The sequence below is a fragment of the Aulostomus chinensis genome, chromosome 1 (genome assembly GCF_037954235.1).
Source record: "Aulostomus chinensis isolate RoL2024-O1b breed Wild chromosome 1, RoL_Achi_v1.0, whole genome shotgun sequence".
Taxonomy (NCBI): Eukaryota; Metazoa; Chordata; class Actinopteri; order Syngnathiformes; family Aulostomidae; genus Aulostomus; species Aulostomus chinensis.
The window spans coordinates 26,964,738-27,036,826 of NC_141320.1; the positions used below are offsets into that span (position 1 = coordinate 26,964,738).

The 72,089-nt window shown below is 44.0% G+C and overlaps 4 non-coding genes across 4 annotated transcripts; all 4 read right to left on the reverse strand.

Annotated features, from left to right (window-relative positions):
* Positions 1-6,646: 6,646 nt before the first annotated feature.
* On the reverse strand, positions 6,647-6,719 carry trnar-acg (transfer RNA arginine (anticodon ACG)). Its single transcript has one exon. It is a non-coding gene; the product is annotated as a tRNA-Arg (tRNA).
* A 10,698-nt stretch (positions 6,720-17,417) lies between these two features.
* On the reverse strand, positions 17,418-17,490 carry trnak-cuu (transfer RNA lysine (anticodon CUU)). The gene has a single exon. It is a non-coding gene; the product is annotated as a tRNA-Lys (tRNA).
* A 3,195-nt stretch (positions 17,491-20,685) lies between these two features.
* On the reverse strand, positions 20,686-20,767 carry trnas-gcu (transfer RNA serine (anticodon GCU)). Its single transcript has one exon. It is a non-coding gene; the product is annotated as a tRNA-Ser (tRNA).
* Positions 20,768-56,432: 35,665 nt separating this feature from the next.
* On the reverse strand, positions 56,433-56,514 carry trnal-gag (transfer RNA leucine (anticodon GAG)). The gene is given in 2 exon segments: positions 56,433-56,467; positions 56,478-56,514. It is a non-coding gene; the product is annotated as a tRNA-Leu (tRNA).
* Between the last annotated feature and the right edge of the window lie 15,575 nt (positions 56,515-72,089).

Genomic DNA, 72,089 nt, shown 5'->3' on the forward strand with positions numbered 1-72,089 from the left:
GAGTTGATTAGCAACCATCACTACATTACTGTTAGCATCTTTTTGAGTTCATTGGCAATTCTTCCGACATTACTGTCGCAATATTTTGAGGTTTGTAGCAACTTTTACTACATTACTGTCACAATATTTTGAGTTTCGTAGCAACACTTACTACATGATTGTAAGCATCACTTTGAGGTTATTTGAAAGTTTCACTGCATTACTGTTAGCATCATTTAGAGTTCATTTGCAATTCTTACTTAATCACTGTCGCATCATATTGAGATCATTAGCAATTCTTCTGACATCACTGCAGCATTATTTTGAGGTTCGTAGCAACTCTTACGACAATACTGTCAGCATTACTGACTTGATTAGCAACTATCAGTACATTACTGTTAGCATCATTTTGAGTTCATGAGCAATTCTTACTAAATCACTGTCGCATCATTTTAAGATATTTAGCAATTCTTCTGACATCACTGTCGCATTATTTTGAGGTTCGTAGCAACTCTTACTACATGACTGTCAGCATCACTTTGAGGTTATTCGAAACACTTACTACATTACTGTAAGCATCACTGACTTGATTAGCAACTATCACTACATTACTGTTAGCATCATTTTGAGTTCATTAGCAATTCTTCCGACATCACTGTCGGAATATTTTGAGGTTCGTAGCAACTCTTACTACATTATTGTTGCATTATTTTAAGGTTCGTAGCAACTCTTACTACATGACTGTCAGCATCACTTTGAGGTTATTCGAAACACTTACTACATTAGTGTAAGCATGACTGAGTTGATTCGCAACTATCACTACATTACTGTTAGCATCTTTTTGAGTTCATTAGCAATTCTTCCGACATTACTGTCGCAATATTTTGAGGTTCGTAGCAACTTTTACTACATTACTGTCACATTATTTTGAGGTTCGTAGCAACACTTACTACATGATTGTAAGCATCACTTTGAGGTTATTTGAAAGTTTCACTGCATTACTGTTAGCATCATTTAGAGTTCATTTGCAATTCTTACTACATCACTTTCGCATCATTTTGAGATCATTAGCAATTCTTCTGACATCACTGTCGCATTATTTTGAGGTTCGTAGCAACTCTTACTACATGACTGTCAGCATCACTTTGAGGTTGTTCGAAACACTTACTACATTACTGTAAGCATCACTGACTTGATTAGCAACTACCACTACATTACTGTTAGCATCATCTTGAGTTCATTAGCAATTCTTCCGACATCACTGTCGCAATATTTTGAGGTTCGTAGCAACTTTTACTACATTACTTTCGCATTATTTTGAGGTTCGTAGCAACTCTTATTACATTACTGTCGCATTATTTTGAGGTTCGTAGCAACACTTACTCCATTACTGTAAGCATCACTTTGAGGTTGTTTGAAAGTTTCACTGCATTACTTTTAGCTACATTTTGAGTTCATTAGCAATTCTTCCGACATCACTGTCGCAATATTTTGAGGTTTGTAGCAACTTTTACTACATTACTGTCGCATTATTTTGAGGTTCGTAGCAACTCTTACTACATGACCTTCAGCATCACTTTGAATTTATTAGCAACTATCACAACATCACTGTTTGCATCATTTTGAGTTCATCAGCAATTCTCACGACATCACTGTCGCAATATTTTGAGGTTCGTAGCAACTTTTACTACATTACTGTCGCATTATTTTGAGGTTCGTAGCAACTTTTACTACATGACTGTCAGCATCACTTTGAGGTTATTCGAAACGTTCACTCCATTACTGTTAGCATCATTTTGAGTTCATTAGCAATTCTTACTAAATCACTGTCGCATCATTTTGAGATCATTAGCAATTCTTCTGACATCACTGTCACATTATTTTGAGGTTCGTCGCAACTCTTACTACATTACTGTCAGCATCACTTTGAGTTTATTCGCAACTATCACTACATTACTGTTTGCATCATTTTGAGTTTATCAGCAATTCTCACGACATCACTGTAGCATTGAATTGAGTTCATTAGCAACTCTTACTAAATGACTGTCAGCATCACTTTGAGGTTATTCGAAACTCTTACGACATTACTGTAAGCATCACTGAGTTTCTTAGCAACTATCACTACATTACTGTTAGCATCATCTTGAGTTCATTAGCAATTCTTCCGACATCACTGTCGCAATATTTCCAGGTTCGTAGCAACTCTTACTGCATTATTGTTGCATTATTTTAAGGTTTGTAGCAACTCTTACTACATTACTGTCAGCATCACTTTGATTTTTATAGCAACTATCACTACATTACTGTTAGCATCATTTTGAGTTTATCAGCAATTCTCACGACATCACTGTAGCATTGAATTGAGTTCATTAGCAACTCTTACTAAATGACTCTCAGCATCACTTTGAGGTTGTTCGAAACTCTTACTACATTACTGTAAGCATCACTGAGTTTCTTAGCAACTATCACTACATTACTGTTAGCATCATCTTGAGTTCATTAGCAATTCTTCCGACATCACTGTCGCAATATTTTGAGGTTCGTAGAAACTCTTACTACATTATTGTTGCATTATTTTAAGGTTCGTAGCAACTCTTACTACATTACTGTCAGCATCACTTTGATTTTTATAGCAACTATCACTACATTACTGTTAGCATCATTTTGAGTTTATCAGCAATTGTCACGACATCACTGTAGCATTGAATTGAGTTTATTAGCAATTCTTCCGACATCACTGTCGCAATATTTTGAGGTTCGTAGCAACTTTTACTACATGACTGTCGCATTATTTTGAGGTTCGTAGCAACTCTTACTACATGACTGTCAGCATCACTTTGAGGTTATTCGAAACGTTCACTCCATTACTGTTAGCATCATTTTTAGTTCATTAGCAATTCTTACTAAATCACTGTCGCATCATTTTGAGATCATTAGCAATTCTTCTGACATCACTGTCACATTATGTTGAGGTTCGTAGCAACTTTTACTACATTACTGTAGCATTATTTTGAGGTTCGTAGCAACTCTTTCTACATGACTGTCAGCATCACTTTGAGGTTATTAGCAACTATCACTACATTACTGTTTGCATCATTTTGAGTTAATTAGCAATTCTTACTAAATTACTGTCGCATCATTTTGAGATCATTAGCAATTCTTCTGACATCACTGTCACATTATTTTGAGGTTCGTAGCAACTCTTACTACATTATTGTTGCATTATTTTAAGGTTCCTAGTAACTCTTACTACATTACTGTCAGCATCACTTTGATTTTTATAGCAACTATCACTACATTACTGTTAGCATCATTTTGAGTTTATCAGCAATTCTTAAGACATCACTGTAGCACTGAATTGAGTTCATTAGTAACTCTTACTACACGACTGTCAGCATCACTTTGAGGTTGTTCGAAACTCTTACTACATTACTGTAAGCATCACTGAGTTTATTAGAAACTATCACTACATTACTGTTCGCATCATTTAAAGTTCATGAGCAATTCTTCCTACATCACTTTCGCATCATTTTGAGATCTTTAGCAATTCCTCTGACATCACTGTCGCATTATTTTGAGGTTCGTAGCAACTCTTCCTACATGACTGTCACCATCACTTTTGAGGTTATTCGAAACACTTACTACATTACTGTAAGCATCACTGAGTTGATTCGCAACTATCACTACATTACTGTTAGCATCATTTTAAGTTCATAAGCAATTCTTCCGACATCACTGTCGCAATATTTTGAGGTTCGTAGCATCTTTTACTCCATTACTGTCGCATTATTTTGAGGTTTGTAGCAACTCTTCGTACATGACTGTCAGCATCACTTTGAGGTTATTCGAAACGTTCACTCCATTACTGTTAGCATCATTTTGAGTTCATTAGCAATTCTTACTAAATCACTTTCGAATCATTTTGAGATCATTAGCAATTCTTCTGACATCACTGTCACATTATTTTGAGGTTCGTAGCAACTCTTACTACATTATTGTTGCATTATTTTAAGGTTCGTAGCAACTCTTACTGCATTACTGTCAGCATCACTTTGAGTTTATTAGCAACTATCACTACATTAGTGTTTGCATTATTTGAGTTTATGAGCGATTCTCACGACATCACTGTAGCATCATTTTGAGTTCATTAGCAATTCTTACTACATCACTGTCGCATCATTTTGAGATCCTGAGCAATTCTTCTGACATCACTGTCGCATTATTTTGAGGTTCGTAGAAACTCTTACTACATGACTGTCACCATCACTTTGAGGTTATTTGAAACACTTACTACATTACATTAAGCATCACCGAGTTGATTAGTAACTATCACTACATTACTGTTAGCCTCATTTTGAGTTCATTAGCAATTCTTCCGACATCACTGTCGCAATATTTTGAGGTTCGTAGCAACTTTTACTACATGACTGTCGCATTATTTTAAGGTTCGTAGCAACTCTTACTACATGACTGTCAGCATCACTTTGAGGTTATTCGGAACACTTACTACATTACTGTAAGCATCACTGACTTGATTAGCAACTATCACTACATTACTGTTAGCATCATTTTGAGTTCATTCGCAATTCTTCCGACATCACTGTCGCAATATTTTGAGGTTTGTAGCAACTTTTACTACATTACTGTCGCATTATTTTGAGGTTCGTAGCAACTCTTACTACATGACTGTCAGCATCACTTTGAGGTTATTCAAAACACTTACTACATTACTGTAAGCATCACTGACTTGATTAGCAACTATCACTACATTAGGTGCTACATTTGAGGTTTGTAGCAACACTTACTACATGACTGTCACCAGCACTTTGAGGTTATTCGAAAGTTTCACTCCATTACTGTTAGATTCGTAGTAAGAGTTTCGAACAACCTCAAAGTGATGCTGACACTCATGTAGTGACAGTTGCTTCTAACCTAAAAATGATGCTAACAGTAATGTAGAGATAGTTTCTAATAAACTCAGTGATGCTGACAGTCATGTAGTAGGAGTTGCTATGAACCTCAAAATAATGCAACAGTAAAGTAGTAAAAGTTGCTTCGAACCTCAAAATAATGCGACAGTGATGTCAGAAGAATTGGTAATGAAATCAAACTGATGGGACAGTGATGTCGTAAGAATTGCTAATGAACTCAAAAAAATGCTAACAATAATCTAGTGATAGTTGCTAATTAACTCAGTGATGCTTACAGTAATGTAGTAAGTGTTTCGAACAACCTCAAAGTGATGCTGACAGTCATGTAGTAAGAGTTGCTACGAACCTCAAAATAATGTGACAGTGATGTCAGAAGAATTGGTAATGATCTCAAAATGATGCTAACAGTAATGTAGTGAAAGTTTCGAATAACCTCAAAGTGATGCTGACAGTCATGTAGTGAGAGTTGCTACGAACCTTTAAATAATGCAACAGTAATGTAGTAAGAGTTGCTACGAACCTCAAAATAGTGCGACAGTGATATCGTAAGAATTGCTAATGAACTCAAAATGATGCTAACAGTAATGTAGTGATAGTTGCTAATAAACTCAGTGATGCTTACAGTAATGTAGTAAGAGTTTCGAACAACCTCAAAGTGATGCTGAGAGTCATTAAGTAAGAGTTGCTACGAACCTCAATTTAATGCTACAGTGATGTTGTAAGAATTGCTAATAAACTAAAAATGATGCTAACAGTAATGTAGTGATAGTTGCTAATAAACTCAAAGTGATGCTGACAGTAATGTATGTGTAGTTTCTCATTCATCCAGGTCATTGTAGATCGAAGCGAAGTAAAATCTGGTCAACTGGACGTCAGTTTATCTTGAAGACGTTTCACCTCTCATCCGAGAGGCTTCTTCAGTTCTAGTGAAGAGTGTGGAAACTCCAGCTTATAAACCTATGTGGGAGTGGTCAGTGCTATTGTGGTGGAAACGACCCTCCCGAGACTCACCTGGCCTCCCCAAATGACAGTCGTTGTGAGGTGTCAGGGAGTTTCAGGGGTGGTCGTTAGGGGGTTTCACCGACCACTCAGATGCTAATGGGCTGTGCTGGCATCAGCCGTTCCACATGGGTCTTTCAGCTGAACTCTTTGGGGAAGCTTTGAAAGGACTTGGTTGTAAATAGGTGAAAGGAAATGTCGCAGTCCACCTCCTCTGTTCAAAGATGGTTTCTCTATCCTGACGTGGATGGCTTCTTTAACTCCTCTTTCAAACCATCTGTCCTCTCTGTCGAGTATTTGGACATGGTCGTCCTGGAAGGAGTGGCTTTCCTCCTTGAGGTGGAGGAAAACCGCTGAGTCCTGTCCTCCAGAGTTGGCTCTTCTATGTTGGGCCATGCGCTTGTTGAGGGGCTGTTTGGTTTCCCCTATGTAGAGATCCGTGCAGGCCTCACTGCATCTGACAGCGTATACCAGATTGCTTTTCTGGCTGTGAGTGGTGGGTTTCTCCTTGTTCTGATCCAGAAATTCAACAGCTTCTATCATTGATTTGACAGGAAATGTTGATGACACACTGGGATTTTTGTTCTCCTGCCTTCACTGTCAAGTGCAGCTTAACATGAGAGGTAGCAGGATCATTCATGTGTTCATGTTTCCAGCAGACAAGGAGGAAACCTGGGAGGACTTCAGTGACTTTGATCACTGGTTCTCACTTCATCTTCTCAGTATAAAGTTCAAAGCGAGCTGGCCAGGAGTTGAACCTAGAATCTTCTGATCCGTAGTCAGACGTGTTATCCATTGCGCCACCAGCCCTGTGAAGAAGCTGCTATGTTCATGTGTGCTTGCTGTTACAGAAAAGCCCAACAAGGTGGTGGCATTTTCAGGGGACACAATGGTGCAGTGGTCAGCACTGTGGCCTCCCAGCAAGAAGGTTCAGCTCTCCTCCTATTTGGTTGCAAGGAACCTGAATCAGTCCTCAGTGGAGCCGTGCTGCTGAGGCTGAGTGAGGCTGAGTGAGGGACTGAGCAGGAGCCAGCAGGTCCAAGCAGGTTCAGGCAAACTCCCCTCAGTCCACCAACATCAAAGCAGAGGAACAGAGTTCATCTAACAACATGATTCATATCATCTCCTCTTGGAATGTTCTGGAACTACAAGTACACTTAAAATGGCCGACTTATGACAACAGAAGGAACTTTGAAGTAGATTTGATTTATTTAAGTCAGTGACAGTCATTTTTTTCAAGAACTTAGTTCAGGTAACTTGATTGTTTTACTAAGATGAGCTTTAATGTTATACCATTGAAAAAAGACCTTCATGTATTTATGATGACATCACCAATAGGAGCCTTCCCAGTCTGTCAGGGGGTAGAATTCAGTCACCACCAATGACATCAGAGTCAGAGTTTAGACATCAAAGACAGACATTAAAGCCTCTCTTATTAAAAAAAATTAAAGTGTTATATCTTTGAAAATATACTGCAATACATGAAATACTATATTTCCATGGATGGTAACCTCGTTCTTATATTCTTTAATATACTGCAATAGTAATGGACCCTCTATGACACTGTAGTGATGAATCTATCAAGGAGTAAAAATGATTATAATCAGAATTTTGAAGTCAAGTTTGAGATCAGTTTGATCCTCTCTGTCTCCTCCCTCTCTCTCTCTCTCTCCCTCTCTCTCTCCCTCTCTGTCTCCCTCCCTCTATCTCTCTCTCTCCCTCTCCCTCTCTCTCTCTCAGGAGCTTTTAAATGAATATTTTAATAAAACAGAACAGGAGACTGAAGAGTGATCACTCAAACCCACAAGCTGAATGGGACATCTCTTAAAAATATTGAACCACTGAGTAAAACCATAGAAGCGCTCCTGTCTAGTCGGTGCTAACAAGTTAGCTGCTGAGTGAGTCCAGCTGTGCTGTCTAGGAATCCTGCTCAAAAGCCTCCACACATCAAACAGCTGGTGTGTTGGTGGATCTGTGGATCCTGCTGGAAGAAGCAGGGTGGAGCTCTGAATGGTTCCTGTCTCAAAGAGCTTCTCTGTGCAGCTCCCATCAGCTCCTAAAAACAGGAAACCAGCAGATTCACTGTTGAACAGTGGCATTAAAATGTCTCAAAAGCTGTCCTGTCCACCATTTGTTGGTGCAAAGACATTTAAAAACACCAGTTGAACATTTTCCAAAGTTGCTCTCACCTTCTTTCAAACACCTGGAATGATTTCCTCCAAATCAAAAGAAACTGGTAAAAAAACAACAACAAAAACCTCCTGGAGAATCAAACTCCAGCCTCTGCTCCAACTGGACTTGGGACTTCAAATGACCCCCATTAAAAGCCTGCCTGCATCCCCATTCACTGACTGTTGTGCTGTGGGTCTCCTGGACAAACATGGCAGGATCCTCTTGATCTCCAGGAGTTTAAAAGAGCAGCTCTTTTAAAATGGGTTCTGGCTCCATTTAGGTTTAGAGAGCTGAGACTAAAATCACACATGAATAAAAGAGGGAACCCTAGAAAACAAGTCAGCGTGAAAGAGGACCAGATTTTAAAACTCCTCATCATTTCCACCTCCAGGAGTGAAGCCTCCCGGGACCCAAGAGGCTCCAGCTGGCAGAGCTCTCACTGGTTTCTCCACCACCTCGCTAACCTGAGGTGGAGCATCTGAGAACCAAACAGTGACCCCCCTTCATTCCAGAGCCGACTCCACAAACTCTGAGCCCCCACTTTACCCACAGCCAGCAGGCCTCCTCAACACTGCATGACACACGACGACTAAATTTAACACTGAAGCGTCTCATCCAGAGATCTGTGACATGAGTCTGCTGTGGAGGGTCAATCTGTCCGTCCACATTCAGATCATTTACACAGCGACTCCTAAGCACCAGTAGAGCCTGTTCATCATCCCTGGGTGGGCTCGAACCACCAGCCTCTCTGTTAACAGCCGAGCGCGCTGACCGATTGCACCACAGAGACTCTGAGTCACTGCTTTTCATGAAGAGTTTTCAGGCTAAATTCAGTGTGTGAGGTCCACTGCACATTTGAGGGACCATGAAGGACAGAGGAGAGTCTGACTGTCATGGTGAAAGCCTTCAGCACTAGAACTGAAACAGCCCCATCATCTTAACCCCCCCAGACCAAACAGGCTTCATCAGAAACAGACCCCCCTCCTAGAACATCCAGAGATCATCAGTCTGATTAATAGAACATGACAAACAATCAAGAACATGTTATTGTTTGATCAGAAGCTGAAACAATGTTTCTATGTTTGTCTGTTCTGGTCTGAATGAAAGAGGAGGTTTTCTTGGTCATGTGACGTGGATGAGAGTTCAACTAGAACTTCCTGCTTCAACAGGATTTTAGTTTGTTGGGATTTTGTCAAAGACACCAACCAAACCTCTGAGTGGTGCAGATGTCTGCTGCCTCCTCAGAGCAGACTGGAGCTCAGCCTCACTCACCTGTGGGAGCCCCACCAGAGCCACCGTGTGATGGAGTTTCAGTTTAGGATCCAAGGTCCTGGATTGAATTGGTGTTTTGTGTTTTTAGGCCTCCTGGCACCATCAATGGTAGAGCAGAGTGGCGCAGAGGAAGCGTGCTGGGCCCAGAACCCAGAGGTCGATGGATCAAAACCATCCTCTGCTAAAAGAACAAAATAAAATGAACCAGTGTCTTTAGAAATGTGTGTCTGTTAAAAAGAGGTTCATACGGATTTTGTCTTCCTCCACAATCACCAACCATTGTGAGAGTTAACAACAGTCCACTTTCTGACTGAAGCAAAAGTAGACTTCAAAAGGTTTTTCTGATTCACCATAGCAGCTAAATTTCCATTTCCATTTCCTGAACAGGACAGGTTAAAAAAAAGGGAATGTCATGACTTCCTCTGTATATTAGAATATGAACTACTAAAAATGTTCATGCCCAGTTTTAAATTAGAATTAAACTGAAAACACAAAAACCTTCCCTCTTCAATCCTGTCACTCAGTGTTGTAAACTGTTTCAAACAAATTCTACTGTTCAACAGTTCAAGTGTTTCTAATGAAGCTGAATGTTCTCCTCTGCTTTCCTCAGTTGTGTTTCTTTCATGTCCTCCTGAGATCAAAGACAGAATTCTAGGTACAAATAAAAACACTATCAAAGCCTCCTGATGACATCATCATCAATTCTGTCTTTGATCTGTGTCTGTCCAGCCTGTCCTGAGTGGATCCAACAGTTTCCCATGGGTGACACTGTCGTGGTCTCTCTCCTGCTGTCTCCAACTCTCAGAGTGCTTCTACTGGTTTCTCTCCATCGTCCCTGTTGCTAGGCAGAGCGCTGGTGAGGACTGAGGCCAGTGATGTCATCACCTCCAGCTGAGACCTGCCAGGTGGTCCTGCTTCATTCAACTCTGCTGCCTCTGCCACTGCCCTGACTGGTGAGGCTGACAGCAGGTTCTCTCTCATCTAAACTCTCTGTTTACAATGGAGGCTGAAATCCTTGTGATTGGTGGTTCAATCATCAGGTCTGTTGAACTCCCAGGTGCCATCACCTGCTGTCTTCCTGGTGCCAAAGTTGTGGACATTATTGAACGTCTCCAGGACTCATCGATCTCCACCCCTCCTGCAGGTTCTCCCTGTTCCTGTGTGGGTTCTCTCTGGTACTCCAGCTTCCTCCCAAAGTCCAAAGACATCAAGAGGGTAGTGGTTACCTGGACACTCTAAATGACTGTGAGTGTGAATGGTTGTCTGTCTGTGTGTGTTGGTCCTGGGATGGACTGGTGACCCATCAAGGGTGAACCCAGGGCTGGACTGGCCATCTGGCCGATGCACATCTTTGGGCCGGCCCATAACTGTCATAATTTTTTTTTCAAAAGTGTATAGTTTTTAATCGACCGTAACGGTATCGGAGACGCGAAACGCGGCCCATTGGTTGATTTTCTTGAAGGACATTGGGCTCGTCCAATGAAATCTCTCAGCTCTCTCTCTTTCTCTTAGTCAAGCCATGCTGTTGCAATGGAAGTGGAGGAGTCAGATCAGACAGTTGGAGACTATTTTAGTCGCCCTTCTTCCACACAGAGGACTGATTTTTTAAAGTTTCATCCTCAACAAGATTCCATAAACCCTGTTGTCCAGAGGCTCTTCGTTAGAACGGACGGCACGACGTGGAAATGGCTGACTTATTGTGGTCAACGTCATGCTTTGTTTTGTTTTGTTTGCCCTGCTTTTAGCAAGCCCAGTGATCCAAGTGTCTTCATTAGAGGCCTGACAGACTGGAGGCATGTGCACCAAAGAGTAGAGGAGCATGAGAGAGGCATGGCACAGAGGCAGTGTGCTGAGGCCTATTTTTGAAACTGCTCCAGAGCAAGACTGGCCACCTCCTTGAGGGAAGACAGCTGACAGGACACCGTGAGCAGGTTAAGAAGCAGGGCTGGACTGGGACCAAAAAATGGCCCTGGCATTTTTCATCCCTGGCAGCCCTCCATGGTTATTTACACGATATGTGTAAGCACACGCCATACCAGAGGATGTATGTGCACATTTTGAAGTTTAAAAAATTAAAATAAAGTGCAGTATTCTACATGGAAGACAGTAACCATGTTAAAAGAATGATACTCTTTCACTACTCACAGAGACCTTCTTCTTCCACTACACGTTCCAACACCTGACGTCTCTTCTTCCCAGTCCAGCCCTGGAAAGAACACGTCGAGATTTGGAAATTCGGCTGCTTTTCTTCTCGGGAGTGTCTCTTTTTCGGCTCCTCCTTTCTCCTTCCTCTTACTGGGCAACATTCTTCATGGCTTCTGACTGCAAGGTGGCCGATGAGTGGTGGCACTACAACTGGATGGGTCTGTTTCTCATTTTAACACAAAAACAAACTAACCGCTGTTTCTGCGTTTTTACCAGAAATATATATTTTGAAATGCCTGCTCACACCGGCCCATCCGGCTACATCCACCAAACTTTACACACATAACATAATATAATAATATAATATAATAACGCTGAACACAAGCCCCAAAGCAGTAGTTGTTTTGTTTTTCTTCATAAAGGAGGTGCACAGTCATGACTACGATATCTCTGGCAACAAACATGGAAGGGGCTTTGGGGTCTTGTGTTTCAGCTCTGTAACTTCTGGATGGCTGAAAATGTCAGAATCAGTCCTCTCACTGACATCAACCATTGGTGTGACTTTTGGTGGCTTCAGCTCAAATGAAACCAGGGAAGAGGGGCCAGACTTTGAGGAGCCCCTTAGGGTTAGTGGATGCCCCGGGACCGTGCTTGGGCCCCTTAGCACCTAGATGGCTGAAATTCCCAGCACATGCTACTCTGGGGCATCACATTATGTGTGTAAAGTTTGGTGGATGTAGCCCAAGTAGAAACACCAGAACCCAGATTTGATCCTCAATTCTGCTCCAAAAGGCTCTCGGAGTGCAGCAGTCCCAGACCCTGATTTTGCCAAGTTTCACAAGGGGATAGTTTTTTCTCTTTGAACCTAGGAAGTTGAAATTTGAGTGTGTTGTTCTGTCCTCCATAAGGATCACATCTGTGCTGGTTTGACCCCCCTAAGTCCTTTCTGCTGTCCGTAAAGGGCGTGGCAAAGTCCAGTAAAGTCTTTAAATGAAGCATCATAACTGGTCAAAGTTGCTCCAAATGAGATGAGCTTTCTGGGAGGAGTTCACACCTCTGCCAGAAACCAATATTTAAAACTTTGAAGCCCCACCTCCTTCCTGAAGCTACTTCCTGTTTGGGAGGGGGTTCTAGAATTATTCCACCAGATTAGGATTTCATAAAGTTTCAGGTCTGTATCCACTGGAGAGGCCAATGAGAGCAAAAGAGCAACAGGGTCAAAGGTCAACAGGCCTCGTGTCTCAGCCAGGCCTCAAAGGGTTAAGTGAGCCTTTTGGAGCTCCTTTGAAAAAAGGCCTGTCACCAATCTTGTTCAGGACCAACATGAAGAAGGATCTTTGGAACATTTTCACATCTTTAAGACGGCCTTGACTCCTTTTTATAGCAGGAGTCACTGAACAGCACAAAGCTGCTATTGCAGCCATCAGGCCTCATTTCTGATCAGTTATTATTGTTGAAACAAAGCTGAATATCAATTATTGATTTTTATTGTCATCATTTTGAACACCTGATGAGAGAAACACAATAAAAACATTTGAAAAGGAAGGATCAGAGTGTTGTTGTACTGCAATACTACAGTACAGCATCAGAGACACTCAGTTATTGATTGCCTGAATGATTGATTTCCCCAGAAGAGGAACAGCTTTGTTGGAGCAGTAAAAATACACACATCAGAACGACAAAGTTACATTTGAAAAGAAACTACATGACATTACCAGCACAACATCTGAAGAACAGTTAGGATCAATTTAACTGGCCAGATAGTTAGGATTTCTTTAATGATATCCTTGATGAACCCAGACATCAGAGTGGTTTGTTCCCCTCAATCATAAATCTGTAAATACAGCGTGAAGTGATGGAACTAAAAGGCCACCTCTGAGTGCAGGAGTGAGCCTCTGTGACGGATGTGACGTCAGCAGACCGCCATTAGTTTGAGTCATTGTTTATATTCTTAATGCTGATTGGTCGATCTATAATGGTGACAAATGGACTTCGTAGGTAGAATAAACATCCAGAAATTAAATGAATTTGTAGATTGTCTTATTAATCAAAAGATGAAGTATTAAAAATATTTGTCGGAGTGAGCGACAACTACTGGATTTTCTCACAGAAGAACGGGGGCCGACTTCCACGGAAGCAGATGTTTGTAATTCCTGGGGCACTAAAATCCATTTCATATTATTTTTATTGAACAGCGAACATTATGGAAATAAAATGTATATTTCTCGCCAGAAATGTCCTTAAAATGCTTTTTAAAAATCAAACCTATCTTGAAATGACACTCGTCCATAATGGCATCCTTAGCAACCAACATAGCAACAGTAGAAATGTGACACTGTAACGACTCTCTTCCGAGAGGTGAAAGATTCATCGTAATAACGAACAAACCAAAGATTAAACACAAGAACTGAGCAAAGATTATGAAAACAAAATGCATATTTCTCTCTAGAAATGTCATCAGAATGCTTTATTAAATCAAAACTATCTTGGAAGAAGGCACTTTCCTCCGAAAATGACAGGAGCGGCGGCCATGTTTTTGTTTTGAGAGGCCCGCATGAAAGAGTCACATGAGGGAAGGGGGTATGGGGTCATGGGGGGGGGGGGGCGATCCCAGGTGACGTTGTTCAAGAGGCAGGGTTCACCCTGGACAGGTCACCAGTCTATCAGGAGAAATGAGGTGGATGGTGTCATGCAACCTAAACTAAAACATTAGTCAGGTCAAATTCAGATTAAAGCAAGAGTCTCCAGATCAAAGTCAGAATTCCTGATGATGTCATCAGGGCTTTGACAGTAGCTAGAATTCTGTCTTTGATCTCAGGAGGACATGAAAGAAACACAATTGAGGAAAGTAGAAGAGAGCTTGGCAGCATGATGGTGCAGTGGTGAGCACTGTGGCCTCACAGCAAGAAGGTTCTGATTTGAGTCCAGGCTCGGGTGGGGAATCTTTCTGTGTAGAGCCTGCATGTTCTCCCCATGAATGCGTGGGTTCTCTCTGGTACTCCGGCTCCTTCCCACTGTCCAAAGACATGTAATTGGGGACGAGGCTGATTGGACACTCTAAATTGACCGTAGGTATGAATGTGAGTGTGAATGGTTGTTCGTCTCTGTATGCTGACCCTGTGATGGACTGGTGACCTGTCCAGGGTGAACCCCGCCTCTGGCCTGTAGATGCTGGGATAGGCTCCAGCCCCCCCCTCGACCATCAATGTGGGTGTTTTGTTAATTGCATGCCACATGAAATTATTAGTGGTCACTTTCCTAGCAACAGTCTCACAGTGGCAAGACAAGAACACTTCTACTTTTGATGATGACAGTTTGTTCAACACTGAACTTCATCCAGTACCATGTTGTCAAACACTGGAACCTCCACAGCACCTGAACAAGGACTTGAACCCTGGACCCTCAGATTAAAAGTCTGATGCTCTACCGTCTGAGCTCCTCAGGCTCTTTCTACAGCATTGAGACAGGAACAGAAACACCTGTGAAGGTCAAACTGATGCTTTCTTGACTTGTTCAGTCCTCCATGTTGAAGTCCACCATGCTTTTGATTGGCTCTGATTCTCTGTGGCAAAATCCAACAAGAGGCTCCAAAAATGTCCTGAATGTCACAAGAATGCACAGGACAAGATGTTAGTTTCCTTCATGTCTGCAGTTCCTCCACTGGAAAGTAAAGTCAATGCTGCTCCTCTGCTGAAACCTGGGATCGGACCAGGGACCTTTAGATCTTCAGTCTAAGGCTCTCCCAACTGAGCTGGTTCAGTTCTGAGGGAGGGCCCTGCTTCTCTCATTTATAATCTCTTCCACTCTCACTGGACCTTAGAGAGGATTGGAGCTTCTGAAGTCCTGACACATTGAACAGTTCTCCAGGACCATTTTTGATGAAGGTCTGGATCACACCAGCCTTTTTTGTTTGTCTTCTTGCACCACCGTGCCGCCCCTACTAGTCGTCTACATATCAGTGTTCTCAGTATTGCACGAACATTCACATCAGTATTGTGCTAATATTTTATTTCCTGGCTCTTCAGTCCTCCTATTATGAAGTTGATTGCTTCAGCGACCAGGAGACGTTATCATTGGCAGCTAGTTTACTATTATTGCTGCTGCTGTTGTTGGTTGTGTGTCTGTCTTCCATCCCCCTGTCCCTCTGTCTTTCTCTCTGCTTGTCTTTCACCCTCATCTTGTTCCCATCTTTTTGTCATTCTCTCCCTCCTTTCTCTCTGTCTTTTGTCTTTCCTTCTCTATATTTGTCTTCTGCTGTTTGTCCTGTCCTGCTCTCTTTCAACAACCAACCAGTCAAAGCAGACGTCCGGTTAAAAAAATATGATAAAAGAACTCTTGGTTTGATTTGGCTTGAGACATGAAGAAGATAGGATTGTTTTCCTTTCATTTTAGAAGCTTTTCCAGATTCATGAAAAGATCATCAATCAGTGCAGTATTTCAGACAGACTTCTGGTCCGTGAGGACGAGGAATCCAGCACAGATCCACAGAACCCCAACTGCCATCTTTGATGGTTCCTTTACAGTCTGTAGGGTGGAGAGATCCTCCTGAGTCTGGCTTGGAATGTTTGTCTGTGGATGTGTTGGCCCTGTGATGGACTGGTGACCTGTCCAGGGTGAACACGGCCTGTCATCCAAAAGCTGCTGGGATAGGCTCCACCCCCTCCATGACCCTGAACAGGATAAGCAGAAGACAATGGACAGAAGTCCTGACACATTGAACAGTTCTCCAGGACCATTTTTGATGAAGGTCTGGATCACACCAGACTTTTTTGTTTGTCTTCTTCCAGTGTCCTCAACATTGTGTGAGCCAATAATTCCACATCTGTACCAGACACACCTCTGGTTGGTGGGTTGATGGATCTTTCTGTTCTAACAGTGTCTTTTATCTTGCTTTTATCTTTTCTATCTTTTCTTTGTATCTGCATTCTGTGGTGCACAGTGGCTCTGGAAGAGCGCTCTATCTCACTATTGTCACTGTACCCCCCCCCCCCACAACGAAAATAAAAGATTCTGATTCCGATTCTGACACACACACACACACACACACACACACGCGTGTATCAACATGATGTTCCGAATGTTTCACTGTCTGTGGTTGTCCAGCTCTCCTTGCCTCTTCACTGTCATTGTCAGAACTCGGAGCAGTCTTCCTCTCCAGGTGATGTCTCTGAGTGATGATGATTGCTGTCTGTTCAACCAGCTTCATTTGTTGATATCTGAGAAGGACTGAAGACAGCAAAGTGTGCTGATTGGCCAACAACCCCTCACAGGTCAAAGGTCACTGCTCTGAGGCGGACCAGTTTACTGTAACAGTGGTGGCACCATCCACTGCTGGCGCTCTCTTCAGTGCTTCTTGTTTCTGCCCTTTGTGTGTGAGCTCCTAGAGCAGCTGGTCCGGCTCCTCCCCCTTTTCTTTTCTATTCCTCTAATTTATTTTTTGATTTTCTATTTTTGTAATTCATCATCGATCTCGGCTCACGGTCGCTACACTCTTGACCTCCTGTGAGCCTTGAAGAGAGAGAAGCCACCTTTGTGTCGGAGAAGAGCAGCTTAGTCCAGGCAGCCAGCAGCCTGAGACCAGAGGGTAGCCAATCAACGCGCTTCCCTTCTTCATCGAGCGAATCTCAGCGGGAGCCACGGTCGACGAGGTGGAGGCTTTGGAGGCCGTCCTCCCACCAGTTCGTTGGAGAGGCGTCGTACATCGATGGGAGAATCCAGCTGAGAACGTGAGCCGGTTACGTTGGTTTTCACCGATTCAGGCCTGGACTCCTGTCTCGCTGCCAAACTCCACCTGACTCCGTAGAGCTGGTCAGCCTCCACTCAGTCCTCTTCATTTGGTTGGAGGTCACTATCCTTCATCCTACATTCCCAATCACAGCTGCAGAAAGTGAGAGAACAAGCAGGGATGTTCAAGATGAACGCCCAACGTGGGGCTTGAACCCACGACCCTGAGATTAAGAGTCTCATGCTCTACCGACTGAGCTAGTCAGGCTACATCTGAGTAGCTTCAATAGCATGAAGTTATCAGAGTGAGAGACGCTACAAGCGCTTCATCATTCACAGTCACATGAGCCATCACATGATTGATGAATGACCACAAACACCTTCATCTTTGACAAAGAAGTAAAATAAAAGATGAATCTCAGATGAGACACCAGTGGTAAAAACACTAAAGTGCTGTCAAGGAGAAACAGGATACGAGCAAACACACACAAGTTACAGAGAGAGAACTCTCCCAGAGGGAACCACTCAAAGGAGAACCTAGACATCATCAGGCTGGATGACCTCATCAACATGAGACAGGTGGATAGGAAACAAGCTCAGAGATGTCAGGAACATGAGATCCAAGTGGTGAGAGAGCAAGAACTGGCGAGGTTCCAGAACCAGGAGTGAGGTGGAGCCTGCATCACCTACTGGGAGCTTTTAGTCTAAGGTTCAACTTGGACTTGAATGATTTCTGGAGAGACAACGTGCAGGGAGGGAATTTGGAGATGAAGAACAAGTTCCTCTCAGGCTTTCATGGAGTTTCCAGGAGTCAAACAGACCCTCCTCTGATTGGTTGTCAGATGTGTTCTCATTGCACCACAGCCTCCAGGTTGAGGGTTCTGATCCTAGTCAGACACATTGACTCTGATGCTGCTGAGCCTGAAGGGAGGATGAAGAAAGGAGTGTCTGAGAGAGCTTCACCAGACAAACTGTCCAGTTGAACAACAAACACTAGTCAGTAGGAATGTTGCTGCTGGGACCCTGATTCAAACCAGGGTTGCTGCAGCCACAACACAGAGGACTGACCACTAGAGGATCAGGGCCTCCTGGAGGCTGAGGTTGGAGCTGCTATGTCCTTGTCTCACTGAGAGATCAAAGACAATTGGAGTCCACAAAGAAATCATTGAGAAATCAAGGAGATCAAAGAAAGAATTCTAAGATCAAACACAGAACTCTGAGATCAAAGAAAAAATTCTAAGATCAAACACAGAACTCTGTTCAACTTCAGTTTTAGCTCAGACCCTCTTTAATATCTCTGTACTGCCACTTGTCATCAGGAGACTCAGTATAAACCTCCACAGTTCTGCTGATGTCACTCAGCTGGACATCTCTGTGTCTCCTGGTGACTCAGGACCAGTTGATGTCTATTAACCTGTCATGGAGGCAGAGAACAAAACTGAGGTCTTAATTAAAGCTGGAGGCAGTGTTGTTAGGGCCTGAGCCTCCTTCTGTCTGGGTTCTGGCTTGTTCTGCTTTTCATTTTGTGTTTGTATTAAAGTTCTGTTGCTGAAAAAATAAATCCAGGGTTTAGTGACTAAAAAAAGGTCCAGAGGCCCACAACTAAATATTCAAACCAATATTTCCATGGATAAGGAAGCCGAACAAGGTCACCAAGAGATGGAAACAACTTGGAGGATAGAAAATTGTTTTAGTTTATTTGACAGCTGATTGAAGACGTGGGTCAAAACTGACCGTTACCATGGAGATGGGAACAGAAAGCTGACACAAGAGGAAGGTTCCAGCTCTGAAAAAGGAGTTTGATCAAAATCTTGAACTGCCGGTAGAAATATCCTTTTGTTTGTTGACCTTTGTTGACAGAAGTCACTTTAGCTTGGCAGTGACAAGAATGGCTGCTAGCTTGACAAAGAACTGCACAAACCAGGTTCAAGCTGGACTTTGGACCCTGGTATCTGCAACGACTCCATCAACTCCTAATCTAGCAGCTCTGCTGGGTCCAACTATTTTACAGAACATTTGACAGACCTGTGGAGCAGTGAGGACACACATGAGTGGACCTTTGCTATCTGGGTGTCCTCCAGTCACGTGACTGAAGTTATCCATTCATGTCAGTGATGTCACTTGGCAGGACTGTCACTGCCGTCTCATTCTAGAAAAGAATGCAGACTCCACCTGTGGCTCCATGATAACTGATGGACCTCTGGTTGGAGGCTGGACGATGATGTTTGGACTGGAAGGAAAACTCCTTGTCCAAATTCCATTGTGTTCAAGTTTAAAGTCCCACAATAAGAAGTAGCTGAATCTGACAGGTGGAGGTTTGGAACTACAAGATGGTGATGTTTTCTTGACTTGATGCTCTGACTGTCAGGGTGGATGACAGCTTCTTCTGCTGCTGCATCTGAGTGGCTAGGATTGGAGGTTTTAGCTCCAAAGTTTGTCTGGTTCCAGGGGAAATTTTAGAATTCCAGTCCCCAACCTGGGCTGTTCTGAAACTCTTCTCCTGAATCACTCCTGAGCTGCAGCAAGAACAAATACCAGTGCCAACCAGATCAACTTCATGGCTGCTAACAGCCTCAGACACTTGATTTCCATCAATCTGGAGCCAAGAAGGCCCTCACCTGTGGTTCTCCTCCAGGAGGGTCCAGGTTCTGCCATTGTGGCTCCTGGTGCCACTGCCAGAGAGCCTCAGCTGCACACTGCAACATTTCAACAGGAGATTGACATTCCTTCAAATGTCCTGACATCTGATTCCAATGGTTCTGTTCCATATTTATATTTTAAAATCAATCACACAATGAAAGCTGCCTCAGCTGGTTTAAGAGAGAGAACAAGCTAAGAGATCTGAAACCAGTAAAATATGCTTTTCTGTGTGCAAACTAGTGAGGGGCATGGAAGGATATTTTACCACCACTACAGAACCCAGACTTTAGTCATGTGATGAGATGGCGACTCTGATTATGAAGTTAATGGACAAAATGTGAATTGAAAGAAAACACATTAAAAAATACTAACTAAACTTAATAAATAAATAAAGAAGCAGCACAAATAACGTTTTCTTCTGCACAAATTTACTGGAATTAGACTGCATTTTTGGTCAATGAGTAGATGAAAGAGTGTCACATATATCTTATATACATGTGATACATGAACGTGGCTTTGGACAAAAGCTCAATGAAACTGTAGGATTGTAGAATTATTTAAACGTTCCAAGTGGACTGTTTCAGGTTTCTAGAAGACGCTTCAGCTCTCATCCAAGAGGTGTCTTCAGTTTTCTTCACTGATGGGAGGATTTATGGCTCCAAGGGGGCAGAACCTTCTCCAGAGGTGATTGACACATGTGAGCTCTGGGTGTCAGAGTTGTTTTGGTCAGGATGTGAAAGGGAAGTTGACTCAACTGGTGTCTGTGTCAGTTAAAAGCCTCACAGTAATTCCATAATCTAGGAGCAGAAACTAGAGACACTTGCGACAAGGATGGGATTCGAACCCACGCGTGCAGAGCACAATGGATTAGCAGTCCATCGCCTTAACCACTCGGCCACCTCGTCTCCTGACCACCATGATGTGCTGCTTTCTCTGAGCCTTTTAAACAGCTGAACTCTTTGGAGCCCATTTGTCAGAAATGGACCCAGCAGGAGCCACTGAACACAACTCTGACATCATCAGGCTTCTTCCCAGCAGCTTGGTGCTCCAGAAGGAAGAATCCAGACCATCGCTACATCATCAGAGTGAACACCAGCTGATGTTGACCAGTTGAACAAGCCTTTGACTGCTAAATGACATCCAAGCTCAGATTCTCTTGTCCTGGTAGAACAAGTCAGTGTTGAAGAAGATGAGAGCACCAGTCTCTTTCATCAAGGAAACCAGCCTCCTATCACTGTCCTGTGCTGAGTTTCTTTAAAAAAAGTGAGACAACCTCAAGAGTTTCTGTTTCCTGTGTTGGACTTTGCCTCAGAGAATCAGAGCCAATCAAAAGCTTGTTGGTCTTGGATGCTGGTCATCAGGAGCAATGAGGGGCTCAGTGTCTTGCTCAAGGACACTTCAACATGGTCACCAGCTGAAGTGAGAACTGAACCAGCAACTCTGCTAGATGGCCACTCTGCCTCCAGGCCGTGCCCCCCTAACCTGAATCATCATGATGTCATTATTTGTTGCTTTAATTCACCAAATGTGTGACGTGGTGAGTTTGTCAGGAGTTTAAAAACCAAAGTTGTGAACACACAGAGAAGTAAACCTGTCAAAGCTGCTTCACTTGATGAGTGAAACTGAGGAACTGATAGAAGAGCAACAAAGAAAATGGAGTCAGAAGGTCATCTTCTTCACTGCTCAGTCACAACACTGACACACACACACACACACACACACACACACACACACACACACACACACAAATAGTTTGTCTTTGAGAGAGGACAAAAAATAATTGAATGTGCTGACATGAACTTTCATTGTCTAATTTCAGTCTCCTACAAATGTGTGTGAATGTGGTCGTTGTGGCCGAGTGGTGAAGGCGATGGACTAGAAATCCATTGGGGTCTCCCTGCTCAGGTTGGGGTCCTGCCAACAACGTTAAACTGTTGACAATTTAAATTTGACCCATTTTGCCACCACTCTGTCCTTCATCACAGCATTTAACATCAGGACTGCTCCCAGATCAGCTCCATGACCTCATCCCTGCACCAGAGTACCGCCCAAGTTCATCAAAAACGGCCAAGCATAAATATATCATATGTATATAATGTGAACACACCTGTACAGGTGCGTGAACGTGCTTAATGATAGAGAATGAGTGAAGGGTTTGTTCAGAGTGGAGTGCAGTACCACAGTCAGGCCAGCAGGTGGGGCTTTCGTTGGTGCTGTCTACCTAATTGCGGTGTCTGTGCTCTGCAAGCAGAGGTCGTGCTTCACCACCAATCTTCTCGGGTGTCTGAGTGGTGCCGCCATGTTTAGGTCGTAGCAGGAGGACGTAGCGAAAGTCACGTCCAGCACCACCTGTCTCCCCTCCATGTCTTTACCATCTTTGCAGCTTCCTGCTGTCCCTGCACCCTCACAGGTGATCGCTCCACCTGGAGCCTCACAGATGGGTTCTAACCTCCCAATACCTGCAGCCCAGCCTCGACCCACTCAGACACAGTCACCCATTCAAGCTGGGCCTGGTACCACACTCCAGTACAGACAGAGAGAAAGAAGACACACAGGATCCTTTGAAGAAAATGTAAAAAAGACAGGAAGCCCCATCACATTGTCAGTGTTTCAGTGACTGGCATTGTGAAGAGACTGAGACAAAGTCAGTTATGAATGGAGGGCTGAGTTGGAGCAGAGGGGGGCAGGATCCTGGGGGTGGACTGTCTTTAGGAGGCTGAGGTGTCTGGTGGTCTTGGTGGACCCTCTGCATCTCAAGCTGAGACAACAGAGTCCTGTGTTCTTGAGTCATTGTCTATAGTCTCTGTTGTTGGAGAGCTCAGTGTGGTCCCATGTTGAAGGGTGACTGTCTCATTCAGGTTCAACCCTTTGCTAGACTCTATTAAGTCACTGACTCCCAAACTCTGTCATCCTCCTTAGTAGCTTTGGTCATTGATGATCTGCAATGGTTCATGGGGGTGGAGCCTATCCCAGCAGCCTTCAGGTGAGGGGCGGGGTTTATCCTGGACAGGTCACCAGTCCATGGCAGGGCCAACACATCGAGACAGATTGATTATAAAATTGTTCATCCCCAGTTTGAAGTTAGAGACAGGATTTAAGTGTGGAAGGTTTTTGTCTTCAATTTAATTCTGAGTGTTGTAAACTGTTTCTAACAAACTCTACTGTTCAACAGTCAAAATGTTTTCTAACCAAGCTGAATGCTCTCATATACTTTTTAAAGTTGAGTTTCTTTCATGTCCTCCTGAGATCAAAGACAGAATTCTAGGTACAAATAAATACACTATCAAAGCCCTGATGACATCATCATCAATTCTGACTTTGATCTGGAGGCTCTTGCTTCAAATAAAAACCGTTGTTCCAGGGAAAAATCTGCATATAAACACACAAACAAACACACACACACACAAACACACACACACACTCACACAAACAAACAAACACACACACACACACACAGACACACACACACACACCCTCCCAGTCACTAACCCATATTGTCATCACTTAAACACCACTGGAGTATTGACAGAGATTCCACATGTTGGTCAACCAGAGAAGCTCCAACTGGTGACGGTCATCCAACCCTGCATGAAGGTCAACCTTCATCATCTGCTGCTCCTTAGCAGGGACTTAGCTCCAATGGTAGAGTGCTAGCTTAGCATGTGAGAGGTAGAGGGATCCATGCCCTCCTTCTCAGAATACTTCAGCTTGTTCTGTTGATCAGAGGAGCTGCTGGGTGATGAATGCTGATGTTTGTCCACTGCTGTGATAAAGTGTCCCCTGTTACTGAGATGTGGATGAACACCTGCTCAGGTCAAAGCTGCAATCAAACCAGGGACTCTGAACCACACACAGTGAAGGAGTTTGTCCTGCAGGTTGATGGACGCTTTGGAATTCCTTCAACATTTTTTACTTTCCTGTCTCCTGCTGAATCAGCATCCAGAACCTGGTCAAGAGGAGGCTGAGAGCTCAGGAGGTGATGTGACGGCTGGTTGGACAACTCAGCAGCCAGAGCTTCCAGTCTGAGACCCCAGCTCCACACCATGGAGAGCCTCCTGGATGATGTCCTCAAGCAGCGTCCCTGTTTGTCTCCTGGCTGCAGCTGGTCGCCCTCACAGCTGTGAGAGTCCAGCAGTGTTGCTCTCTGTCCATCTGATGTCCGTCCTCTCCTGTGTTCGTCCGTTGAGGAGAAGGGAGACAGATTTCTCTTCCTCTCTTCTCTCCAGACGACCTTCTTCCTATGTCAAACTACTTTGTGCTGCTCAAAGATCAAACTGATCCAGTGGCTCCAGGTGCCTGGACCTCTCTGGAGCAGCCGGTCCTGAGTGGATCCAACAGTTTCCCATGGGTGACTCTGTCGTGGTCTCTCTCCTCCTGCTGTCTCCAACTCTCAGAGTGCTTCTACTGGTTTCTCCCCATCGTCCCTGTTGCTAGGCAGAGCACTGGTGAGGACTGAGGCCAGTGATGACATCACCTCCAGCTGAGACCTGCCAGGTGGTCCTGCTTCATTCAACTCTGCTGCCTCTGCCACTGCCCTGACTGGTGAGGCTGACAGCAGGTTCTCTCTCATCTAAACTCTCTGGTTACAATGGAGGCTGAAATCCTTGTGATTGGTGGTTCAGTCATCAGGTCTGTTGAACTCCCAGGTGCCATCACCTGCTGTCTTCCTGGTGCCAAAGTTGTGGACATTATTGAACGTCTCCAGGACTCATCTATCTCCACCCCTCCTGCAGGTTGTCCCTGTCTCTGTGTGGGTTCTCTCTGGTTCTCCAGCTTCCTCCCACAGTCCAAAGACATCAAGAGGGTAGTGGTTACCTGGACACTCTGAATGACTGTGAGTGTGAATGGTTGTCTGTCTGTGTGTGCTGATCCTGGGATGGACTGGCGACCCATCAAGGGTGAACCCCCTCCTCACCTGATGTCAGCTGTGATAGGCTCCACCCCCACGAACCATTGCAGACAATCAGTATAGAAATGGAAACTTAGCTGCTATGTTGAATCACTAAAACCTTCTGAAGTCTACTTTTGCTTCAGTGGTAAAGTAGAATGTTATTAACTCTCTCAATGGTTTGAATTCTGATTTCCACCTCTTTTTAACAGATCCACATTTCAAAATAACCAGGTTTATTTTGTTCCTTTCTTTTAGCAGAGGATGGTTTTGATCCATCAACCTCTGGTTCTGGCCCAGCTCTCTTCCTCTGCTCCTCTCTGCTCTACCATCTATTGAACAGGCCTTGATTTAGGAGAGCAGGATTGAGACAAGAACAGGAATGTGAGTGTTGAAGGTTTAACAATTTGGCTCTGAAGCCTCAGCAGGTAAAGATTCATCTCTTATTTCAGAGGTGATTTGAAGAATCCATTGTTGCTGAACTGTTGATGCTTCAATTTCTGGACGTTCACCGGTGGAATGTTTGAGGGTCAGAGGTGAAAAGAGGACAAGTGCACCTGTTGTGTGTGATGGGGCACCAGCATGGAGGAAGTTGTCAAACATTTCCAGCTAAACAGCAGGAAACTTCAAGTAAAGAATTAAAATGATTTAATTCAGTGTTTAACTCCCAGGCCTCTGGAATAAAACCCAAGGAACAACTGACCACCTCACCATGACTTCACCCTGATAACCAGGAGGTAACCTGGTAGTCAGAGCAGTGGTGCTCAGGTCTGTGGACTCAGAGGAGGGTTCTTCTTCTGGTCCTGGGTTTGAAGACATCAGCAGCCTTGTTGGAGTCAACTGGGATGTTCCTCTCAACAGACAGCAGCATTAAATCAGAGAGCCTGTCTGCTCCATGTCTCCTCCTGAGCTGGTCCTGGATCAGCTTCAGTTTGGAGAGTCACCGTTACACTGAAGCAGAGGTCACTGGCAGTGCTGCATATACTGGGAGGAGCCTGTGGATCTGGGTACACTGTGCCCATGTTGTTGGCTTGAAGGCAGCTCAGCGTTACTGCACATTGTTGAGTGATAAGAGCAGCCAACACCTCCAGCACAGAGAGGCTGGGAGAGACCTGCCACACCTCTCCAGAGACCTGGGACATGATGGCAGTGGTGGGATTTGAACCCACGCCTCCTCAGAGACTGGAGCCTTAATCCAGCACCTTAGACCACTCAGCCACACTACCTCACTGAGCAGGTCAGTGAGTTGGTCTGCTAAAGGCATGTTGAACAGGAAGTAACAATGATTTCAAACTTATTCTGAAGGGTGACCCCTTCCCTCCCGTGGTCACAGGAAGTGACGACAGCACCGCTAGAAGAAGCCGGGAAAGAAATGGTAAAAGGACTCAATTTAAACAGAGCCTTTCTATCTCAGCAGCCATGCTAGCAAACCCTCTTTTGTCTGGTTTGGACAGACAGACAGACAGACAGACTACTTTATTAATCCCTTTTGGACGTTCCGCGAGGGAAACTGCACTCTCCTCAACATACACTCACAGCACTGTTACCATAGAATAGACTATAAATTGCAAAGAAGAGAAAACAAAGACTATCTACTGTGTGTATATATATATATATATATATATATATATATATATATATATATATATATATATATATATATATATATATATACATGTGCGTGTGTCTGTGTGTACCTGGATGGTTATGTATATATGCATAGTGACAGGAATAATCATAATAATAATTGTTCTTAATTGTTATTATAACAACAATAATGATGATGATATAACATAATAATGGTGATGATGATATAATATAATAAAAATATAATAGTTATAATAATCATACTAATAATAATAATAGCAGTAGTAACAATAATAATAATAATAATAATAATAATAATAATAATAATAGCAGTAGTAACAATAATTATATATAATAATAATAATAATAATAATAATAATAATAATAATAATAATGTACAGTCTCTTATATTGCACGAGTGTCCGGTTGCTATTGGGGCAAGCTAATGGTGCTCAGCCCTCTCCTACAGTCCTTCTGTTGGCCCTCCCCCCCTCCAGTGAGGAGTTTAACAGTTTAATGGCTCGGGGGATGAAGGAGTTCTTCAGTCTGGTTGTTGTTTGGTGACAGTGGATGAACACACAGGAGAAGTTGAGCATGAATCTGTGTTCCTGTTCACTTGAATACATGCAGGAGTAGCAGGTGGAAATACTACTGTTTATTTTTGTTCTGATTTCAGAACTGTTGACACAACGGTGTCAGATTAAAGCATCTCCACCTTCCAGATGCTGGTCTCCTTCTGGGGTCCTGACTGACCTCCATCTTGTGTTCTGGATCCACCTGAACCCAGCAGCTCCAGATCCCTTCACTCCTTACAGGGATAGAAAATGGCTGCTGGATGGAAGTCCCCCAACTGTGGCTGTTCTGAAACTCTTCTCCTCAGTCACTCCTGAGTTGACACTGAGATGGAAAGTAGTATCAGGTTCAGAACAGCTGATCTGAGTTGGTCCAATCAACTGAGTGTGTTCACTTTGAGTGGCACACGTGCACAACCACGACAAAATGACATCATCACCTGATACCACGAGTCACCATGACAACCAAGAACAAAATAACAAGTTACTTTGAAACAAGACCTTCATATATTTATGATGACATCACCAATATGAGCCTTCCCAGTCTGTCAGGGGGTAGAATTCAGTCACCACCAATGACATCAGAGTCAGAGTTTAGAGATCAAAGACAGACATTAAAGTCTCTCTGATAAAACAAAAATATAGTGTAGTACACTGGAAAAGAATATTGCAGTATATTAAATATGATGTTTCCATGGAGGGGCAGTTTGACTTTTTATTCTTGGATGCATTTATATTTTAGAATCAGAAAGGCAGTGACAGTGACATCATCAAGACAAAACCTGGTGTTACAAAGGTGAGGGGAACAATTTTAACAGTCAATCCCAAATTTAGACCTGAAGTTAGAAAATAATATTAGCTAGCTAGCAACATTAGCTAGTTAACGTTAGCAAGCTGGTGATATTTAGCACCACCAAGTAGTTAAACAAGGTCAACAGCTGTTATGATGGTCACATGATTTAACCTTCCTCCTGTGGGACCTGTTGGAGGTTTTAAATGCAGCAAAGAAGCAGATCAATTTGTTTATTGTATCAAGGATTTTTGACTTTGTCAGGAACCTCTAGTTCAACAAAATAAAAGAAAAAATGTTTTTCACTGAATTATAAAATCATTAGGATTGGTTTAGACCCAGTTATCAAAATAAGATGATAAAGCAACAGTCAGAGCCAAACCTGAAGTCAGAAGTGCACTGTCAGCAACACTGCCAGCAGCTCCTCTCCCAGTCATGGGAGCTTCAGGGACTCTCATCAGCCTCGTTCTCCCATCGACCTGCACAACAACATAACAAACAAAGACCATCCTTGATGTGTCTGCATAGAATGCATTTGTGTTGTGGACCCACATCCACCAAGAGTGCAACAGCATCCTCCTCAGCAGCCCTGCCTCAACACCAACCAGAACAGCCACAGCCACAACCCCACTCAGGACCTGATTCCAGAAGAAAGAGGTGTCAGGTCTGCCCAAGCAGTCAGGACAGCAGGACAAACGGATAGTGCTTCAACTGCAGGAAACATCTCTGCAGAGAACACACACAAGTGTCACACATGAATCTAAACACACACAATCAATCAATCAATCAGTATTTCCATGGATAAGGAAGCCTGACAAGGTCACCAAGAGATGGAAACAACTTGGAGGATAGAAAATTGTTTTAGTTTATTTGACAGCTGATTGAAGACGTGGGTCAAAACCGACCGTTACCATAGAGATGGGAACAGAAAGCTGACACAAGAGGAAGGTTCCAGCTCTGAAAAAGGAGTTTGATCAAAATCTTGAACTGCCAGTAGAAATATCCTTTTGTATGTTGACCTTTGTTGACAGAAGTCACTTTAGCTTGGCAGTGACAAGAATGGCTGCTAGCTTGACAAAGAGCTGCACAAACCAGGTTCAAGCTGGACTTTGGACCCTGGTATCTGCAACGACTCCATCAACTCCTAATCTAGCAGCTCTGCTGGGTCCAACTATTTTACAGAACATTTGACAGACCTGTGGAGAAGTGAGGACACACATGAGTTGATCACATGATCCACTGAAGCACCATTTTACCTGCCACTGAGGTCACCAACATGAGCTGGAGTTGGGAATCTTGAACTGAACCTGGTATCACAGCGACACCTACTGCTGCAAAATGGAACAGCAACATTGAACCAAGTACAGGACTGGAGGGAGACTGATGGTCTCTGTTTGGGTTTTTGAAGAACAAGGAGGGCGTGGCTTCAAGTTGGATTCTCAGAGACTATTTCCCCAACCTCTACATTGGAATCTGCACTGTCATCCAGTCATGTGACTGAAGTCATCCAGTCACATGACTGAAGTCATCAGTCATGTCAGTGATGTCACTCTGCAGGACTGTCACTGCCATCACATTATAGAAAAGAATCCAGACTCCACATTTATGGGGCAGTTTTGGTCTTTAAAGACTTGACAGTTCCAGGAGATTTAGTCTGGCTCAAGATCTTCAGATCAACCCAGGACAGAAGGCTATGACTCCATTGGATTGTATTGTTGGAGCATTCAGAGATCTGGTGGATCTCAGTAGGAGCTGTATTTATCCACTGAATGATCCTGGTCAATGTGATCCTGCTCCTCCATCTCTCAGGCTGACAGAGCAGGAGGACCTGACTGAGAAGAAAGCTGCCCTTGAGCAGCTTCAGTCTCTGAGTGACAACACACAAGCAGAAAACCAGATTTTGAGGGAACAAGTTTCTACTCTTGAACGTGAGAATAAAAGAGCAATCCAGGAGCTCCAGAACCTCACTGCTGTGGTGGCCAACCTCCAAACGGTCCAGGACAAGAACCAGACTCAGAAAGAAGATCTGAACGCAACAGTCCACAGTCTTCAGTGTGAGGGGAGGAAGGTTGATGGAGAGAACAATGAGCTCAGAAAAGAGCTGACCCAGGTTCAGTCTCTGAGGGAGAGTGAACAGGTGGAGATGAAATGTCTTGAGGAAGACCTGACTGAGAAGAAAAGTGCATTTGATCAGCTTCAGTCTCTGTGTGACAAGAGATGGACAGAAAACCAGAATTTGTGGGGACAGGTTTCTAGTCTTGGACAAGAGAAGATCATTGCATATCAGCTGGTAGAGAACATGTCTGCCATGGTGGGCAACCTTGAATCTGTGAGGGAGGAGAACCAGACTCAGATCAGAGACCTGAACACACAAGTCCACAATCTTCAGCTTCAGGTGAAGATGGTTTACAAGGAGAAGTGTGACCTCAAGTGTGAGCTCAACTCCATCCAGGCAGAGATGAACAAAATGAGAGAAGAACTCACTGAGAAGAAGACGACTCTTGAACAGCTGAGGTCCCAGAGTGAGGAGAGACAGGCAGAAAATGGATGTTTGAGGAGACGAGTTTCTACTGCATCTCAGGAGACAGAGACCTTCACTGCAGAGTTGGCCCACCTCGAATCAAGGAAGGACCAGGACCCCACAAAGACTGGCAGTCTGAAAGGTGAAGTTCGGAGTCTTCTATGTGCAGTGACAGCACAAAAGAAGAAAAGGAACAGTGCTCAGTGGGAAATCCTGGGAAATCTTCATGATTTAAAAAGCTGTTTGAAAGAGGAAAATCATGGCCTTCAAGTGAAGGTCCAGCAAACTTCTGAAGAGCAAACAGACTCTCCCCTACGTCCAGCCAGAGAAGAGCAAGCAGACTCTCCCCTACGTCCAGCCAGAGAAGAGCAAACAGACTCTCCCCTACGTCCAGTCAGAGAAGAGCAAGCAGACTCTCCCCTACGTCCAGCCAGAGAAGAGCAAGCAGACTCTCCCCTACGTCCAGCCAGAGAAGAGCAAGCAGACTCTCCCCTACGTCCAGCCAGAGAAGAGCAAACAGACTCTCCCCTACGTCCAGCCAGAGAAGAGCAAGCAGACTCTCCCCTACGTCCAGCCAGAGAAGAGCAAGCAGACTCTCCCCTACGTCCAGCCAGAGAAGAGCAAACAGACTCTCCCCTACGTCCAGCCAGAGAAGAGCAAACAGACTCTCCCCTACGTCCTGCCAGAGAAGAGCAAGCAGATGCTCTCACATGTTCTTCTGCAGAGGAGCGATGGGATTCTGCTGCATGTCCTGCAACTGAAAAGCAGAATGATGGGGGCACCCTGGAGACTGGACCTGCTACGGGTCAAACCAGAGGTCTACTGAGCCGTGTGACATCTGGTGTAGAAGATGCTCTGTTTATGTTCATAGTTTCTTCTTTGTGTGCTTTTCCTCAACTTTGTTTTCTTTGTTTGTTATATATGATGATACCTTGATCACCACAGCAGTTGATCCCAGCTTGATTAGCTGAGTGCTTTGCAGTCTAAAGCACTTTAGTGATACCTGTGGGGTCCCTTATCCTCCCTGACCACAGGGATTCAGCCTCACTGAAGGAGAGGGAACCTTCCAGGTTGCAGCTCCTAGACTCTGGAATGCTCTCCCACTGGACATGAGGACGCTGTGGACACCTTTAGAAAGAAGCTAAAGACCCATTTGTTTAGTAATATTATTGTTCATGATGGAATTGTCCCTCTGTACCGGCCCACACAGGTCAAGAGGTCAAATGATTCCCTGTTTAAAACAGCTCTTCCATCACATGGATGTGCATCCCAACAGTCAGAGCTCACAGATGCTCCTATTCCCTCCGGTGGGAGGCACTATGAGTGACTGATGACGGTCAGGGGGGTCAGGCTAGTCCAGATAGTGGGTCTGTATGAGGTTGTTAGGGAGGGATAAGGTAGTGGCAGAGTTCAGGCTGTAGTTGTGCTCCAACAGTTGAGACAGGGCAGGACAAAAAATGACCTCCTGATGGCGTTAGGAGTGATTCTTACAAGAACCAATCCATAAAAGTGGGTGGTGACCTGCTCATGTGACGCTTGTGTTGATGATTACTGGGTCTCCTCCATGCTCATTTATCATGAATGAATCCCTCTGAGTAAAACACCTGATAACTCCTGAGTTGTTTCACAAAATGTGTGTGTGTGTGTGTGTGTGTGTGTGTGTGTGTGTGTGTGTGTGTGTGTGTGTGTGTGTGTGTGTGTGTGTGTGTGTGTGTGTGGGCAATAACTACAAGTTATCTATGTATAGATAAAAAAATTATGAATCAGTTGGATACATTGACAGTGGAAGTTCAGGTTTCCTGTAATTCAGTTTGCAGACAACACAGAAAACTGCCCCTGACCCCTCCCCTCATTCTGGAGGCTTTAACATGAAAATGAAAATGCTGTGAGACACAAATGCAAATCAGGGTATTTGACCAGAGGTGACATATTTTTTAATGCTTTTCTTGTTATATTTGTTATATCTGTTCTGTGTGGTTATATTTGTTATGGTTGTTATGGAGTTTAAGGTTATTATCTCTGTTTCTTGTGTCTTTGTCTTTGTTGTCCTCCCTTTCGTCCGTCCTGGATTTTTGACCTTGGCTGCAGGAAGCCTGTGACCTCAACTCCTTTTTCTGTGTTGCTGAACGTAGAGCCTTGCTTCATTGTGCTCGCTAAAGTGTGATCCTCCCTGCTAATTCCTTATTTCATTGACTAATTACCCACCAAAAATAGATACCTACTTGCTTTATTTGGCTGAAGTTTAAAAGACCATCATTCTGGTAGCAACAGTCTTTCTGCCTTGTAAACACGCTAAGCTAACGATGGCTTCTCCCTCTTGTTCTCCTCTCTCCTGCTCAGAGTGCCACATGTTTTGTTCCTCCTCTGCCTCCTTTAGTGATACTGATAAGTGTGTTAAATGTAGTTTTTTTGTTGTGTTGGAGGTGAGGCTTAGCGAGGTTGAATTGGACCTGCAGCGGCTCTGCACCAACAGCTGCGAGAGCTAGCCAACCCTCACTAGCTGGTGCAGACCAACTTAGCTTAGCTCCTAGCTTAGGCCCAACTAGCGCTCCCCCAGCAGCTCCCAAGCATCTGGGAGAGCGCCAAGAAAAGTTGGGCCTAAGCTAGGATGTGCTTGCTCATGAAGAATTGTTGGGTGTAAATTCATTTAAGGAGTGTTGAACTGGACCTGTTCTACTTGTAAAGTGTAACTTTTGTTATTTGGTGCTTTACAGGGTGATGACTTGACTTCATTGAAGCTTTGACCTGAGCAGGTGTTCATCCTCATCTCAGTCACAGGGGACACTTTATCACAGCAGTGGACAAACATCAGCATTCAACACCCAGCAGCTCCTCTGATCAACAGAACAAGTTAAAGTATTCTGGAGAATGAGGGCATCGATCCCTCTACCTCTCACATGCTAAGCTAGCACTCTACCATTTGAGTTAATTCCCCTGTTAAGGAGCACAGCAGATAATGCACCTTGACCTTTATGCATGGTTGAATGAGCGTCACCAGTTGAAGCTTCTCTGGTTGACCAATGTAATGGAGACCAAGGGTTCCATGACATGAATGATTAATTGAAGGTAACATTTGTCTTGGTATTAACAGTTTATGTAAATTAGAGGCACACACACATGTTAATGGTCAGGTTTATTGAATCAGCAAACATGTGAAACATTTTCTATGCCATGTGTTCCAGGGAGGGACCTGGGAAGCACAGGGGGACCGGCCATCCTGCCTGTGGAAAATGAAGACCCCAGTGTCAGTCAGTGGGAATCACTGTGCAAGGCCTGGTATTTAGTGTTGATCAAGTTTGTCTTATGTAAATGTGGCAGTTTCAGTCGTCACGGTCAGTCCTCACCTCTTCCTGGTGGTTTCCTTAAAGGGGGTGGAGCCAAAAGGGGAGAGTGGCCCAAGGAAGCTCCTTAAGAGCTGTAGGTGCAAACCTTTGCTCCCAGATTGGGGGGGGGGGGGGTACTGATTGTAGAGCCTGGTTGTGGTTCATTTTATTTGTTCTTTTAGCAGAGCATGGTTTCAATTCATTGACCTCTGGGTTCTGGGCCCAGCTCTCTTCTGCTGAGCCACTCTGCTGGAGCAGGATTGTGAAAAGAAGAGGGATCTGAATTTCAAATGTTTCACATTGATAGGCTCCAGCCCACCCCCCACCCCACCCCCCTCACCCCTCCCACACACACAACCCTAAACAGGATAAGTGGAAGAAAATGGATGGATCGATGTTTCCCAGTTTGGTCATGTCATTCCCTTTTTTTAACCTGTCCTGTTCAGGAAATGGAAATGGAAATTTAGCTGCTATGTTGAATCAGAAAAACCTTTTGAAGTCTACTTTTGCTTCAGTCAGAAAGTGGACTGTTGTGAACTCTCACAATGGTTGGTGATTGTGGAGGAAGACAAAATCCTTATGAAGCTCTTTTTAACAGACACACATTTCTAAGACGCAGGTTCATTTTATTTTGTTCTTCTAGCAGAGGATGGTTTTGATCCATTGATCTCTGGGTTCTACCATTGACGGTGCCAGGAGGCCTAAAAACACAAAACACCATTCAATCCAGGACCTTGGAGCCTGAACTGAAACTCCATCACACGGTGGCTCTGCTGGGGCTCCCACAGGTGAGTGAGGCTGAGCTCCAGTCTGCTCTGAGGAGGCAGCAGACATCTGCACCACTCAGAGGTTTGGTTGGTGGCTTTGACAAAATCCCAACAAACTAAAATCCTGTTGAAGCAGGAAGTTCTCGTTGAACTCTCATCCACGTCACATGACCAAGAAAACCTCCTCTTTCATTCAGACCAGAACAGACAAACATAGAAACATTGACACCACAGGTGGGCACCGTCAACTTAAAGCACGTTAAAATGGCAAAATATGAGGCCATGCATGCATTTATTATGCAAAATATTTGATACTTTATTGATAATAAGGATTCCAAGAAACTTTCTGAAACCAGGCCGACCTGTGCCGTGTGTTAGCCTATGGAAACAAACAGACCCAGAATCAGATATAGAGGTTCAGGCTCTGGATGGTTCTTGTTGGTTCCTGCAGTAATTGAAGCAGTTAAAGGCATATATATCCAAGTGTGTGTGTGTGTGTGTGTGTGTGTGTGTGTGTGTGTGTGTGTGTGTGTGTGTGTATGTTTGTGTGTGTTTAGATGTGTGTGTGTCAAAAACTGACCCACTTCTTTTGCCAACATGAGCCCACAGTGGTGGTGTCTCTAAAGAGGTGGAGCTCTGTCCTTCACCTGCTAGGTTCCAGCAGGCAGCTCAGGTCTAGTTTTCTTCACTGAGCCTCCATGATGAGTTTCCTCTGAGAAGTTCTTGTCCAAGGTCCCAGCTGGTAAAACCATTGTCACCAGTGATACTGGGACCCTGCAGTCCAGTGGTCTTATCAGGACCACACTGGACCTGCCGTCTTTGTTTGTTGTGTTGTTGTGCAATGTGAGAGAACGTGACAGACCATTTTATACCAAAGAAAGGCTGTGTGTGTGTGTGTGTGTAACCATGTTAAACTCTTTTAAATAAATGTTTCAACCTGCTATTATCTGGATGCTGTATGATTCCTGCAACCCCAGACTAACTCAGGTGTTCGTACTGCAACCTAAAGTATGGTGATGAGGAGAATGATGAACAATCCACAAGGTGATCAGAAAATAAGAAATGGATTCAGGAACAACAAACCCATCTCTGAACATGTGATTGAAACATGTGAGTGGGACTGGCAGAACCTGGCTTTACCTCAAAGTGTCTCATCCAGAGATCTGTGACAGGCGTCTGCTGTGGAGGGTCAATCTGTCCGTCCACATTCAGATCATCGATGCAGCAACTCTGCTAGGATCAAACTACTCAGGATGAAACAGACCAATGTTGACATCAAGTAGCAACTCAGCAGCTGATCAACAGAGTCCTCAGCACCAGTAGAGCCTGGTCCTGGTCCCTGGGGGGCTCCAACCACCAGCCTCTCTGTTAACAGCCGAGCGCCACAGAGACTCTGAGTCTCCTGCTGTTCATGAAGAGTTTTCAGGCTGAATTCAGTGTGTGAGGTCCACACTGCACATTTGAGGGACCATGAAGGACAGAGGAGAGTCTGACTGTCATGGTGAAAGCCTTCAGCACTAGAACTGAAACAGCCCCACCATCTTAACCCCCCACCAGACCAAACATCATCGTCCAGCCTCCAACCAGAGGTCCATCAGTTATCATGGAGCCACAGGTGGAGTCTGGATTCTTTTCTAGAATGAGACGGCAGTGACAGTCCTGCCAAGTGACATCACTGACATGACTGGATGACTTCAGTCACGTGACAGGATGACTTCAGTCACATGACTTCAGTGCCAAACAGTGCACACTGGTGCCTACCAGTCAAAACCACCTCAGACTGTATCATTCTATATGCTTGGCTGTAGTGTGTGTGTGTGTGTGTGTGTGTTTTTAAAAAGGCAAAAAAGTCTTTTTTTCAGCAACAGAACTTTAATACAAACACAAAATGAAAAGCAGAACAAGCCAGAACCCAAAATATGGATTTACAGAGGAAGCGTGCTGGGCCCAGAACCCAGAGTTGGATGGATCAAAACCATCCTCTGCTAAAAGAAGGGAACAAAATAAACCTGGTTGTTTTGAAATGTGAATCTGTTGAAGAGGGTGGAAATGGTGAGGGAGTCAGTTGTTCCTTTTGTTTTATGACAGAGACCTCATTGTTAACTAAATCATTTTAATTCTTTACTTGAAGATTCACGCTTTTTCGCTCAAAATGTTTGACAACTTCCTCCATGCTGGTGCCCCATCACACACAACAGGTGCACTTCTCCTCTTTTCTCCTCTGACCCTCAAACATTCACAGTCTTCCAGTGAACGTCCAATTGTCCTCTGAAATAAGAGATGAATCTTTCCCTGCTGAGACTCCTGATCTCTGACTGTCACTAGCATGTGCTAGCAGAATACAGCACTCCTTCTTCATGATCTGTCTTTGTCTCTGACCAGCTCTCCTGCTCTCTTTCCTCCTACCAGTCAAAGCAGACATCCGCACCTACTGATCTTGGATCTGCTGCCCGTTCCTGCCTGGTAAAAGAAGGAACCAGCACCTGGTTCTCCAGGCTGAATGAACTCCAGGACGTTGGCCAGCCGTGTCAGTTGAAACCTTATTTGTCCAAATAGAGAAAAAATAAGTCTGATTGTTGATGAAAGATGTCATCATGGCTTTGAAACTGTGGTTGGGGACCAGCCAACATGAGCACATTCATGGAAGAACAGCAGTAAAAACAGGAAGTGTTAGTTAGCAAGTACTCACCAGTCTGTCACTATCATACTTGATTCTAGTGGAACAAAATGGCTGCTGCTGACTGTGCTGCCTGGTGGAGGATCACTCTTCACCATCCTCTCAGGCCTTGATGGAACCAAAAAGGCCAGTTCCTGGAGAAGATCTTCTAGGGGTCCAGGTTAAAGCGGTGCCCCAGCTGGCACCAGGCGCTGACCCAGGTCCTGCATGGGAGATACTGTCAGTTCTGTTCTGCACTGCTCACAACCACAGGCTGGTGTTGAGGCCTGCAGCAACCAGGGCCCCAGTCACCAAGAGTATAAAGGCTGGTCATTGTGGCAGTGGGAGGAGTCAAAATGAAGACAGACCAATGTGAGCAGGACGTTCCTGGAGAAGTCAGAAGAACTTGACCATGTTTCCTACAGTACCCAGGAGGCCTGGTAGTTGTTGAAGGAAGCTCCAAAAGCAAAGAGCAGACAGCAGGACATCAAAAGAAAAGATCCAGACACTAAAACTACAAGTAGAAACAAGAAGAAATACTCAAAGCTTTGGAAAGATACTCCAAGGTTGGATATACATTATTATATACACTACTATTCTCATTGACTCCTAAAGAGGGACAGGAAACATTAGAATGTGGATCAGATCAGCTGATTTCAGTGTTGAGTCCATCCCTCCATCCACTTTCTATTCTTGTCCTTTAAGGGTCATGGGGGGGGGGGCGATCCCAGGTGACATTGTTCAAGAGGCAGGGTTCACCCTGGACAGGTCACCAGTCCATCAGGAGAAATGAGGTGGTCAGTATCATGCAACCTAAACTAAAACATTCGTCAGATCAAATTCAGATTAAAGCAAGAGGCTCCAGATCAAAGTCAGAATTCCTGATGATGTCATCAGGGCTTTGACAGTAGCTAGAATTCTGTCTTTGATCTCAGGAGGACATGAAAGAAACCCAATTGAGGAAAGTAGAGGAGAACATTCAGCTTCATTAGAAACACTTGAACTGTTGAACAGTAGAATTTGTTAGAAACAGTTTACAACACTGAGTGACAGGATTGAAGAGGGAAGAGTTTTCTGCTTTAAAATTAATTCTAACCTAAAAGTCAAGTCAAGTCAATTTTATTTATATCGAACCAAATCCCAACAGAAGTTATTTCATGACACAGTTTTGTCAGAGTTCAATAAAAGGAAATTAAGGGTCATCCAAGTTTTTATCTCCTTCAGACAGGCCTCCAGTTTAGTCAGCTGATTTATTTCATGTGGATGCATTGATAAGTACAGCTGTGTGTCGTCAGCATAGCAGTGAAAATTAATTGAGTGTTTCCTAATAATGTGACCGAGAGGAAGCAGATAAAGGGTGAAGAGGATTGGTCCAAGCTCAGAGCCTTGAGGAACACCATAAGAGACTGTAGTGGTTTCCGAGGGTTTATCATTAGTGAATACGAACTGAGATCGACCTAGTAAATAGGACCTGAACCAGTTAAGTGCAGTTCCTTCAATGCCAATGACAGGTTCCAGTCTCCGTAGAAGGATATGGTGATCAATGGTATCAAAAGCTGCACTAAGATCTAATCAGACCAGCACAGAGACCAGTCCCTCATCTGATGCTAGTAGGAGGTCATTGGTAACTCTGACGAGTGCTGTTTCTGTGCTATGATGAATCCTGAACCCTGACTGGAAATCCTCTAATAAGCTGTTGCTATGGAGAAGTCACAGAGCTGTTTAGCAACTGCTTTCTCCAGAATTTTGGTGAGAAAAGGAAGATTTGATGTTGGTCTGAAGTTGGCCAAAACTTCTGGATCCAGGGTTGCTTTTTTGAGAAGGGGTCTAATTACTGCCACTTTAAAGGACTGTGGGACGTAACCAGATACCAGACACATTGATCATATCTAAGAGGGAGGTGCTAACGAGGGGTAGAGAGTCCTTAAGTAGCTTGGTTGGGATGGGGTCTAGAAGACAGGTGGATGGTTTAGAGGAGGAAATGATTGAACTGAGCTCATCAAGGCTAACGGTAGAAAAACTGTCAAGTGTACGTCTGGTCCTCCAGCAGCCTCTAAGGCTTCTGAGGCTATAGGTGCCATGTTGTCAGCTGATGGCAGGAGGAGGTGAATTTTCTCTCTAAGAAGGACAATTTTGTCATTAAAGAAGTCCATGAAAGAAGAGGAACCTGGGTTGTTCTTGTGTTCCTCTATTAGTGCTGAGTAGTAGGCTGCTCTCGCTATACGAAGGGCTTTCTTATAGCTTTTAAGGCTGTCTTGCCAGACTAAATGAGACTCCTCCAGTTGGGGCAGCGCCATATTCTCTTGAACTTCTGGGTTTTTTGTTTAAGCTGTCTGGTTTCTGAATTGTACCAAGGTGCTTGTTTCCTTGGATTTATAGATTTAGTTTTTAGTGGGGCAAATGAGTCCAGAGTTGATCCTAAGGTGCCTGTTGCTCTATTGATAAAATTATCAATTTGGGAGGGACTAAGGTTGACAACAGTGTCCTCTGTAACAATGGGACACGACACTGATTAAGCACGACTGGAATCGCTTCCTTAAATCCAGGTGTGGCCTGATCAGACAAACATCTGGAAACCACAGTTTTCCTGAGTGGAGTGTAGTTGATTAGTTCAAAGTCCAAAGTGATTGATTGATGGTCTGATAAAAGCGTTCTGTGGAAACACAACGAGATGTTCAGCTTCAGTTCCACATGTTAGGAGGAGGTGGAGGTGTGGTTGTGACAGTGAGGGCGTTCATGGACAGACTGATGGACACCAGTTGAGTCTAGAAGAGAGAGAAATGCAGCACCAGACTGTTGACACTCTTCTGAGACCTGCTTCCTGTCTTCAAGAGTCATCAAGACGTCCCAGCCTCAGATTTTCTTATTGGAGACAATGATGACCACAAGTACAAGGAAAAAAAGAGAAGACAAAACAAACGCAAAATCCATCCTGCTGGTGAGGTGAAATCCAAGAGTCCCTGAGCCAGGACATTCCAACTGTAACACATAAGAGGCCCCTGACACCATGTTTCTGTTGGGCTGGTTCCCCAAACCTGATTGATTGATTGATTGCTGCAGTTGTAATGTGGAGTTTCAAACTTAGAGAACAGCTGCTGTTAAACAAAAGAGGAAGAAGAATGTTTTTTATCCAGAACTGAGATAAAAATTGAAAAGTTCAAAATAACATGAAAAATGGCAAATAATGTGTTGTTGTTTGTTGCCTTCAATCATTGCAGGAACAACATGAGATGGAAAAACAAGTCTTTAATCTATTTAAAGTAGAAAGATGTCTGTAGATAACATCCACTCCAAACAGTCAAACACAAGGGTGGTGATCAAGTAGAGCCTCTACATGGAAACAAAAGCACTGACGACTTGAAGAACAGAAAGTTTATTAAAAGACAAGTTTATAAGGACAGTTAAAAGGTGTCTAGACGGCTGTTTACACTTTAATTCAGCTGTAGAAGAAGAAGACCTTCACTGTGAAAACTCATCCTGTGTTACAGCCGCCCCTCCAGGACGGTCAGGGACCAACTTCAGTCCTGGTCCTGATACACCGGAAATCCAACCAATCCCTCACATAGGAACCATGTATTTGTTTGAGTGGTGCCCAGCAGCACAGCACCCTGCCTGAGCGTAGTAGGAAGTGTAGAAGCCGGTCCTGAGCGTGTACTGCATGTGTACTACTACTAAAGGTACTTCACCGGAGGCTCCAGCTGATGTCCCATATGTCTCCATCAGCTGGATGACATCACTGATATCAGAGACTCCACCCACTCATTTATTTTCACACATCTCAAAGACAATTCAGTGTTTGATCAGGATCAATACATCATTATAAAGATCAGTACTTGGTGCCAAGTGGATCTTTGATGGTGACCTCAGAGAAATCAGATCAGCCCTCACACCCTCCTGTCCAATGGTGGCTCCATGATTTCAGCTTCATCCTGTCTCTTTCCTGCTGTGTTTTCTCCTCTCTTTGTCTCTGTTCCTGCAGTCACACTGGATAGTTCCTGTGTGAAGGGGACCAACAAAGTGGTGGTGGACGCGTTGTCTAGAGTTCCTTCAGTGTGGAAATTGATAGTGAACTGTTTTCCTGTCTCTGGTTCTCCTCTTGTCTTTTCCTAGCCTCCTACATCATTGCTTTCTGGGTGCACCGGTCAATGCGGTACCTTGGGACAAGAGATGCTGGACCACCGGAGCAGCCACTGATTCACCTCCTGATAGGTTTACCTCATCTGTACAGAACAATGGGTGATGTACATGGTTTGAGGGGGTTTGGTTAATCATCATTTTGGCTTTTTTTTTAAACAAATACATTTAAGGTACTTTGGTGTGTGTGTGTGCGGGGGGGGGGGGGGATAAAGGTCCCGTGGCTGGTGCCTTTCATGCTGTTTCTGGTGTTGCAGCAGGTATCTGGAGGGTGGGGGGCTGTTCGTTCCTCCTAGTTGAAGCTCCTGGGCCCGGTGCTCTCTACATACAGAACCCGCCTTGCTGGCCAGGAGCCTCTCTTCCTCCTCATCCATTGTCACTTTGATTTTCAGCAGACAACATCTCTTCCTTCCACCTCCCTTACACACATGCACACATGAACCCACACCACTGACTCTACTGACAATCACATCACATTGTTGTCTGAGTTCAATTTTGGTTTATCGTTGTTCTTTTCACCAAATAAATTCATTATTTGGCCTTCAACCTGCGTCTCCCACTCTTGTCATGCTTCAAAGCCACTTCTTGCAAAGGTGGTTTCTTCCCAGTGTGTGTTCTCATGTGTCTTTTCAGATCTCCCTTAACTGAGAATCTTTTACCACAAACTGAGCAGGGATATGGTTTCTTCCCAGTGTGCGTTCTCATGTGTCTTTTCAGATCTCCCTTAACTGAGAATCTTTTACCACAAACTGAGCAGGGATATGGTTTCTCCCCAGTGTGCGTTCTCATGTGTCTTTTCAGATTCCCCTTTTCTGAAAATCTTGTGCTACAAACTGAGCACGGGAATGGTTTCTCCCCAGTGTGTGTTCTCATGTGTCTATTCAGATATCCCTTTTCTGAAAACCTTCCGCCACAAACTGAGCAGGGAAACGGTTTCTCCCCAGTGTGCGTTCTCATGTGTGTTTTCAGATCTCCCTTAACTGAGAATCTTTTGCCACAAACTGAGCAGGGATGTGGTTTCTCCCCAGTGTGCATTCTCATGTGTGATTCTAAATGTGCCTTAATTGAGAATCTTGTGCCGCAAACTGAGCATGGGAATGGTTTCTCCCCAGTATGCGTTCTCATGTGTCTTTTCAGATGCCCCTTTTCTGAAAATCTTGTGCCACAAACTGAGCACGGGAATGGTTTCTCCCCAGTGTGTGTTCTCATGTGTCTATGCAGATATCCCTTTTCTGAAAACCTTCCACCACAAACTGAGCAGGGGAACGGTTTCTCCCCAGTGTGTGTTCTCATGTGTGTTTTCAAATGTTCCCTGACAGAGAATCTTTTTCCACAAACTGAGCATGTGAATGGTTTCTCCCCAGTGTGTGTTCTCATGTGTATATCCAAACCACCTCTGTAATTAAAACCTTTACTGCATGTTGAGCACCTAAAGGGACGCTCATCCTCACTGACTTCTGTCTCAGATTCAGAAGGACCAAAGTTCATGTTCCTGATGATCTCTGATCCTCTTTCAGTCTTTACTTTTTGCTCTTTTGAGCTGCAATGACTCACTTCCTGTCCTGGGCTCAGTTTCTGAAGCAAATTCCTCCTTGAGCCAAAGGGTTCCTTGTGCTCAGAGGTAGTCGTGTTATCAGGTCTGACCCAATCATCCTCACTGACTTCAGTCTCAGCTTCAGAAGAGTCTGACATCTGGTCTTCAGTCTGGGGTTGTACAAGTGGATCTGGATCTACCTTGCTGGCTGGTTCTGGTTCTGGTCCTCCACACTCTTCTCCAACAGCTTCTGTTTTCAGATGATGAATTGGGCTGCTGCTCAGAGACTCTTCTTTCAAGTTCTCCTCAGTTAGACTCTGATGAAGCTGTGGGAACTGAGGTTTCTCTTCGTTCTCTTCACTCTTCACAGGGACCAGAGTGAAGGGGAACGTGGTGATATCAGCCTCCTCCTGCCCTTGAAGCTGCCCTCCCTCCTCACTGGTCCAGAGCTCCTCCCACTCCTCTTTAATGTGGGGGGGCTCTGGGTCCTGCAGCTCAGGGGGAACCTCTTCTTTAATCACCAGCAGCTGCTCCACATCTGCAGGACACAAACAGCAACATCAGAAATCTCTTCATTTGACTCTGAAACAGCGGAGCAACAGACAGAAACAGAAATCAACTCAATGAAAAGAGACGTCCTGCTACTGAGGACCAGTCAGCAAACTGGGAACAGAAACGCTGGCTTCAGATGCTTGGATCAACGTTGTGTCACCCAGGTCAAAGGTCATAGGTCCCCTCTGCTGAATGGTTTTGTCCATTCATGATCACATCTGCTGGTCAGAATGTTCATTTCTAGAATGAGACCCTGTAGGAGAATGAGAGTTCAGTCCCTAGAACCAGAGGGAACCTGTACCAATGCTAAACATGTCAGCCCACCTACACTCACAGCCAGGGAGGTGCTGGCCACTGGGAGAAGTGGAATGATTCCCTAATGGCCGGTCCAGCCCAGGCCAACCGGGCAGTGGAGAAAAAAAGGTTGTTTTTAATGGGCTGATATAATTTCCAGTCTACAGGATCATCTTTTAACAAGGTAGCACCGTAGCAGCCTACAGAAGAACGACACAAGGACACCAACATGCACAGCATTCTGGGCCAGCCTGTCACACACGCCTCAGTTAGCAGGAGTTAGCAACACAGTGTGAATGTCCCCTCAGCTTGGTCTTGTCTTGGTTCAGTCCAATGGTAACATGCTTCTGATGCCTGTCAATGGGAGTGTTCTTAACATTGACCACTGACAGTGACTCACACCTCAGGTTCCAGCCCTGGAATGACGATTCCTGAGATCCACTGATGCGTCAGGTCTTTGTTTCTTTCACTTCATGATCCTCATGGCGCCATCAAAAAATAACACAACACAAAAAACACCTACACAGGAAATACTTAGCTCTCTGGCACACATAACGTCTGGGCCAATATTAATATTAATATTTATATATAAAAAAGAATAAATGGCACACAAACAAGCAACCGGCGGCACTCCCACGCCCAGGGTGCCTCCCTGAATTTTAACTACATTCTAGTGATCCACACCATCACATCTACACTCCCACGCACAACACACACCCTGCACCCATGTTGGGATGGGGGGGCAGCTGGGGCGGGGAGTGGGTCCATTGCTGCCCCTTTTGCTAACTGCACCAGCGCGGGCCTGGGTTGGGCCTGTGGCCTGGGGGGGGGGGGGTTCCTGTGGTTCCCTGTGTTCAGGGGGTTTCTGGGTGCCCTGGTGGTTTGGTCCTGACCTGCCTGCTATCCTGGACTGGGGGTGTGATGTTCTGGTCCCCCACATCAGCTACAGTCAGCTACCCACTGCATTCAAGACAAACCGTAGCGCACACACACACACACACACACACACACACACACACACACACACACACACACACACACCTGGTCTCAAAATACACGCCTCTCTGGCTACAAAGACAGGTCAGTGAGAGTTTTTCTCGACTGATAACTTCTGTTGTTCTGTGTTGTAGAACTGTAATACTCTGAGAAGAAATACCTGCTGGCTCTACTCTCTCTCTCTCTCTCTCTCTGGTCTATTTTTATAGTTCGTCTCTTGGTGACCAGTAGAATTTCCGATCGAACTCTCGATAAATCTCTGTTGTTATTGTTGTTACTGTTTTTGTTTGTTTGTTTTTCTCCTATTGTTGTCCCCCCCCCCGTCCTCCCTGTCCTGTCCCTGCTCTCTCTTCCTGTCCTCTCCTGAGCCTCAGTCCGGTAGCTTCATCAATGAACCAACACATTCCTAATAAAGTTCAACCCAGAAGGTGATAGGAGGAGTTTATCAGGTTCCTCCGTAGCAGAGTAGAACTGCTTCAGTCCAACATGGCACCAGGAACATGGATGCTGCTGCTGAACAGGACAGGTTAAAAACTACAAAAGAAGGCTGGACAACAATCCACAGAAAAACTAGTTTACCCTTTGATTTTGACCTTTGAATTTTTACATTTTACCTTTCAGACGTTCACACACAACCCGGAAATGGCTTTTTACACCTAAAATCCCCTAAAATGCTCTCTGAGGGCCTCTGCAGCTCCACTTCCTGGACTGAATTCGGGGCCCAGCAGGTCCCTGCGGGGACTCACCTGCTCTGTCCAGCCTGACTCGGGGCTTCAGCACGGCATCGAGCAGCAACCTCTGCCGGCGGTTCTCCCGCTCGTACTCCACCACGGTTTCCTCCAGCAGAGCCACGATCTGCTCCGCGGCCGCCGCCAGCCGCTCGGTGAGCAGCGCTCTCAGCACCGGGACTCCAGCCGCTGAGTCTCCTTCTCCCAGCTGCAGCAGGAAGTCTTCAGCGGCGGCGAGGATCCGCTCCTGGACCGACACCCGCAGCAGCTGCGCGGCGCACATGTTGAGGTTCTACCGGCGCCACTCAGCCTTCAGGAGACAAAGACCGAGGCCGGGGGTTCACGGACTTCTCCTTCTTTCCTTGTTGTGTTCAAAGCTTCCCGCGTCTTCTTGTCGTTTTGTGAAGCGCGTATTGATGACGTATGTGGTGACGTCCAAAGCCTCTTCAGCCGGCAGTGACCACGTGACTGATTCAGGACCTGCTTCTCCGGCTTGGCGTGAGATTCTAAATGTAAAGCAGTGAAACGCCGTGGTTTCCTCCTTCCTCGTCCAAAAGCGTTCGCTATTTGATCAAAGGAAGGAGAAACAAGTGACTCCATGTTGTGGAGGCTGAACTCCGAGTTGAGAGAACTTTCATTCTGATCTGAGAGCAGCAACAAAGCCACTGAGAAAAACTGAACCACTGTCAGAGTCGGCACAGCATCAGCAGTCAGGCTGTGTTCACACTGGGAGAAACCATCGGACAGAAACCTCCCTCAGTCACACTGAAGGAACCTGAACTGACTGCTGCAGCTGGGACACACACACACACACACACACACACACACACACACACACGCACACACACACACACACACACACAGCAGGAAACATGAACAGAGACATAAAAGCACAGGATGCCTCCTCCTCCTCCTTCCAGAGATCAACTGATCTCCAGATTGACTTCAGTTCTTTGATCAGAATTCTTCTTCCTCCTTGATAGATTTATTGATACTTTGTCATAGACGGTCCATTCCTATTGGAGGATGTTAAAGAGCAGAAGAACCAGGTTCCCATGTATGGAACTAGAATATTTATATACTGTATTGCAGTCGCTTCCAATATCCATCCATCCATTGTCTTCCTCTTATTCCTGTTAAGGGTCATGGGGGGTGGAGCCTATCCCAGCGTCTGCAGGCGAGAGGTGGGGTTCACCCTGGACAGGTCACCAGTCCATCACAGGACCAACACATAGAGACAGACAACCATTCACTCTCACAGTCACACCTACAGTCAGTTTAGAGTATCAATCAGCCTCGTCCTCTCTTGATGTCTTTGGACTGTGGGAGGAAGCTGGAGTACCAGAGAGAACCCACACAGGAACAGGGAGAACATGGAGACTCACACAGAAAGATCCTGTGCTGGAGCTGGGACTGGAACCCTGAACCTTCTTGCTGTGAGGTATTTTTATCTCACAAGTGGAAAAATGTAGAATCTTCATGTCATTACATGTCGTTCTCCATTGGGTCACTAGGGGGCAGCACCTACCTGCATCACCAATATGAGCCTTCAGTCTGTCAGGGGGTAGAATTCAGTCACCACCAAGGACATCAGAGTCAGAGTTCAGACATCAAAGACAGACATTAAAGCCTCTCTGATAAAACAAAAATATCCTGCAATATTTTTTCCAAAGTGAGACCCTCTTTATTCTCTAGTTTAATCTGCTGCAATAATAATGAGCATCTTTGTCAGTCTACTGATGAATGTCAGATATCTTTGATGACCAAACCTGGACGTTTGTCTCAGTTTGACTGGAAGTCTCATTCATTCATTTCTCCTCCATGATTTCCTGCAATGATTTCCTGGTTCTGCTCCATTCAGGTTCAGAGAGCTGAGATTAAAATCACTCAGGAATAAAAGAGGAGACACCAACAAGTCAGCATGGAAGAGGAGCAGCTTTTCAAACTGGTCACCCTGGCTGCTGGTCTGGGCCTCCCTTTGCCTCGGTGCTCCTTGAACCAGTGAAGGTCCTGGTCCAGTCTTCTCCACTGAGTCCTTGTCAACAGGGAGCACCTCCCCACCAGAGAGGTGCAGGGCAAAGGAAAGGAAAACTCCAACCAGAATGAACGCTGCACTAAAAACTGCCCTCCATTTCTTGAGGGGAACGTTGGGTCTTCCTCAGGCAAATGGCAGTCAGCAGTGGCTCAACATCTGAACTGAGCCCAGACCTGGTCAGCTGATCATTGACCAGCTCAGCCCCTCCCACTCATGACGAAGACCTTGAAAACCCCAACATCACCTCCTCCGCCTCAGTCTGGCGTGTGTGGATGGAGGGCTGTGATGTCAGCAGCGATGACATCACTGACACAAACACTGATCTCTGACTGGTTTGGTCTGAGTGGGATTCAGTGACATCACACGACCTGCACCAGATGAAGGGGCGGGGCATCCAGGAGCTGTGACATCACTGGTGACTCTTGTTGGGCCGCCTTCTTGGCCAAAGTGGAGGAGAACAGGACCCAAATACAGACGGGGGAGAGGAGCGTTCAACAAAAGGAGGCTTGATTGATGAAAAGACAAAGAACAACAAAGGAACTCAAAGCACCAACAGAGGAGAAAAGACAAAGTAGCAAACAAAAGCCAAACTTCCACTGGAAACTTGGAGGAGCTGGAACAGGAGGGAGAGAACATGAGGCTGAGAACCCTGGAGAATGAGAGGTGGACAAATCCACCAGCGCAGCATCAGGAGAGCAAAGAAACCAGAAGGAGCTTTGAGGAGCTGCTGACATGCAGCCAGGGAGCGTCTGCCTGAGATGGGAGGAGCTGCTCATCCACCCAGATGGAGAAGCAGCCATCTTGCTCTTCTGACGCCGACCGGCAGAAGGAACAGAGGAGGTGAGGGGCCTCACGTTGTCATGGCAACATGGAAACATTCCACTCTATCAGTGGTGCCTCCATCAGACGCACTTTGTCTTTATGAAGATCAAAGTGAAAGGAAATAATAAAATAAAACAATGAAGGCTGCATGAACTGAGTGACACACTTGAGGATGACATCAGCGAAATGTGTGATGTCACACTGCTGAGTCGTGAGGTCACCACCAGAGAACAAATGAGTGATGAGATGCTGATTATTGACTCTCTACTTTAAATGATCTCACTCTCTTCCAGCTTGAAGAAGTTTGAGGATGAATGAAGTCAAGAACTGGAAAAATGGAGAACGTTCATGTCATTACATGTTGTTCTCCATTGGGTCACTAGGGGGCAGCACCTACCTGCAACTCCTGTGAGCCCTCAGTCTCACCTCATTTTCAGGCTCCAACTAAAATGAAGCTTCAACTCTTCTGAATCCTCTCCACCTGTCAGATCTGTTTGAAACTTCCAGGTTTGATCAACATCCCAGTCTGAACACATCTACAGGTCAGTAGTGACCACAGCGCCACCTACTGGCATCTGGAGAAATCAACTCCAGATGTTCCCAGACGGGGAAAACCTGCTCTTCCTGGATGGTTCACCTCTGGAAACGAAGCTCCAACTGATGCGTGAACCAGAGGGAGGAAACCACGGCATTTCACGGGTTTAGATTTAGACCCTCAGGCCAAGCCGGAGAAGCAGGTCCTGAATCAGTCACGTGGTCACTGCCGGCTGGTGAGGCTTCGGACGTCACCACATACGTCATCAATACGCGCTTCTGAAAAAGAAATCCTTGATTCCTCGACTCATCACTACTGCTGCTACCAGGTTTGTGAGTTCAGCAAAACTTAGCGGGTCTGGAGTGGCACAGAGGACAGAGCTTGGACTCTGTGTTTCTAAACAGTTGCTCTCTTCTACACAAAGACATTAAAACAAGAGTTAAAAATAACTTTAAAAAGTGGATCTCTTGGCATCAAGTCTTCTCTTTTATTCAGTATCTGGGTTGTTGAGCCTCTTCCTTGAAGTAACTCACACTTGGACACCTGAAGACGTTTCTTATAGCCAGTTTTCTATTCTTTGACATCCTTCACCTGCTATCATGAGCACGGCTCTAGATAAACCTGCTATCATGAGCACGGCTCTAGATAAACCTGCTATAGCGAGCACGGCTCTAGATTAACCTGCTATCATGAGCATGGCTCTAGATTAACCTGCTATCATGAGCACGGCTCTAGATAAACCTGCTATAGCGAGCACGGCTCTAGATTAACCTGCTATCATGAGCATGGCTCTAGATTAACCTGCTATCATGAGCATGGCTCTAGTTTAACCTGCTATCATTAGCATGGCTCTAGATTAACCTGCTATCATGAGCATGGCTCTAGTTTAACCTGCTATAATGAGCATGGCTCTAGTTCAACCTGCTATCACGAGCATGGCTCTCGATTAACCTGCTATCACGAGCATGGCTCTAGATTAACCTGCTATCATGAGCATGGCTCTCGATTAACCTGCTATCACGAGCATGGCTCTAGATTAACCTGCTATCATGAGCATGGCTCTCGATTAACCTGCTATCATGAGCATGGCTCTAGATTAACCTGCTATCATGAGCATGGCTCTAGATTAACCTGCTATCATGAGCATGGCTCTAGTTTAACCCGCTATCATGAGCATGGCTCTAGTTCAACCTGCTATCACGAGCATGGCTCTCGATTAACCTGCTATCACGAGCACATCTCTAGTTTAATTTGCTATCATGAGCATGGTTCTAGATTAACCTGCTATCACGAGCACGGCTCTAGATTAACCTGCTATCACGAGCACATCTCTAGTTTAATTTGCTATCATGAGCATGGTTCTAGATTAACCTGCTATCACGAGCACATCTCTAGTTTAACCTGCTATCACGAGCACATCTCTAGTTTAACCTGCTATAACGAGCACGGCTCTAGTTTAACCTGCTTTCACGAGCACGGCTCTAGTTTAACCTGCTATCATGAGCACGGCTCTCGATTAACCTGCTATCATGAGCATGGCTCTAGATTAACCTGCTATCATGAGCACGGCTCTAGATTAACCTGCTATCATGAGCATGGCTCTAGATTAACCTGCTATCATGAGCATGGCTCTAGATTAACCTGCTATCATGAGCATGGCTCTAGATTAACCTGCTATCATGAGCACGGCTCTAGATTAACCTGCTATCACGAGCACGGCTCTAGTTTAACCTGCTATCATGAGCACGGCTCCAGATTAAACCGCTATCATGAGCACGGCTCTAGATTAACCTGCTATCATTAGCACGGCTCTAGTTTAACCTGCTATCATGAGCATGGCTCTAGATTAACCTGCTATCATGAGCATGGCTCTAGTTTAACCTGCTATGATTAGCATGGCTCTAGTTTAACCTGCTATCATTAGCACGGCTCTAGATTAACCTGCTATCACGAGCACGGCTCTAGTTTAACCTGCTAACAGTCAGCTGTTGTACTCAGACAGGCAGAACTCATCAAAAGAAACAGGAGGGAGCACAGAGTCACAAGGGAAGTTTCACTGGGCTGAGAAATGAAGTCCAAGGAGGTTCATTCTCTGATGACATCAGCCTGATTTGGAACCAGTGGAGTTGCCCCCTGCTGGCCATTACAGAAAATGCAGCTTTAAGTCCTCTGATAGTTTAAGCTTGTCAGACCTGGAGTCTGCATATAACCACATAACAAATTGTCTTAATGCAAGTGTCAGGTTGAGATTTGCTCCTGAAAATCCTGGTCTCATTGAAGACCGAGTCAATGAGGCTGCTGCAGGTTCCTCCTGACAGTGGGAGGCCCTGTGAGCAAATGTGGGAGGCTCAGTTTAGACACTTAGAGACACAGAAGGAGGAGAGGCTTTCCTTCATTAAACCAGAAAAACAAAACAAATTGTTTAGAGTGGAATTTGTGGCTGTGAGGATGATTTAGTCTCAAGTTTTTAAGAGGAATCTCAGTCCCCAACCCACTCTCGCTGTGACCTCATCTGTTGCAGCCTCTCAATCTTTGAATTCTTAGATCTGGGAAATCTGGATTTTAGTTGAAGACTTCTTGACAGGGATAGAAACTTCCAGGTGTGATCTAAAAACTCTGTCATTGATCTCAAACTTCTGGCAAGTGGAACTCCTGAAAACGTAGATATGAGGGCGGAGCCAGCAGCTGATCATTCCAGGATCCTCAGTGTGTTCACCTCACTTCAAAAACCCTCAAGCTTTTCCACAATGAACAACCTCTGGGCAGCTCTGAGCCGGCCTGTCAGAGCAGCACACGCAGCTCTTCGTTTCTTACTGACTGTTGTCTTTGGCCAGTCGGCCGACCCCCCAGTCTACCCTCCCATTACTTACAACCGTTTGAAGTTGGAGCCTCAGCCAGCAGAGCACGTGTCCCTGTATGTGGTCGCCGGCTGATAAAACTCAAAGTAATTCAACATGTAATCCCAGTCAGCCTGTATTCAGTCGCATCTTAGTTTTTAAATGTTCTACGTCTCGTGTCTGAACCAGGAGGATCTTAGTGTTCTGCTCATGTCAGTGTTTCTGTGTGGACACTCCTGCCTCCCAGCTTCACCCTGCTGTAATTTGGGCTCCCCTCATTGTCTTCTGTATGTCCATGGAACTGAAACTGAGGACCAGGGGACATCAGGAGACCTCCTAACTCGTTCATGGTCTTCGCCATGGAGCAGAGGCCAGCATTAACGGCATCATTAAAGAACAAGAACAGTGCCAAAGCCAACGTCAGACTTGGGAGGACGGTAAGTGTGTGTGTGTGTGTGTGTGTGTGTGTGTGTGTCAAAAACTGACCCACTTCTTTTGCCAACATGAGCCCACAGTGGTGGTGTCTCTAAAGAGGTGGAGCTCTGTCCTTCACCTGCTAGGTTCCAGCAGGCAGCTCAGGTCTAGTTTTCTTCACTGAGCCTCCATGATGAGTTTCCTCTGAGAAGTTCTTGTCCAAGGTCCCAGCTGGTAAAACCATTGTCACCAGTGATACTGGGACCCTGCAGTCCAGTGGTCTTATCAGGACCACACTGGACCTGCCGTCTTTGTTTGTTGTGTTGTTGTGCAATGTGAGAGAACGTGACAGACCATTTTATACCAAAGAAAGGCTGTGTGTGTGTGTGTGTGCGTGTGTGTGTAACCATGTTAAACTCTTTTAAATAAATGTTTCAACCTGCTATTATTTGGATGCTGTATGATTCCTGCAACCCCAGACTAACTCAGGTGTTCGTACTGCAACCTAAAGTATGGTGATGAGGAGAATGATGAACAATCCACAAGGTGATCAGAAAATAAGAAATGGATTCAGGAACAACAAACCCATCTCTGAACATGTGATTGAAACATGTGAGTGGGACTGGCAGAACCTGGCTTTACCTCAAAGTGTCTCATCCAGAGATCTGTGACAGGCGTCTGCTGTGGAGGGTCAGTCTGTCCGTCCACATTCAGATCATCGATGCAGCGACTCTGCTAGGATCAAACTACTCAGGATGAAACAGACCAATGTTGACATCAAGTAGCAACTCAGCAGCTGATCAACAGAGTCCTCAGCACCAGTAGAGCCTGGTCCTGGTCCCTGGGGGGCTCCAACCACCAGCCTCTCTGTTAACAGCCGAGCGCCACAGAGACTCTGAGTCTCCTGCTGTTCATGACGAGTTTTCAGGCTAAATTCAGTGTGTGAGGTCCACACTGCACATTTGAGGGACCATGAAGGACAGAGGAGAGTCTGACTGTCATGGTGAAAGCCTTCAGCACTAGAACTGAAACAGCCCCACCATCTTAACCCCCCCAGACCAAACATCATCGTCCAGCCTCCAACCAGAGGTCCATCAGTTATCATGGAGCCACAGGTGGAGTCTGGATTCTTTTCTAGAATGAGACGGCAGTGACAGTCCTGCAGAGTGACATCACTGACATGAATGGATGACTTCAGTCACGTGACTGGATGACTTCAGTCACATGACTGGATGACTTCAGTCACGTGACTGGATGACTTCAGTCATGACTGGATGACTTCAGTCACATGACTGAATGACCTCAGTCACATGACTTCAGTGCCAAACAGTGCACACTGGTGCCTACCAGTCAAAACCACCTCAGACTGTATCATTCTATATGCTTGGCTGTAGTGTGTGTGTGTGTGTGTGTGTTTTTAAAAAGGCAAAAAAGTCTTTTTTTCAGCAACAGAACTTTAATACAAACACAAAATGAAAAGCAGAACAAGCCAGAACCCAAAATATGGATTTACAGAGGAAGCGTGCTGGGCCCAGAACCCAGAGGTGGATGGATCAAAACCATCCTCTGCTAAAAGAAGGGAACAAAATAAACCTGGTTGTTTTGAAATGTGAATCTGTTGAAGAGGGTGGAAATGGTGAGGGAGTCAGTTGTTCCTTTTGTTTTATGACAGAGACCTCATTGTTAACTAAATCATTTTAATTCTTTTCTTGAAGATTCACGCTTTTTCACTCAAAATGTTTGACAACTTCCTCCATGCTGGTGCCCCTTCACACACAACAGGTGCACTTGTCCTCTTTTCTCCTCTGACCCTCAAACATTCACTGTCTTCCAGTGAACGTCCAATTGTCCTCTGAAATAAGACATGAATCTTTCCCTGCTGAGACTCCTGATCTCTGACTGTCACTAGCATGTGCTAGCAGAATACAGCACTCCTTCTTCATGATCTGTCTTTGTCTCTGACCAGCTCTCCTGCTCTCTTTCCTCCTACCAGTCAAAGCAGACATCTGCACCTACTGATCTTGGATCTGCTGCCCGTTCCTGCCTGGTAAAAGAAGGAACCAGCACCTGGTTCTCCAGGCTGAATGAACTCCAGGACGTTGGCCAGCCGTGTCAGTTGGAACCTTATTTGTCCAAATAGAGAAAAAATAAGTCTGATTGTTGATGAGAGATGTCATCATGGCTTTGAAACTGTGGTTGGGGACCAGCCAACATGAGCACATTCATGGAAGAATAGCAGTAAAAACAGGAAGTGTCAGTTAGCAAGTACTCACCAGTCTGTCACTATCATACTTGATTCTAGTGGAACAAAATGGCTGCTGTTGACTGTGCTGCCTGGTGGAGGATCACTCTTCACCATCCTCTCAGGCCTTGATGGAACCAAAAAGGCCAGTTCCTGGAGAAGATCTTCTAGGGGTCCAGGTTAAAGCGGTGCCCCAGCTGGCACCAGGCGCTGACCCAGGTCCTGCATGGGAGATACTGTCAGTTCTGTTCTGCCTTGCTCTCAACCACAGGCTGGTGTTGAGGCCTGCAGCAACCAGGGCCCCAGTCACCAAGAGTACAAAGGCTGGTCATTGTGGCAGTGGGAGGAGTCAAAATGAAGACAGACCAATGTGAGCAGGACGTTCCTGGAGAAGTCAGAAGAACTTGACCATGTTTCCTACAGTACCCAGGAGGCCTGGTAGTTGTTGAAGGAAGCTCCAAAAGCAAAGAGCAGACAGCAGGACATCAAAAGAAAAGATCCAGACACTAAAACTACAAGTAGAAACAAGAAGAAATACTAAAAGCTTTGGAAAGATACTACAAGGTTGGATATACATTATTATATACACTACTATTCTCACTGACTCCTAAAGAGGGACAGGAAACATTAGAATGTGGATCAGATCAGCTGATTTCAGTGTTGAGTCCATCCCTCCATCCACTTTCTGTTCTATCCTTTAAGGGTCACGGGGGGGGGGGGGTGCGATCCCAGGTGACATTGTTCAAGAGGCAGGGTTCACCCTGGACAGGTCACCAGTCCATCAGGAGAAATGAGGTGGTCGGTGTCATGCAACCTAAACTTAAACATTAGTCAGATCAAATTCAGATTAAAGCAAGAGGCTCCAGATCAAAGTCAGAATTCCTGATGATGTCATCAGGGCTTTGACAGTAGCTAGAATTCTGTCTTTGATCTCAGGAGGACATGAAAGAAACACAATTTAGAAAAGTATATGAGACCACGGCAGCATGATGGTGCAGTGGTGAGCACTGTGGCCTCACAGCAAGAAGGTTCTGGATTTGAGTCCAGGCTCGGGTGCAGAATCTGCATGTTCTCCCCGTTCATGCGTGGGTTCTCCGGCTTCTTCCCACCGTCCAAAGACATGTAATTTGGGATGAGGCTGATTGGACACTCTAAATTGACTGTAGATGTGAGTGTGAATGGTTTTGGCGACCTGTCCAGGGTGGCCCGTAGATGCTGGGATAGGCTCCACCCCCCTCGACCATCAATGTAGGTGTTTTGTTAATTGCATGCCACATGAAATTATTGTTGGTCAGTTTTCTAGCGACTGTCTCACAGCGTCAAGACAAGAACACTTCTACTTTTGATGATGACAGTTTGTTCAACACTGAACTTCATCCAGTCCCATGTTGTCAAACACTGGAACCTCCACAGCACCTGAACAGGGACTTGAACCCTGGACCCTCAGATTAAAAGTCTGATGCTCTACTGTCTGAGCTCCTCAGGCTCTTTCTACAGCATTGAGACAGGAACAGAAACACCTGTGAAGGTCAAACTGATGCTTTCTTGACTTGTTCAGTCCTCCATGTTGAAGTCCACCAGGCTTTTGATTGGCTCTGATTCTCTGTGGCAAAATCCAACAAGAGGCTCCAAAAATGTCCTGAATGTCACAAGAATGCACAGGACAAGATGTTAGTTTCCTTCATGTCTGCAGTTCCTCCACTGGAAAGTAAAGTCAATGCTGCTCTTCTGCTGAAACCTGGGATCGGACCAGGGACCTTTAGATCTTCAGTCTAAGGCTCTCCCAACTGAGCTGGTTCAGTTCTGAGGGAGGGCCCTGCTTCTCTCATTTATAATCTCTTCCACTCTCACTGGACCTTAGAGAGGATTGGAGCTTCTGAAGTCCTGACACAAATCAAACCAGGGACTTTGAACTACACAGTGAAGGAGTTGGTCATCAAGGTCGATGGCAGCTTATTAAGTTCTAGCTTTGATCAAATATAAGAAATGTAAATGAATTCAACATTGATTGCATTTCCCTCCTTTCTTTGGTGCAAGGAACTGAGGACTGGAGCTGTTAGTTTTCCAGTTCCTACATCAGTGAATGGACTTTCTGTGCTGCAAGGAGCCAAAGCTACTAAGGAGGATTACAGAGTTTGTCCTTGCAGGAGTCAGTGACTTAATAGAGTCTAACTAAGGGTTGAACCTGAATGAGACAGTCACCCTTCAACATGGGGCCATGGCAGAGTGAACCAAGAACACTACAATGGGGGTGAGAGTGGAGCCATGATGGATTCACAGTTCATCACCTCCACCATCATGTGGACCACCTGATCACCTCTCCCTCAACCTCTAAATAACTCATTCCCTGACCGGGAATCGAACCCGGGCCGCGGCGGTGAGAGCCGGTCTCACCGCCGAATCCTAGCCACTAGACCATCAGGGACCACACTGAGCTCTCCAACAACAGAGACTATACACAATGACTCAAGAACACAGGACTCTGTGGTCTCAGCTTGAGATGCAGAGGGTCCACCAAGACCACCAGACACCTCAGCCCCCTAAAGACAGTCCACCCCCAGGATCAGCTTCTATCACTCAGTGGTCCAGAACCATGATGAAGCCTGATCAGGAATGTGAGCAAAGCTCTTGGAACAGGCCTGCTGCCACCACAACTAAGATCCTGCAGGTCACTAGAAACTCCAGTGTCCAGCTGACAAGTGGATGTTCCTCTGATCTGTGGTGGTGCTGAGTTTAGCAAACACCTCCAACAAGAAGATGAAGGAGGCCATCAACTCCTCCAAGCTCAACATCTATACTGGCTTTACTGGGAGATCAGGAGGTCAAAGCAGATCTCCACCCTCCACCTCAGATGGTTTCTACTCACAGAGATGAGGGACCAGTTCAAACCAGCTCCCTGGAGCTCCCTTAAGCCATTGTCCCCCTCAGCTAACATCTGGATCTGGACCTGCACCGGTGCTGACTTGTGTCTTGAGTCCCCAGAGTTTGTTGAACCAGAGAAGCTTCAACTGGTGATGGTCGTACAACCAAGCGTGAAGGTGAGCCTGCATTGTCTGATCTGGAGCTAACAGGAATTAGCAAGTTAGCAACTGTTCTAGAGTTGCTGCTGAGTTGAATTTGAATTTATTTGTTGAAAGGTTCCAGTTTCTATGAGGTCAGGGAAGATTGGTGTGGATCTAAAGGTCCCTGGTTGGATTCCCACCTCTCACAGAGGACCTGATGCTTCACGTGAGCTGTGGGATTGGTCTTTACTGCTGAGACAGAAAGAATCCTCCCACATTGGCTTCTTTTAACTGTCAACATTGGTTTGGCTCATTGGAACATTTTCAAACCCTCGTTGCTCAGATTTTACATTAATTTGATCATGACTTTAGACAAATGTTCTGTTTATTAATTAAATAATCACTTGAGTTATGAATTTAGTGAGTCAACCAGACTTGGTCAATGATAAAAGTTAGTCTGGTTATTATTCAGTTTCCAGTCAGTAGGGACACACACACACACACACACACACACAAACACACACACACACACACACACACACACACACACACACACACACACACACACACACACAGCCTGTCTTCAGTATAAAATGGTCTGTCACGTTCACTCACGTTGGAAGATTTCTCTGACTCCATTGTGAATACAGAGATTCTTCATCTGCCACCTGAGTCTTGATCCACTGATTCCTCTGATCCACCTCTTTCTGCTCCAACAAGGCTGACATGGATCAGGTGGGTCCATGTCATCCAATCAGGAGGTTTCTCCTCTCAGTTAATTTTCTTCATCCCAGTTTAGATTGATTCTTCTCAGCCTGATGAAGGAGCATCTGATCAGGTGTTTGACTGCTTGTTGGTTGTAATTCCATAGATTTTAATCTCAGATGTTATAGAATTAAGAATGCAATGGCAGTCCTGCCAAGTGACATCACTGACATGACAGGATGGCCCAGTCATGTGACTGAAGGAGCTGAGAGCTTCTACACATCATTGTTGATGGTGTCTTCCACTGTAGTCAGCAGCCTCAACTCCTCTATCAACACCTGTCAGAGACCTGCTGGAGGCTCCACTGAGGTTTGAACTGGGATCACTGGATTCAGAGTCCAGAGTGCTCACCATTCCACCATGGAACCATCAAAGATGAAACAAGTGAGACAAACTATGGCACTAATCATGTACGAGGGACTGCAGTGGTTTTCTGGATCTAATTTCCACAAACAAATGATGATTTGGGGAAAGGTCTGACAAAGTCTGACAAACATACCCTGATTTTTTTCACAAACAAATGATGATTTTTAGACAGTGACACAGGGCTCTTATTTTGGAGGGCCATCAGGATGTGAAATATCCCAGACCTCTGAGATCAGAGCGTTCACTTTGATCTCAGGGTCCTGAATTTGGAGGTTCCTTCTTTGGTCTCCAAGTTCTAACTCCCATCTGACTGAATCCTTTTTTTAATGAACTCCTCAGACCCTGATGATGTCAGGAAGAAATCCAGACATTCAGTTCTCATCTCAGCTGTTCTGACTGAGACGTCAAGCAGTCAGGAAAAAAGTGTTACGACCCAAAGTGGGACCTTTACAGGAGCTAACAAAGTGTCTTTTTTCCTAAACTACTTGAGGAACTGGTTAAACCAGTAAAATATGCATTTCTGTGTGCAGACCAGTGGGGAGCCTGGGTGAGTGGAAGGATGTTTACCACCAACACAGAACCCAGACTTTAGTCATGTGATGAGATGGAGACTCTGATGATGAAGTTAATGGACAAAATGTGAATTGAAGGATGAACACAAATGGGTTTTTGAACCAAACACATTCCTTCAGTCGACTTGTGTGAGGTGGAAATAATACTTGGAGGAGAATGAGAGTTCAGTCTCAGCGCTATGACCTGTGCTGACACTAAAACATGTCAGCCCACAGAACAAAGATGGCAGTCCTCTGGGAGAGCAAGTACACCACACATACATGAAGAAACCCTACAGGAAACAAATATGTTGCCAGAGACTTTTACTCTGTTTTTGTTGTTTACCCAAGTACAGGATTGGAGGGAGACTGATGGTCGCTGTTTGGGTTTTTGGAAAACAAGGAGGCTGTGGGTTCAAGCTGGATTCTCAAAGACTATTTCCCCAACCTCTACATTGGAATCTACACTGTCATCCAGTCACGTGACTGAAGTCATCCAGTCAGGTGACTGAAGTCATCCAGTCAGGTGACTGAAGTCATCCAGTCAGGTGACTGAAGTCATCCAGTCAGGTGACTGAAGTCATCCAGTCAGGTGACTGAAGTCATCCAGTCACGTGACTGAAGTCATGTCAGTGATGTCACTCTGCAGGACTGTCACTGCCGTCTCATTCTAGAAAAGAATCCAGACTCCACCCGTGGCTCCATGATAACTGAGGGACCTCTGGTTGGAGGCTGGACGATGATGTTTGGACTGGAAGGAAAACTCCTTGTCCAAATTCCATTGTGTTCAAGTTTAAAGTCCCACAATAAGAAGTAGCTGAATCTGACAGGTGAAGGTTTGGAACTACAAGATGGTGATGTTGGTGACTTGATGTTTCCTTGACTTGATGCTCTGACTGTCAGGGTGGATGACAGCTTCTTCTGCTGCTGCATCTGAGTGGCTAGGATTGGAGCTTTTACCCTCCAAGGTTGTTTGGTTCCAGGGGAAATTTTAGAATTCCAGTCCCCAACCTGGGCTGTTCTGAAACTCTTCTCCTGAATCACTCCTGAGCTGCAGCAAGAACAAATACCAGTGCCAACCAGATCAACTTCATGGCTGCTAACAGCCTCAGACACTTGATTTCCATCAATCTGGAGCCAAGAAGGCCCTCACCTGTGGTTCTCCTCCAGGAGGGTCCAGGTTCTGCCATTGTGGCTCCTGGTGCCACTGCCAGAGAGCCTCAGCTGCACACTGCAACATTTCAACAGGAGATTGACATTCCTTCAAATGTCCTGACATCTTATTACAATGGTTCTGTTCCATATTTATATTTTAAAATGAATCACATGATGAAAGCTGCCTCAGCTGCTTTAAGAGAGAGAACAAGCTAAGAGATCTGAAACCAGTAAAATATGCTTTTCTGTGTGCAAACTAGTGAGGGGCATGGAAGGATATTTTACCACCAATACAGAACCCAGACTTTAGTCATGTGATGAGATGGAGACTCTGATTATGAAGTTAATGGACAAAATGTGAATTGAAAGAAAACACATTCCTTCAGTAGACTTTGATCCAACATTTGTAGTTAGAGTTTGGTGGCTGCTCCATCTTGGAGGAAACCAGGCCATCACAGGGAAGCTCCTTTGCCTCCTCTGCTGCCAGTTCAACCACTCACTCCCATCAGTGGAGAGCAGCTTCAACTGGGTTTGGAATTTACCATTGTGGATGCATAGGAATGTGGAGACAACATCCCTTGTCAGAAGTGAGATTTGAACCCACGCCTCCAGGAGCGACTGCGACCTGAACGCAGCGCCTTAGACCGCTCAACCATCCTGACAGAAACTTAGTTGCAGACTGAATTAATTCACTGACAAAGTAGAATTTTTTCCACAGGAGCTACTGGCTCCTTAGTTGTTGCATTTATTGTTAACATTAAACACACAGTCTGAGTTCATGGCAGTAAGAAATGAACCAGAACATTTGAACCACATTGCATCTCTTGACCAGTTTGTTACATGGGACACATTCCAGACAGGAAGGTCCCACCAAGACTTGAACTGGGATCACTGGATCCAGAGTTCTCACCATTCCACCATGGAACCAAACACAAGGAGGAGGTTCCTCTAAATACCACTTGACATCACCTGCAATCAACCTGTTGCTATTTGGAGGTTCATCTTGCTCTTGTTCCAGACTACATTGTCAAAAGGATCATGAACCACAAGGAAATCATGGAACTCCAGATTGATTCAGGACTTTCTAACTCCATCGTATGACCTGGGAGCAAAGACTGGCCAGGCCTTCCTTAATTTATCAGTTAATTACTGCTTCAACAAACATGCCACTTAATTAAGTTACCAGAATTTCTCTCATTGAAAAACCCACCAGCCTGATTTCTTGACATGACATGAAAAATTCTCCAAGAACCCACAGTTGGGTGGAAAGATACCAGGTTAACCAGGAGGAGTCCTGTTCCTGAACCATGGATGGAACAAAGTCCACTGGAAAACTCAGCAGTTCCTGAGTGCCAGATCCATCCAGGAGCTTGGGTCTCCCCTTGACTGTGGTGATCCATGAGATCAAGGAGGACAGAGGAAAGAAGGATCCTGTTGGAGATCTCCTCCCTTCTTCCTCCACTTCACTACTACTTGGATGTCAGGAATATGAGGTTCTTTACTCAAATGACTTATTAGGAGTTTCCTGTTTGACAAGAAGGAAGTCAGAATTTCATACCTCACTTGTTGGTGGTGCCCTCAACCTGCTGAGAGCATCACTTAGTTCTCTACAGAGAAACATGGCAGCTCTGCTGAAGGCTGCAGGAAACCTGCTGGAACGGAGACTTGGACTCAGGTCACTGGATTCAAAGTCCAGGGTGCCAACAGGTCCACCAGGGCATCTGTGCTTTACTTACCATGTAAAAAGGACCACAGTGGTCGTCTGGTTTTAATTTAACAAACAAATACGGTTGAAAACTTTGAGACAGAGACACAGGGCTCTTATTTGAAGGGCCATGGGATGGGAAATATCCCAGACCTCTGAGATCAGAGCGCTCACTTTGATCTCAGGGTCCTGACTTTGGGGGTTCTTCCTTTGGTCTTCAAATACTCGTGGTTTTTATTGGCAGAACTTTCAACTTGCATGCAAAAAGAGAATCACAGTCAATGTAAACCCAGCAGACAGTGTTTATTTCTCATAAATCAGACAATCGCACAAATGAGAATGAAAGGAAAAAACAATAAAAGGTTTTAAAATCCTTCTCCACTCTAAAGCTTTTTAAAGTTCATTTGAAGGTTCAAAGGTGGAGGTGAGGAGGTCACCCTGATCCTCCCTGTCGTCACTGCCAGGATTCTTTCTTCTGGTGCTGTGGTTCTTCTGATGAAGGGGGCGTGATGTTTGCTGTCTCAGGCTCCACCAAATGTCCTCTTTAGGACGCCACAATGTGGTCTCTTCACTGCTCCATCTTCCCTGCATCGGAGACACCAGGGTTCCTCCTGGTGCCGACCCCATCGTCCTTCTACCCAATGGTGCGGCCATGGATCCTCAGAGGAGGCTGGGATCCTTCTTCTCATCAGAGCCACAGTTTTTCCTGGAGGGAACAACAGGAGCTTTGTTGTAATGTTTTGCTCGGTGTTTCCTGCTCAGAGCGTCAGGATCTGTGACGCCATCTTGTGGTAGGGGGTCATCATCTTGTTGTGTGGTAGTGGATTCATTGATCTGCTGTTTCAACACATTCAAGTTCATTATCCTACAAGTCAAAGTACATTTGGTGTGGAGTTTTAGTTTCTGGCCTCAATCATAACGTGTGCCTTTCTTCTTCATGAACATTTCTCAGCTTTGTAAGTTTATTCTAGTTTTTCTTCCTCACTTTTCTATTCCATTGTTGAAGATTCTACTGCAGGTTGGAGTTCCCTGTTGACTGAAGCAGAAATAGGAACAACAAGCTGGAGGCTGTCAGAGCTCCAAGTTGGGGGCTGATATTAAAGTAGGAGATGAACACATCCAGGTTAGCATCCCTCTCAGAAGCTGCTACTTTAGCTCTTCAGAGTACAGCAGCCTAGCATAGCTTCATCTGGCCAGTTAGTGGCCCACTTTGATGTCTGGGATATCAGGTTCAAGGTTCTTCCCAGCTCTGAATGAAGGCTTTCTAAAGTGTTAACCAGTACTCCAGTTGTAAAAAACAATCAGGGGGGATGGTAGATTTTGATGTTTAGGAACAGATCATTTGTGCTGATGACAGCCCATCAGGTGAGAGACCAACAGTGTACCCTTACTCCTCTCAAACAACAAGCATGCCATGGATATTACCTGTCTGCTACTCCTGTCATTGATCTTGACCAAGCCCCCAGGCTGACACTGCTACCACTGCTCCTACATAGTTAGAGTCAAATGCAGAGGACATTTTCCCACCGGGTGCAAGTGCAACTTCATACTCATGCTAGCTATAAATCTGGGAATTCATCTATATTTTGAAACAAAACATTCTCAAGTCAAGTCCATTTTAATTAAAGTGCAAGAGCAAAAGAATGAAACAAATGTACTGTGGCAGGATGGCGTTACACTCCCCACCGTGAGGGGCAGTGTGGCCGACGATAGTGAGTGGTCACCTAGAAATAGACCTGGTCCGACCCTTCTCCGTCCTTTCCACTTCCTCTCCCTCCTTTACAGAGCTGACAGCCGTGCGTGGTGGCGTCTCGCTGGTCAGCAGATCGGTTACAAACAAAGCAACCTCAAAACCTCAAAATAATGCTACAGTGATGTCGGAAGAATTGCTAATGAACTCAAAATGATGCTAACAGTAATGGAGGAAGAGTTGCTAATAACCTCAAAATAATGCTACAATGATGTTGTAAAAATTCCTAATGATCTCAAAATGATGCGAAAGTGATGTCATAAGAATTGCTAATGAACTCAAAATTATGCTAACAGTAATGTAGTGATAGTTGCTAATAAACTCAAAGTGATGCTGACAGTCGTGTAGTAAGAGTTGCTACTAACCACAAAATAATGTTACAGTGATGTCGGAAGAATTGCTAATGAACTCAAAATGATGCTAACAGTAATGTAGTGATAGTTGCTAATAAACTCAAAGTGATGCTGACAGTCGTGTAGCAAGAGTTGCTACGAACCACAAAATAATGTGACAGTGATGTCGGAAGAATTGCTCATGATCTCAAAATGATGTGAGAGTGATGTCGTAAGAATTACGAATGAACACAAAATGATGCTAAAAGTAATGGAGTGAAACTTTCGAATAACCTCAAAGTGATGCTGACAGTCATGTACTAAGTGTTGCTACGAACCTCAAAATGATGTGACAGTAATGTAGTAAATGTTGCTACGAACCTCAAAATAATGCGACAGTAATGTAGTAAGAATTGCTAATGAACTTAAAATGATGCTAACAGTAATGTAGTGATAGTTGCTAATCAAGTCAGTGATGCTTACAGCAATGTAGTAAGTGTTTCGAACAACCTCAAAGTGATGCAAGCAGTCATGTAGTAAGAGTTGCTACGAACCTCAAAATAATGCGACAGTGATGTTGGAAAAATTGATAAAGATCTCAAAATGATGCAAATGTGATGTCAGAAGATTTGGTAATGATCTCAAAATGATGCTAACAGTAATGGAGTGAACGTTTCGAATAACCTCAAAGTGATGCTGACAGTCATGTACAAAGAGTTGCTACGAACCTCAAAAAAATGCGACAGTGATGTCGGAAGAATTGCTAATGAACTCAAGATGATGCTAACAGTAATGGAGTGAAACTTTCGAATAACCTCAAAGTGATGCTGACAGTCATGTAGTAATTGTTGCTACGAACCTCAAAATAATGCGACAGTAATGTAGTAAAAGTTGCTACGAACCTCAAAATATTGCGACAGTGATGTCGGAAGAATTGCTAATGAACTCAAAATGATGCTAACAGTAATGTAGTGATAGTTGCTAAGAAACTCAGTGATGCTTTCAGTAATGTAGTAAGAGTTTCGAACAACCTCAAAGTGACGCTGACAGTCATTTAGTAAGAGTTGCTAATGAACTCAATTTAATGCTACAGTGATGTCGTGAGAATTGCTCAACAACTCAAAATGATGCTAACAGTTATGTAGTGATAGTTGCTAAAAAACTCAAAGTGATGCTGACAGTAATGTAGTAAGAGTTACTACGAACCTTAAAATAATGCAACAATAATGTAGTAAGAGTTGCTACGAACCTCAAAATATTGCGACAGTGATGTCGGAAGAATTGCTAATGAACTCAAAATGATGCAACAGTGTTGTAGGAAGAATTGGTAATGAACTCAAAATGATGCTAATAGTAATGGAGTGATAGTTGCTAATCAAGTCAGTGATGCTGACAGTCATGTAGTAAGAGTTGCTACGAACCTCAAAATATTGCGACAGTGATGTCGGAAGAATTGCTAATGATCTCAAAATGATGTGACAATGATGTAGTAAGAATTGCTAATGAACTCAAAATGATGCTAACAGTAATGGAGTGATAGTTGCTAATCAAGTCAGTGATGCTTATAGTAATGTAGTAAGTGTTTCGAACAACCTCAAAGTGATGCTGACAGTCATGAAGTAAGAGTTGCTACGAACCTCAAAATAATGCGACAGTGATGTCAGAAGAATTGCTAAAGATCTCAAAATGATGCGACAGTGATGTTAGAAGAATTGCTAATGATCTCAAAATGATGCTAACAGTAATGGAGTGAACGTTTCAAATAACCTCAAAGTGATGCTGACAGTCATGTAGTAAGAGTTGCTACGAACCTCAAAATAATGCGACAGTGATGTCAGAAGAATTGCAAAAGATCTCAAAATGATGCGACAGTGATGTTAGAAGAATTGCTAATGATCTCAAAATGATGCTAACAGTAATGGAGTGAACGTTTCAAATAACCTCAAAGTGATGCTGACAGTCATGTAGTAAGAGTTGCTACGAACCTCAAAATATTGCGACAGTGATGTCGGAAGAATTGCTAATGATCTCAAAATGATGCGACAGTGATTTTGTAAGAATTGCTAATGAACTCAAAATGATGCTAACAGTAATGGAGTGAACGTTTCGAATAACCTCAAAGTGATGCTGACAGTCATGTACTAAGAGTTGCTAAGAACCTCGAAATAATGCGACAGTAATGTAGTAAACGTTGCTACGAACCTCAAAATATTGCGACAGTGATGTCGGAAGTATTGCTAATGAACTCAAGATGATGCTAACAGTAATGTAGTGATAGTTGCTAAGAAACTCAGTGATGCTTACAGTAATGTAGTAAGAGTTTCCAAAAACCTCAAAGTGATGCTGAAGGTAATTTAGGAAGAGTTGCTAATGAACTCAATTTAATGCTACAGTGATGTCGTGAGAATTGCTCAACAACTCAAAATGATGCTAACAGTAATGTAGTGATAGTTGCTAATAAACTCAAAGTGATGCTGACAGTAATGTAGTAAGAGTTGCAACGAACCTTAAAATAATGCAACAATAATGTATTAAGAGTTGCTACGAACCTAAAAATATTGCAACAGTGATGTCGGAAGAATTGCTAATGAACTTAAAATGATGCTAAAAGTAATGTAGTGATAGTTGCTAATCAACTCAGTGATGCTTACAGTAATGTAGGAAGTGTTTCGAACAACCTCAAAGTGATGCTGACAGTCATGTAGTCAGAGTTGCTACGAACCTCAAAATAATGCGACAGTGATGTCAGAAGAATTGCTAAAGATCTCAAAATGATGCGACAGTGATGTAGTAAGAATTGCGAATGATATCAAAATGATGCTAACAGTAATGGAGTGAACATTTCGAAAAACCTCAAAGTGATGCTGACAGTCATGTACTAATAGTTGCTACGAACCTCAAAATAATGCGACAGTAATGTAGTAAAAGTTGCTACGAACCTCAAAATATTGCGACAGTGATGTCGGAAGAATTGCTAATGAACTCAAAATGATGCTAAAAGTAATGTAGTGATAGTTGCTAATCAACTCAGTGATGCTTACAGTAATGTAGTAAGTGTTTCGAATAACCTCAAAGTGATGCTGACAGTAATGTAGTAAGAGTTGCTACGAACCTCAAAATAATGCGACAGTCATGTAGTAAAAGTTGCGACGAACCTCAAAATATTGCGACAGTGATGTCGGAAGAATTGCTAATGAACTCAAGATGATGCTAACGGTAATGGAGTGAAACTTTCGAATAACCTCAAAGTGATGCTTACAGTAATGTCGTCAGTTTTTCGAACGAACTCAAACTGATGCTAGCAGTCATGGAGTAACAGTTGCTGCGAACCTCAAAATAATGCGACAGTGATGTCGGAAGAATTGCTAAAGATCTCAAAATGATGCAACAGTGATGTCAGAAGAATTGGTAATGATCTCAAAATGATGCTAACAGTAATGGAGTGAACGTTTCGATTAACCTCAAAGTGACGCTGACAGTCATGTACTAAGAGTTGCTACGAACATCAAAATAATGCGACAGTAATGTAGTAAAAGTTGCTACGAACCTCAAAATATTGCGACAGTGATGTCAGAAGAATTGCTAAAGATCTCAAAATGATGCAACAGTGATGTCGGAAGAATTGCTAATGAACTCAAGATGATGCTAACAGTAATGGAGTGAAACTTTCGAATAACCTCAAAGTGATGCTGACAGTCATGTAGTAAGTGTTGCTACAAACCTCAAAATAATGCGACAGTAATGTAGTAAAAGTTGCTATGAACCTCAAAATATTGCGACAGTGATGTCGGAAGAATTGCTAATGAACTCAAGATGATGCTAACAGCAATGTAGTGATAGTTGCTAAGAAACTCAGTGATGCTAACAGTAATGTAGGAAGAGTTTCGAACAACCTCAAAGTGATGCTGACAGTCATTTAGTAAGAGTTGCTAATGAACTCAATTTAATGCTACAGTGATGTCGTGAGAATTGCTCAACAACTCAAAATGATGCTAACAGTTATGTAGTGATAGTTGCTCATTAACTCAAAGTGATGCTAACAGTAATGTAGTAAGAGTTGCTATGAAGCTTAAAATAATGCAACAATAATGTAGGAAGAGTTGCTACGAACCTCAAAATATTGCGACAGTGATGTCGGAAGAATTGCTAAAGAACTCAAAATGATGCTAACAGTAATGGAGTGAAACTTTCGAATAACCTCAAAGTGATGCTGACAGTAATGTAGTAAGAGTTGCTACGAACCTCAAAATAATGCGACAGTCATGTAGTAAGTGTTTCGAACAACCTCAAAGTGATGCTGACAGTCATGTAGTAAGAGTTCCTACGAACCTCAAAATAATGCGACAGTGATGTCAGAAGAATTGCTAATGAACTCAAGATAATGCTAACAGTCATGGAGTGAAACTTTCGAATAACCTCAAAGTGATGCTGACAGTCATGTAGTAAGTGTTGCTACGAACCTCAAAATAATGCGACAGTAATGTAGTAAAAGTTGCTACGAACCTCAAAATATTGCGACAGTGATGTCGGAAGAAATCCTAATGAACTCAAGATGATGCAAACAGTAATGTAGTGATAGTTGCTAAGAAACTCAGTGATGCTTACAGTAATGTAGTAAGAGTTTCGAACAACCTTAAAGTGATGCTGAAAGTCATTTAGTAAGAGTTGCTAATGAACTCAATTTAATGCTACAGTGATGTCGTGAGAATTGCTCAACAACTCAAAATGATGCTAACAGTTATGTAGTGATAGTTGCTAAAAAACTCAAAGTGATGCTGACAGTAATGTAATAAGAGTTGCTGCGAACCTTAAAATAATGCAATAATAATGTAGTAAGAGTTGCTACGAACCTCAAAATATTGCGACAGTGATGTCGGAAGAATTGCTAATGAACTCAAAATGATGCGACAGTGTTGTAGGAAGAATTGCTAATGAACTCAAAGTGATGCTAACAGTAATGTAGTAAGAGTTGCTATGAAGCTTAAAATAATGCAACAATAATGTAGTAAGAGTTGCTATGAACCTAAAAAATAATGCGACAGTGATGTCAGAAGAATTGCTAAAGATCTCAAAATGATGCTAACAGTAATGGAGTGAACGTTTCGAATAACCTCAAAGTGATGCTGACAGTCATGTACTAATAGTTGCTACGAACATCAAAATAATGCAACAGTAATGTAGTAAAAGTTGCTACGAACCTCAAAATGATGCAACAGTGATGTCAGAAGAATTGGTAATGATCTCAAAATGATGCTAACAGTAATGGAGTGAACGTTTCGAATAACCTCAAAGTGATGCTGACAGTCATGTACTAATAGTTGCTACGAACATCAAAATAATGCAACAGTAATGTAGTAAAAGTTGCTACGAACCTCAAAATATTGCGACAGTGATGTCGGAAGAATTGCTCATGAACTCAAAATGATGCGACAGTGATGTAGTAAGAATTGCTAATGATCTCAAAATGATGCTAACAGTAATGGAGTGAACGTTTCGAATAACCTCAAAGTGATGCTGACAGTCATGTACTAATAGTTGCTACGAACCTCAAAATATTGCGACAGTGATGTCGGAAGAATTGCTAATGATCTCAAAATGATGCGACAGTGATGTAGTAAGAATCGCTAATGAACTCAAAATGATGCTAACAGTAATGGAGTGAAACTTTCGAATAACTTCAAAGTGATGCTGACAGCCATGTCCTAAGTGTTGCTACGAACCTCAAAGTGATGGGACAGTAATGTAGTAAAACTTGCTACAAACCTCAAAATATTGCGACAGTGATGTCGGAAGTATTGCTAATGAACTCAAAATGATGCTAACAGTAATGTAGTGATAGTTGCGAATCAACTCAGTGATGCTTACAGTAATGTAGTAAGTGTTTCGAATAAACTAAAAGTGATGCTGACAGTCATGTAGTAAGTGTTGCTACGAACCTCAAAATAATGCGACAGTAATGTAGTAAAAGTTGCAATGAACCTCAAAATATTGCGACAGTGATGTCGGAAGAATTGCTAATGAACTTAAAATGATGCTAAAAGTAATGTAGTGATAGTTGCTAATCAACTCAGTGATGCTTGCAGTAATGTAGTAAGTGTTTCGAATAACCTCAAAGTGATGCTGACAGTCATGTACTAATAGTTGCTACGAACCTCAAAATATTGCGACAGTGATGTCGGAAGAATTGCTAATGAACTCAAAATGATGCTAAAAGTAATGTAGTGATAGTTGCTAATTAACTCAGTGATGCTTGCAGTAATGTAGTAAGTGTTTTTTGAATAACCTCAAAGTGATGCTGACAGTCATGTAGTAACAGTTGCTACGAACCTCAAAATAATGCGACAGTCATGTCGGAAGAATTGCTAATGATCTCAAAATGATGCGACAGTGATGTAGTAAGAATCGCTAATGAACTCAAAATGATGCTAACAGTAATGGAGTGAAATTTTCGAATTACCTCAAAGTGATGCTGACAGTCATGTAGTAAGCGTTGCTACGAACCTCAAAGTGATGGGACAGTAATGTAGTAAAACTTGCTACGAACCTCAAAATATTGCGACAGTGATGTCGGAAGTATTGCTAATGAACTCAAGATGATGCTAAAAGTAATGTAGCTATACTTGCTAAGAAACTCAGTGATGCTTACAGTAATGTAGTAAGAGTTTCGAACAACTTCAAAGTGATGCTGACAGTCATTTAGTAAGAGTTGCAAATGAACTCAATTTAATGCTACAGTGATGTCGTGAGAATTGCTCAACAACTCAAAATGATGCTAACAGTAATGTAGTGATAGTTGCTAATAAACTCAAAGTGATGCTGAAAGTCATATAGTAAGAGTTGCTGCGGACCTTAAAATAATGCAATAATAATGTAGTAAGAATTGCTACGAACCTCAAAATATTGCGACAGTGATGTCGGAAGAATTGCTAATGAACTCAAAATGATGCGACAGTGTTGTAGGAAGAATTGCTAATGAACTCAAAGTGATGCTAACAGTAATGTAGTAAGAGTTGCTATGAAGCTTAAAATAATGCAACAATAATGTAGTAAGAGTTGCTACGAACCTCAAAATATTGCGACAGTGATGTCGGAAGAATTGCTAATGAACTCAAAATGATGCTAACAGTAATGGAGTGAAACTTTCGAATAACCTCAAAGTGATGCTGACAGTCATGTAGTTAGTGTTGCTACGAACCTCAAAATAATGCGACAGTCATGTAGTAAAAGTTGCTACGAACCTCAAAATATTGCCACAGTGATGTCGGAAGAATTGCTAATGAACTCAAGATGATGCTAACAGTAATGTAGTGATAGTTGCTAATAAACTCAGTGATGCTTAAAGTAATGTAGTAAGTGTTTCGAATAACCTCAGAGTGATGCTGACAGTCATGTACTAAGAGTTGCTACGAACCTCAAAATAATGCGACAGTAATGTAGTAAAAGTTGCTAGGAACCTCAAAATATTGCGACAGTGATGTAGTAAGAATTGCTAATGAACTTAAAATGATGCTAAAAGTAATGTAGTGATAGTTGCTAATCAAGTCAGTGATGCTTACAGTAATGTAGTAAGTGTTTCGAACAACCTCAAACTGATGCGAGCAGTCATGGAGTAAGAGTTGCTACGAACCTCAAAATAATGCGAATGTGATGTCGGAAGAATTGCTAAAGATCTCAAAATGATGCAACAGTGATGTCAGAAGAATTGGTAATGATCTCAAAATGATGCTAACAGTAATGGAGTGAACGTTTCGAATAACCTCAAAGTGATGCTGACAGTCATGTAGAAAGAGTTGCGATGAACCTCAAAATAATGCGACAGTGATGTCGCAAAAATTGCTAATGATCTAAAAATGATGCGACAGTGATGTCGTAAGAATTGCTAATGAACTCAAATTGATGCTAACAGTAATGTAGTGAAGGTTTCGAATAACCTCAAAGTGATGCTGACAGTCATATGGTAAGAGTTGCTACGAACCTCAAAATATTGCGACAGTGATGTCGGAAGAATAGCTCATGAACTCAAAATGATGCGACAGTGATGTAGTAAGAATTGCTAATGATCTCAAAATGATGCTAACAGTAATGGAGTGAACGTTTCGAATAACCTCAAAGTGATGCTGACAGTCATGTACTAATAGTTGCTACGAACCTCAAAATACTGCGACAGTGATGTCGGAAGAATTGCTAATGAACTCAAAATGATGCTAAAAGTAATGTAGTGATAGTTGCTAATTAACTCAGTGATGCTTGCAGTAATGTAGTAAGTGTTTCGAATAACCTCAAAGTGATGCTGACAGTCATGTAGTAACAGTTGCTACGAACCTCAAAATAATGCGACAGTGATGTCGGAAGAATTGCTGATGAACTCAAGATG